This window comes from Camellia sinensis, chromosome 11, assembly GCF_055761805.1.
Source record: "Camellia sinensis isolate YWXY chromosome 11, ASM5576180v1, whole genome shotgun sequence".
Classification (NCBI taxonomy): domain Eukaryota; kingdom Viridiplantae; phylum Streptophyta; class Magnoliopsida; order Ericales; family Theaceae; genus Camellia; species Camellia sinensis.
In genome coordinates this window covers 62,749,814-62,821,902 of record NC_138971.1, presented here as the reverse complement: position 1 = coordinate 62,821,902, position 72,089 = coordinate 62,749,814, and the positions used below count along the sequence as shown (strand labels likewise).

The window sequence follows — 72,089 nt, the reverse complement described above, 5'->3', positions numbered from 1 at the left end:
TCCAAAAGTAAGGGCCAAACTAGAATTTAAAAAAGTCAGGGGTCTTAGAACCTATCCCTCTTAAACAAATTTCATCCTCGAAATTTAAACTAGATTATGTCTTTAAAGTTGTGGATAATTCATCTTCATTACATCTGCGTGCTCCTAGGTTGATTCTTTAATCATGATGAGGCCATAGCATTCTTACTAGTGGAATTTTCTTGCCCCTCAAGTTCTTATCCCTTCTATCTAGAGCCACCACTGGTCTTATTATAATAATAGCACTTTGAATCAAATTTCTTCCCAATTAATGATATAAGGGGTTGCATCAATCTTCTGTGATTCTCGAAAATTATGAACTGCTTGTCATACAGGTAATGACGTTGCTACTTCAGTGTAAAGGCTCGTGTTGCAAATTTCCTGATGTGGTGGTCTATATTCTTGTTAAGAATTAGTCTTATTATCCCTCTATAGATTGCTAATGTCATTTTGTTTGTCGATTTATGGAAACTAGTCTATCCCCCTTAAACAATAAAAGTGTTCCATTGAATGGGTAAGTCGTCTTCTTCTATTGGTAACCATTGATAATAGCTTGTTGTATGAATAACAAATATGTTTCTAAAATGAGGTTGATGTCAGGTATGTTCATGCTTTGGAAATTGAGAATCAACGCACAAAATTTTCCTAAGGGTTTGCATACAAGTTCTAATAACCTCACATACTGTAAATACGAAGGAATACAACGAATAAAACATTTACTCAAGAGTTATGTAATACGAGTGTTTAGAGATTGAGATTTGATTATTAAGAGAGAATTTGCACCATCCATGTTCGAATTACAAAAGTCTTTCCAAACGAGTTCTAATTACCATCCTAGTTACATTTTTCCTAGGTTAGTCTGGGCTTGTATTGCAATTCCTCAGGTATGTATGCAGCGTATTGCTCATTCTCTAGATGCTTGTAGACGCGCTCCGAGGACTCCTGAAGCTCCGCGCTTGCAAAGGCGCGAAATCTCGTTTGTTCTCTAGCTACTACAGTTCGGACTCAATGTCACGGTTCTGAATCTAATCTCACAATGTGCAATGCAAGACTGATAAATCACCAAAGAGTCCAAATCCGGCAAATCATTTGGGAAAACTGATTTTTGTAAAGAAGTGCCAAACATGGACTTCTTTGCCAGATACAGAGTCGCCACCTAAGGGTCTGTTTAGAAACGTTTACGTTTTTCAGTTTATATTTACAAAAATTTTATAAACTGGTTTTTGTTTATTTTTGTTTATTTTTAGAAAAACATAAACTACAAACGTGTTTGGTAATTGACAAAATATTTAAAAATATAAAAAAGAGTGAGAAATGACAAGTGATGGAAAGTGACGGCGGAAGATGGTTGGTGGTGGGTAGCGGTGGTGGTCGATGGTGGCGGGTGGTAGGTGGGTGACGGTGGCTGGTGGTAGGGAGTGGATGGTGGTGATAGCGGGTGGTGGTGGCAGGCAGATGTCGGGTGGTGGTGGCAGGTGGGTGGCGGATGGCGGGTGGTGGCGGGTGGTGGTGGTGGATGGGTGGGTGGGTGACGATGACGGCAGGTGGGTGGCGGATGGCAGGTGGTGGTGGGTGGTGGCGGTGGGTGGGTGGGTGGGTGACAGTGGCGGGTGGTGGGTGGTAGCGAGTGGGTGGTAGTGGTGGTGGCAAGTAGTAGTGGCAGGCGGGTGGCAGATAGCGGGTGGTGTTGGGTGGTGGCGGATGGTGGTGGGTGGTGGGTGGGTAGGTGACGGTGGCGGGTGGTAGCGAGTGGGTGGTGGGGGTTGTAGGTGGTGGGTGGTGGTAGCAGGTGGATGGCGGGTGGCTGGTGGTGGTGGGTAGCTGGTGGTGGCGGGTGGTGGATGGTGGTAGCAAGTAGGTGGTGAGTGGTGGTGGCGGGCGGTGGATGGTAGTGGCGGGTGGATGGCAAGTGGGTGGTGGGCGGTGGTGGCGGTGGCGGTGGCGGTGGGGAGGGGTGGGTGGTGGTGGCGAGTGGGTGGTGGCCGGTGGTGGCTAGTGGGTGGTAGGTGGGCAGTGGTGGCGGGTGATGGGTGGTGGTGGCAGGTGGGTGGTGAGTAGTGGTAGGAGGTGGTGGTGGGGGGTGGGGGGTGGGTGGTGGGTGGTGGTGGTGGCGGAAGACGGTAGTGAAAAATGGGTGGCGGGTGGTGGCTAGTGTTAGGTGGTAAAAAAAAAAACTGAAAACTCAAAATGGAAACACATTTTTTGAGTTTACATTTTTTGGCCAAATTTATAAACTGAGACCACTGATTTATAAATCAAAAATTTACCAAACAAGTTTTTATTTAAGTTTTTAAAATTTTTATAAATATAAACAGAAAATTGAAAACGTAAGTGTTACCAAACGGCACCTAAATATTTATTTTGAGGGAATTTAGGAAACTCTGACTCGTGCCTAAGGCCACGTGTCCGTTATCACCAAAGTTGTCTCGGCTCGGAAACTTGGGTACGAGAGGGGAAGGTCATGCAATGAGCACCCCCGCTCGCCCGATCAAAGATCAGCCTGTACTAAGCATGATATCTTGTTTTTGAAAACACATGCGTTCTTATTCTAGTTATTAGCTAGAATTACTATGTGATGTGCACAACACACAAGTATAGACTAGATTGTCTAATTTGGAACAATGCATTACATATTTGTTGTTTAAAAAAACGGTTTGAAGGTGCTACTCGCAAGCAAGCTAAATTGAGGATTCAATGAATTGTTCCAATTCAAGCAATCCAACCTTCACCCACAGGCATTCAGGCAGTTATATCACATAAGCAAATAGCCTTATGGCAAGCATGCTATCATGGGAACACTCACACACATGGAAGATGCTAAAGCATAAAAGCTTATCTAGTACTCCGAGACAAAACAATAGCTAATTAGTGATCATGCATGATCCTAGCTATGTTTAAAATGGTTAATGCAACACATGCAAAATGTAACTAGAAATAGGCTCGACTATTCTAAGATGGCATATGAGATGCGACAATTCGATGCATGTATTCAAGCAGGAATTGAAATACAATGTAGTTAGTATAATGCGCCGAGCCCGGTGCATGCAATACAGATGAATGATGCAAACATGCATAGCCTAACGATTCTAAATGAAATATGCCCTAAAACTAACCATCGTAAGCGGTTAAGTAAAAGGGAGAAAGACGTGAGGTTGGAAGACATGCATCACACACACGCACGCTTATTACAAAATTATGCCCTCTCGACGAAGGGTCCGAAAGAATAATACAAATCAACTAATTAATCAACTAACAAGCTAATTAATTATTACACAACTCTTAACTAATTAAACAAATTAATTGAGCTACAAAAACAGTAAAGCGGCCTCGATAAGAGGGACAAATGCATGCTCGATCAGCTTCGCTCAGAAATCCGTTGCCATGCCTCATGTTGCCTCTGTTTGTACTATTTTGCACCTCTGAAAACTGTGAAAAGCCCTGTGATGCTCTAGAACCACTTCATGGACATGCTGAGAGGCCATCGGCCAAAATAAAGGTGTCGTCGACCATTTATGAGGTCATCGGCCAAACACTTTTAGCCGATCGGCACACCAGATAGCCGGTCGGCCATCTTTTCTTACAAAATGTTATTTTGTTGCAGCAGAGGACAAACAGAGGTATGACAATACATTTGCAAGAAAATATTTGTAATTACACCCCTTATCATGTTTAACGATGAAAGGTGTGTAGTTCTCGACCCTCAGGCCACCAATCACGCATTCCAATGCATGATGGCCAAAGGAGCCAAGTGTGCAATTCGATGTGGGATGAATGTACAAAATCACATAAGAGACCTCAACCTCTATCATCTTTGATCAAGAGGCAAGGCATGCACACACAATGCTATGCAAACATGCAAGCATGATGCGATGAAATTAGCATGCAACATGTAATGGAATTAGCATGTAACAACATACAATGTATCAAGTATGCAACAAGCATGCAACAATATGCAAATCAAGCATGCAATAATATGCAAATCAAGCATGCAACAACATGCGAAAATGGGCTTAAACTAAAATGAATAGCTCTCAAACATGCCCAAATTAGTGGCCAAAAGTGTTAAAATGATGGTACCAAAATGCAAAACAAACAAGCATGCCAATTGGCCCATAAGCTAGGCAACAAGACACAACTCTCAAATATGAGAATGTGGCAATGTAATAAGCTCTGAAAATATGTGAGGAATGATGCCAAATCAACCAAACAAAGCAAGTATAGCATGCAAGAAAGCCTAAAGCTTAAGGCTAGCCGAGGGACTCAAACCATGGCTATGCAAGGCAAGCCCCAAAGGGCCATGGGCACCCAAAATAGTCCCAAGGCAGGTGAAAATATGGCCAAAAACAAGCTTAAACTTAGCCAACACAAGCTAGAACAAAAGTCCAAAAGCGTGAGGCATGCAAGGCTACAAAAGAGGTGTTATACTACATCTATCAAAACCAAACATTGCATGACTTAACCAATGAAAAACAAAGTTATGGCATGGTAAAACAAGGCCAAAATCCCACTTAGATGGCATTCCAAAGACCTAAGCATGGAGGCATGCACAATGATCCATTCATGAGACATAAAACATCAACCTCCAAATGCATGGAGAAGATAACAAATGCAAGTGTATGGTCACACTTCATGGATTGAAATCTCATATGGAATGATGCCAAATAATAAGAACAGTCCTAGCAATGCATACTAATGACTTGGACACTGACAGCCAACAAGCTAGGTTGAACCATGGCTATACAAAACAATGTAAGCATGACCAAAACAAAACCAAACAGACCTTAAGCATGGTAAAACAAGGCTAAAAGTTTCTTTGGGTCAAGCCAAAATCATGCTAAAAACATGGTCTAAAGCACAAAGCATGTTAAGGCAATTTCATGGAAATGCACTACAAGTGCATGAGGCATGCAATGTCTAACCAAACCAAACCTAAACAGAGGTATGACATGGTAAGACAACACCAAATACATGTTGAAATGGACACAACATAGGCTAGAATGACATGCTACTTCATGAAGCATACAAGACTAGTGTGTGCAATTTGCACTACAAGTGTATAAACCATGCATGGAGCGATCAATCGAAGCAAAAACAGGGGTAAGCCTCAGCAAAATAACCACAAATACATACTAATATACAAGCTAAAACAAGCCTAACAAACATGCTCACACATGAGGCATTCAAGGCAAGTATTGAAGACGGAAGGAGAAGGGATGCCCCTCTTTTTTTTGGTACCTTAAAACACCATCCCCACCACTTCAGTGGTGAGAAGGCCAAAACAAGGTGATCCTGAAGCTCACAAAGAAGGCATGAAAGCGAGGCCAAACAAGGCCTAAGGGGGGGGTAAACAATCCCAAACCAAAAAGTAACCTTAAACAAAGGTCTTAAGCATGCAAAATCAGAACTTTTTGTAGTTTAGAGTTAAGTTTAAAACAATATGCAAATAGGTCTAAAAGCTTAAGCAAGAATGGGGGTTTAAAAGCAAGAGGCTTACCCTTGAAGAACACCTTCAAGAACACTACTCCAGCATCCTCCTCTGGCCAAAACCAACTCAAGAACACTAAAAACAACCCCTAAGGACCTTAGCAACCAAAGGATGGTGTTTTACTAGGTGCTTGTGTGCAATAGTAAGACAAAAAGATACTTTAGAGCACAAAACAAGGATCAACAAGGAGATATAGGTACAAATGTATATCTATCTCTCAAGACTCCATTTTCTGAACCTCTGAGAAGGGAGGAGGGGCTCCCTTCTTATAGAATTCCAATTCTCAAGCTTCTTGAGCAAGCTTGAGTCTTGAAACAAATCCCTCCATACACGTGTATGGAGGATGTGAATTGTGGATACCAGCTGTCACAACTAGGAGAAAATATCTGCAAAAAGCAGATGGAAAGGTCTCGGCTCAAAAATATGGCCGATCGACCGACATAAGTGCCGACCGACCAAAAGGAATGCCGATCGGCCAACATTTTTGGTCGATGACAAGAACACAAGGCCGATGGCATCATGCTTTGGCTGATGGGTTGGGGGGATGGCCAACAAGCCACCCTCTTCCCTCATAAGCAAAAACACAAGTGTTTGGTCCATAACCAAGCACAAAACAGACAAGTTGAGTAATCCTAAGGCAAGGCGCACGGCCGAGACCTCCGGGAACTCAAAACGAACACGAGCATGGATGATCATCGAGTGTTCAAACGATGATGTCCAAATCTTGAGGACGCTCAAAAATGGGGTGTCTACAGTTGCCCCTCTTTGATAGAACTCGAAAGTCATAAAATGACTAGAGTGAATGTCAAAGCCCAGAGAGGATCCATTTTTTACAAGGCCGAAGACTTAGACAAGCATACAAGATAATAAAGATATGCACCCGCAGGCAGGGGCAAGATGCAAAGGACATGCACGATGCAGAGCATAACTTATGATCATACAAAGAGAGTTGTAATGAAGAATAATATGCAATAGTTTAAGCAAGCAAATAAGAATCGAACTACATTACATGCAGAAAGGATGTAACAGAATTATAAAATTCTCGCTCGTCTCACGCGGAGGACATACAATACCGTCTGGTTCGTCTGGTCGCGGCAGCTTCAAATGAACCATACATACAATATCGTGCCTGCAAAAGAACGAAACTTAATAGGTACAATATCGTTAGAAACATGCATAGCAATACTAGTGAAAAGTGTATAACAATGCAAGTAGAACGTGCGAAACAACGGAAGTTAGATGAAGGTGCGAAACAACGCAAGTTAGATGATATGCAAAACAATGCAAATAACGAGCGAGACAACGCAAGTTATAGATGATATGCAAAACAATGCAAATAACGACCGAGACAACGCAAGTTATGTAAGGTGCAAAATAATGCAAATAACGAGCGAGACAACGCAAGTTATAGATGATATGGAAAACAATGCAAATAACGAGCGAGACAACACAAGTTATATAAGGTGCAAAACAATGCAAATAACGAGCGAGACAACGCAAGTTATAGATGATATGCAAAACAATGCAAATAATGAGCCAGACAACGCAAGTTATATAAGGTGCAAAACAATGCAAATAACGAGCAAGACAACGCAAGTGATATATGATATGCAAAACAATGCAAATAACAAGCGAGACAACGCAAGTTATAGATGATATGCAAAACAATGCAAATAACGAGCGAGACAACACAAGTTATAGAAGGTATACAAAACAATGCAAATAACGAGCAAGACAACGCAAGTTATAGATGATATGCAAAATAGTACAAATAACGAGCAAGACAACGCAAGTTATAGATGATATGCAAAATAGTACAAATAACGAGCGAGACAACGCAAGTTATATAAGGTGCAAAACAATGCAAATAACGTGTAAAGCAAAGAAGGCATAAAAAAAACACATGTAAGTAAAGCATGCGCGACAATGCGTACAATGTGTGAAGCAAGAAAGAGATGTGCATGACAATGCAAGCATGGTAGAGGTACGCTATTCGCGATGCTGAGATGCAACTTCAGAGCAAAGATGAGGCATGCTAAATGCAAGAGCGAAAACACGTATGACAAGCATGCTTATTAAAAACATGACAAAACATTGTAATGCAACATATTTAAAGTAATTTTTGAATCTCGCAAGATACAAAAGGATACGGAAAAGGATACACCTTGCGCGTACCGAACATCGCACACGAAAGACACGGTTCGAGGTCAACACAGAGGCCGGTTAAGCTTCAAAAATGTACTTTCTTGCATTTTCTTGAGGAATGAGGGTTCCAAACAACATAACTGACCCAAACAAGGGTATTTGAAGTGCATCGGCCACAAGGGGAGGCTGTCGGCCATCTATCAGCCATCAAATGATATCATCGGCCAAATATTTAGCCAATCGGCTAACAATTTGGCCGATCGGCCAAAAATGACAATTTCGGGGCAGTTTTGTCTTTTTGCCTTGGGTCTTTTAAATATAAGGTTCCAAACCCTATATTCTCACTTCTCCAAGCTCGAAAATCATTCCTTTCTCTCTCTAGGTGATTTCCCAACCTTAGGTCCTTGTTTTTCTCTTGTTTTCGAGCCTCTCCCATCGTTCGATTCGCGAAACCCTTTCCGTTTCACACACTTTGAACCGAACGAAACACATTCCCGGTGTCACATTCTCGATTTCCATTAGTTGGGGTTTTTTTTCCCTGAGTTACCCTCGATCTTTGTGCCTTTTCCCAAACTCTGACTGTTTCTCCAATTTTTCACCCCTCGGGGTTGTCTTTTGGGTTGACTTTTTGCGTTTTCACCCATTCTTCACACTTTCGGCCATTTTCGCACTCTTCTTGAGATGGAGGACGACATTCCACGAGGTGGGACTCTCCCAGAGATGGATATGGACCCCGAGGTCGAGCTCCTACCTCTTCGCATTCGACCATTCGACCCAACGACCTACCGGCCAGCGATACACGTGTTGCCTCCCGATGGCATCCGCCACTTTAGAAGCTACACACGAGGCGCGCCACTGGAGCTCTTGCTACGCGAGCCAGAGTCACACCTATCATTCGGCGCCGCCGAGGTATATTCTTCCCCTCTTTACTTTTTGCAATGTAGACTGTATAACTTCGATAGTCGATACTGTTCTTTAACTGAATAACCCATACACATTGATACATCATATGCTTAGTTCACCATGAGCACACCCGCACCTGACATCTGTTTAAACTTGAACACATGCACACACACTGCATATTCAACTGAATAGCACAAATACACTGATACATCATATGCTTAGTCCACCTAGAGCACACCCGCACCCGACATCTGTTTAAACTTGAACACATGCACACACATTGCATATTCAACTGAATAACCCAAATACACAGATACATCATATGCTTAGTCCACCTAGAGTACACCTGCACCTGACATTTGTGTAAACTCAAACGCATGCACACACACTGCATTTTCATCCACTCTGAACGCATTTGAACACTGTATTTCTAACATTGGTTCACCACTGTTTGTTTTGAACACAGAGAGATTCCCATGCCTTCCGGAGGCATGGGAACACCATCGCCCGAGGTTGGTACATGGAGCTGCCCGATGCAGTTCATCAAACTGTTGATCAAGCCGGCCTCGGCATTTTCTGTAGGGGACTCTCGCGCCTCACTGCGAGTAGGCCCCTTCTGGGCACAATAGTGGAGAGGTGTTGGGACACCACCGACTCCTTCCACCTTTCTGCTACAGGGGAGATGACGATGACCCCCTTCGACTTCTCGATGCTTACCGGCATCGAGGTAGGGGGTGATCCGATCCCTTTCGATACTGATATGGATGAGTGGGACGCTGCCCAGATCTAACTGCTCGGCGCTCAGTTACCTCTCCCGTCCAGGATTCGTGAGGTACTCTTGGTTCGAGGACCACTACAGGATTCAGGCACCTACGACCCGGGATGAGGTGGGGCAGTATGCTCGTGGCTTCATCATGTTCCTACTGGGGACCACCCTCTTCGCCGACCGGGCGAACACCGTTGCCCTCTACCTGCTGAGTGCACTTGTGGATGTGACGTGAATCCGCCGCTACGACTGGGGTGGCGCAGGCTTGGCCACGCTCTACGGATACATGAGCTCATCCTCTCGTTGTAGCGGATGCTTGCTCGGAGGTTACTGGCGAGCTTGGGAGGTATATATTCCCTTTCTGTTTTACAATTCTACTTTACTCTATCTGTACACCACACACACTACACACACGCAATCTGCTTTACACTGGCTGTACACTGCACAATACACTGCACACACTGCACATTTACTGCATAATACACTGGCTATACACTGCACACATTCTCTGATTTCTGCTTTATTGCATTCTGCTTTGTCAGATAAGCGTACTCACTGTTACTTTGCTACATTCTGTAGTTGTGGGTGTATGCCTACTTTCCGAGGCATGCGGCATGCCCCAGTGCCAGATGTGGAGATGCCCCCCCATGGTTCCATGCTCTCATCGATACAATGTGAGGTGTGAGTGGAGGCCTAGGGAGTCTTTCCTATTCTTCCGCCGATACTTCGACACCATTACCGCCGCAGAGGTATTTCAAACCTTTCAGTTCATTTAAGCTTCTCTTTACATTGTACTTTCGATAACAGATAACAAACTGTATGTCCTGTCATTTGCAGATCACCTGGCAGCCCTGGGCGGTGTTGCCTGATATAGTGAGAGACAGATATATGGGTGCTCGGGAGACTGCCCGATTTCAGATTCTGCTGGAGAGCCCAGTCTGCCGGGCATGGTACTTTGGGGAGCGCTTCCTACGGCTGACCCTCGGTTTACTAGAGCAGATAGTCCCCAGGCCGCCTCCTACCCATACGAGGGCTACCGAGAGGTACACCCCAGAGGAGATGACGGATTACACGATCGGCTGGGATTCAGACCTTTTCCAAGCTAAGGGCGACTACGCCGAGTTCATCCAGACCTACCTGATACGGCCTCTGATTGGTGCTCGCCGAGTCGAGAGAGAGACCTGCGATGCCAGCGGCAGGAGCAGGAGCACCGAGGGCAACTCAGGCCCGTGGCAGGAGTGGGTCCCGGAGGGAACGGGGAGCTGAGTGGCCAGCACTGCCTACCACCATGACATGCTGAGGGCAGGGTGGGGAGACTTATCAGATACCCATCGCTCCGAGGGCTGATCATGAGCTCGTTGGAGTTCACGGCTCGACCCCGGTATGTACTGCTAGATTTTGCATTCTGTACAATCATTTCAATTCATTTGATATCCCGCAGAATACTAATTACTTCAATACTTTTGCAGGTTTCCATCGAGTACACTAGCCAGTCTCTGGAGTTGACGGCCTCAGTGATGGGGATGTTGCAGAGGAGCCTGGACCTACTGACCATTTATGGTATCCCGGTAAGTTCTTTCAACCTCAGTCCCAAACTTTGCACACTCTGTTCCATACATGATCTGATGCATTGCATTTATGGATACGGCACTTGATACACTGCACTCACATACCACTCATGACACTAATACACTGTAACTCACAGCATTCATACACTGCACTCGGCATTCATACACTACTCATAGCATTCACACATTGTACTTACACATTGCTCACAACATTCATACACTATACTCATGCACTGCATTTGGTATTCATACCCTGTTTTGCATAGCATAACTAATGCATTTGCCATTTGTTCTTTTCAGACCCCATTCCAGATATCGGCCACATGGGGTGCTCTAGCTGGACCATCTGTACCTGCCCGAGGAGCTAGGGGAGCCAGGCGCGGGATGATTATACATAGTCGGGGCAGACACAGGCGCACCCATGCTGAGAGCAGTTCGTGGGAGCCTACTCCAGACGACAATGAGTCAGATGAGGAGGTAGAGTCGTCTCAGGGTGAGGCCGAAGACAGTTCAGACAGCGGAGATGATGGCGGTGATCCTGGACCTTTGTCTAGGAAGAGGACGAGGATGGACTCCCGTGCTTGAGGCGATTGATGTGGATCTAGACATTTTGCTGTTTTTCTCCTTTTTGCTTTGTTCAGACATTTTGTTGCTTCCCCCCCCCCCCTTTTTTATTTTCTTTTTTGCTTTATTTTCCTTTTTGCTAGCAATTTGGGCACATTGTACTGCCTCAGGCAAGTTTTGCTTTCCTCAAAACTATGTACTTTTCGCAAAAGAAACAAAAAACATGAATGGAATGAAACAGCTGTTTTGTTCAAAAAGTGTTACATTTGTACATTCTATGCATCGTATCGCATCGCATCGCATTACATAACAATGTAAATGAGATTGAACTTTGTTTTAAAAACCAAACAATTGAATTGCATTAATCAGGTAGTGAGCCAACTAACGACAAAACAACTCGATAGACAAAATAAAAAACTCGACAAGTTAACCAAATGTAATTACGACTCAATAAGCAAAACACAGACTTAAAGAATACGAAACAAAACTCGATAAGCAAATTGAAGTAACACAGGCATGACTTCGCAAAATCATCACCGAAAGGCACTTGAAGTGGAACCAGTCACAAGTTCTCAACATATTAAGCATTTAGACAGCTGTAGACACCCAATTTTTGACCGTCCTCAAGACTTGGACGTCACTGTTTGAACACTCGGTGATCATCCTTGTTCGTGTTCGTCTTGAGTTCCCGGAGGTCTCGGCTACGCGCCCTACCCCAGGATCTCTCGACTCGACTGTTTTGTGTCTGGTTTTGCACCAAACACTTGTGTTTTGCCTTGGAGGGGCAGGGAACGCCTTGTGAGGCATCCCCACACACCACCGGCAGTGGCTAGAGGCCACCGGCTGGTTTTTGTTTCCATCGGCAATGTATGTGGCCGGTCGGCACTCTTTGTTGCCGGTCGGCAGTCATTTTTGTCAAAATGACATTTTTGGCCAGCCGACTACTGTTCATCTGCTTTTGCAGATATTTTAGGACAGCTGTATGGCTTTTTGTTCCCCTCCATACACGTGTATGGAGGGATGGCTTCCTTGTTAGCTTACCTTGTAAGCTTTACAAGATTGGCTCCTTTATAAGAGGAGCCCTCCCCTCTTGGCTTTAGGGTTGGACATTTTAGAGATAAAAAATACGGAGAAGAGCTCTAGTTTTAGGGTTAGGGTTTGATACACATTCTCTCTCTCTTTTTCCCTCTTGTGTGTGTCTAGGTGCATTTGTGTCTTACTATTGCACACAAGCACATAGTATTACACCTTCCCTTGGCTACTGAGGTTCCAAGAGGTTGTTCTTGAAGTTCTTGGGTGGTTTTGAGCTTGAAGAACCAGCTGGTCTACCATTTTTGAAGAAAGTCTTCAAGGGTAAGAAACTTGCCTTTATATTCCCCATTTTTGCATTGCTTTTCTACCTATCTTAGAGCTGTTTTTGTGCTTAGTGTATAACATAAAAAAGTTCTGTTTTTTAGCCCTTTTGATTGTTTATTAAGAGTTTTTTGTGGTTTGGAGGAGTTTGACCCCTCTTAGGCCTTGAAAGGCCCCATTTTGTGCTATTTTGAATGAGCTCCGGGACCTTGATGTTTGGGCCTCCTCACCACTGAAATCTTGAGGGATTTCAGAGGTGAGGATGGTGCCTTGAGGTCCTAGGGAGGAGAGGGCCACCCCCTCTCCTTGTTGTCCTTGAAAAGGACCATTTTTGGCCTCTTGAGGGAGCACCTAGCTAAGCTTCATGTTGATCATGCCTTCGCTGTTTTTTGTGCCTATTATGTCATAATATGCCTCTGTTTATTATTGGTTTTGGTACACCATGCATGCTTAGCATACCTACCTTGTAATGCCACTTTATTGCCTTAATATGCCTTAGGTTGTAAACCCTTGTTCTAGCATGTTTTAGGCTTAGCTTTGTGAAGCTTTTGTGCATATTTTGCCATGTTTAAGGTCTGTCCTAGGTTGTTTGGGTCGGATTTGGCATGCTTAGTATAGCCCCTTTGCATTCCGACTTGTTAGCCTTAAGTGTATGAATGTATGGCATGACATTCTTGCATTGATTTAGTTGTTTGGAACTATCCACCCTGTCATTTCAGTCCCCTTTGCATGCCTATGTGTTTGCCTTGGATGTCTCTTTGATGCTTTGAAAGCTTGTGTAGCATGTTCCATGTTTTGGCCATTGTACATGCCTTTGAATTTGAGCCACTTAGATGCCATCTAGGGGGTCCCCTTTGCATGGTCTAGGTCTGCCTTGAACCTATTTTAAGTCCTCTTAGCCTTGTGCGGCTTGGTTGGCTTGGTCATGGTTCAAGCCTCTTTGACTTGCTTCAAGTACTTGGGCCATTTATTGCATGCTTAGTCTATTTTGTTCGCTTGGTTTGGCACCATCTTAACATGATTTTCATTGTTTATCGTATATGTCATATGTCCATGATTGCCTCTTTCAAGTGTGTTTGAGAGTTGTCCCATTTGTGCCTAAGTGTTGGCCCCTTTAACATGTGCATGTGTGTTTGTGTTTAGTCCTTTATTTTAGTCACTTTGGCCACTGCTTTGGGCCTTATTAGAGTTGCCCAAATCATGTTTAAATCCATTATTTGGTTGCTTGCATGCTTACCTTGCATGTTTGTTTGCATGCTTGCATGTGCATCTTGCATTTCCATATTGCATCCTTAGCTCGTATGCCTAGGTTGCATTGCATTTAGCATGCATGTCTTGCTCCTCGATCTAGTGATAGGAATTGGACTTTGGTTTGATTGGTTTGCATTGCATTTGACATCAAAATGTGCACACTTGGTCTTTTGGGCCATCACGCATGGAAATGCGCGATTGATGGTCCGAGAACCAAGGAGCATGTCCCTTTGAGTCACAAACATGATAGGGGGCATGATTGGTGCATACATTGCTTGAATTGTATTGCCATGCAAGTTCTGTCCTCTGCTGCTGTGAGTTGCAGGTTCTGCAGGCATTCTTTGCCGACCGGTAGTATACATTGCCGACCGGCAGTAAATCACCAGCCGATGGATTAATTTTGTGCCGGTGACCACAATTCACTGCCGGTGGTAATTCTACTCAGCCGGTGGTGATTTCTAGTATCCAGAGAAGCATCCTTGAGACTTTGGCAGTCTTCAAAGAGGTAGAGCAGGGAAAACAGAGGCAGACTATGCATGGCCGTGCACTTCCGAGCAGGACCCGAGCATGCGCTGCATCTGGCTCTCCTCCCGAGGTGGTTTATTGCTTTTCCTAGTTTAAATTAGTTTGTTAACTGATTAGGCAATTTGTAATATTTAATTAGCTTGCGTAGTTAATTAATTTGTATTATTTATTTGGTCCCTCCGGGCGAGGGCAAATCTGTAATAAGTGTGTGTGAGTGGTGTGTATGTCTTCCAATCCCCACTTCTTTCTTCCCTTTTATTTACCTGCTTTGATGGTAGATTAGGGCATGTTTAAATTAGCATACCTTATGCTATGCATGCGTGCATCCATACATTTGTCCCGCATGCACCAGGCTCGGTACATCATGCTAACTACATTTGTACTTCAATTCCAAATTGAATACGTGCATCAATTGATTACATTTCACATGTCATCCTTAGATTAGCCGAGCCTACTCTAATTGCATCTTGCATGTGTTGCATTAGTCAACTTGACATGAACTAGGATCACGCATGTTTGCTAACTAGTTTATTGTTTTGGCACAGAGTACGATGTAAGTATTTTATGCTTTAGCTTCTCGCATGCGTGTGAATGTTAACATGATAGCATGCTTACCATGTGGCTAGATGCTTATGTGATGAACTATTTGAATGCTTGTGGGTGAAGGTTGGATTGTTTGAGTTGAAAAAACTCGTTGAAATTCGTATTTTAGCCTAAAACATCAACCTCCCAATGCATGGAGAAGATAACAAATGCAAGTGTATGGTCACACTTCATGGACTAAAATCTCATATGGAATGATGCCAAATCATAAGAATAGTCCTAGCAATGCATACTAATGACTTGGACACTCAAAGCCAACAAGCTAGGTTGAACCATGGCTATACAAAACAATGCAAGCATGACCAAAACAAAACCAAATAGACCTTAAGCATGGTAAAAACAAGGCTAAAAGCTTCTTTGGGTCAAGCCAAAATCATGCTAAAAGCATGGCCTAAAGCACAAAACATGTTAAGGCAATTTTATGAAAATGCACTACAAGTGCATGAGGCATGCAAAGGCTAACCAAACCAAACCTAAACAGAGGTATGACATGGTAAGACAACACCAAATACATGCTGAAATGGACACAACATCGGCTAGAATGACATGCTACTTCATGAAGCATACAAGACTAGTGTGTGTGATTTACACTACAAGTGTATAAACCATGCATGGAGCGATCAATCCAAGCAAAATCAGGGGTAAGCCTCAGTAAAATAACCACAAATACATGCTAATATACAAGCTAAAACAAGCCTAACAAACATGCTCACACATGAGGTATTCAAGGCAAGTATCGAAGACACAAGGAGAGGGGATGACTGTCTCCTTTTTGGGACCTTAAAACACCATCCCCACCACTGAAATCCCTCTGGATTTAAGTGGTGAGGAGGCCAAAACAAGGTGATCCCGAAGCTCACAAAGAGGGCACAAAAGCAAGGCCAAACAAGGCCTAAAGGGAGGTAAACAACCCCAAACCAAAAAGTGACCTTAAACAAAGGTCTCAAGCATGCAAAATCAGAACTTTTTGTGGTTTAGAGTTAATCTTAAAACAATATGGAAATAGGTCTAAAAGCTTAAGCAAGAATGGGGGTTTAAAAACAAGAAGCTCACCCTTGAAGAACACTTTCAAAAACACTACTCCAGCAGTCTCCTCTGGCCAAAACTAGCTCAAGAACACTAAAAACAACCCCTAAGGACCTCAGCAACCAAAGGATGGTGTTCTACTAGGTGGTTGTGTGCAATAGTAAGACAAAAAGACACTTTAGAGCACAAAACAAGGATCAACAAGGAGATATAGATACAAATGTATATCTATCTCTCAAGACTCCATTTTCTGAACCTCTGAGAAGGAAGGAGGGGCTCACGTCTTATAGAATTCCAATTCTCAAGCTTCTTGAGCAAGCTTGAGTCTTGAAACAAATCCCTCCATACACGTGTATGGAGGATGTGAATTGTGGATACCAGCTATCACAACTGGCAAAAAATATTTGCAAAAAGTAGATGGAAAGGTCTCGGCTCAAAATATGGCCGATCAACTAACATAAGTGCCGAACGACCAAAAGGAATGCCGATCGGCCAACACTTTTGGCCTATGACAAGAACACAAGGCCGATGGCATCATGCTTTTGCCGATGGGTTGAGGGGATGGCCAACAAGCCACCCTCTTCCCTCAGAAGCAAAACCACAATTGTTTGGTCCACAACCAAGCACAAAACAGACAAGTTGAGTGATCCTAAGGCAAGGCGCGCGGCCGAGACCTCCGGGAACTCAAAACACACACGAGCATGGATGAACATCGAGTGTTCAAACGATGATGTCCAAATCTTGAGGACGGTCAAAAATGGGGTGTCTACATTGCTGCGCGGTGAGATCTTCATTTCCTTCTTCTTGTAGTGCAAAATCTCCGGCTGTTGGTCGCTAATTATTTTTGAGTCCAGGCCTCCTGGTGTCTCCTTCCCTTTGTTTGTCCGTGGCTTCTGCCTTCTAATCAACTACACATTTGCTTCTATTCCTTCTCCTTGATATCCTGATTAAGCAAGTTGGGGACATTCTTTCTTAAAATGTCCTAGTTGGTCATACTCATAACATTTGCTCATCCAATTATTAATCATATTCTTACATTCACTTCTAAAAATCGGAGCTTTTGTGACGGTCGTGAACGTCGCAAAAGGTGCACTTGCGGTCACAAAAGACTTTTTGTGACAGAGTAGCGACGGGAAATGGGGGTGACGGAAAAGGGCGTGACAAAAGGTATTTGCGACGATTATAAGCCATCGCTATCTTGTAGCGACGACTAATCAATAGTTTTGCGACGATTTAACCTGACACAAAAGAGGAAAAAAAAACTTCATTTTTTGTGACGATGTTGATTGTCGTCGCCAAAAACCTTTTTAACGACGGTATTTGACGTCGCGAAAAGTATTATTACCGACAGTCTACAACGCCGCCAAAAAGGTGAAATTAAATTAATACCGTATTTGCGGCAGTTCAAACCGTCGCAAAAGATTTTATTTGTGACAGTTTGAACTGTCGCAAAAGATTTGAACTAATATATATGTGCAACAAGTTAACCCATCGCTAATAAAATGTAAGCATTAAAATTATTTTAATAAAATCAATACATATTTTATTAATTCATTCCATGTACAAATTATTAATATTTTATAAAATAAAATACATCCACATCCACATCCACATCTAAATTCACATTCACAGAATTATATACCAAGAATAATATATATGTACCCTGTAACAATTGTCAACCAAATATTCTTTTAAAAAATATATAAAACAACCTCCAACAATACTAATAATTTTTTATATTCAAGAACTCAAATTTTTAGTATCGACAATACAAATAAAAAAAAAACATATATTTTATGGCTTGTTTTGATATCAATAGTAAGCTCCAATATCGATATGAGAAGATATCATCCCGTACTCAAAAGGGTTACATCTGCAAAAAGAAACAAAATAAAATAAAATAAAATAAAATAAAAAATCATCATTTATAACATAATTAATTTCAAGCTTACAAAAAATATAAAACATTTGATATTTATTTCAATAAATAAATAAGATTGTAAACTCCAATATTGATATGCGAAGATATCATTACATAGTCAAAAGGGTTGCATCTGTAAAAAGAACCCCCCCCCCCAAAAAAAAAAAATTCATTCACAATATAATTAATTTTAAGTTTACAAAAAATGTAAAACATTTGATATTTATTCCAACAAAAACGGCCACATATCTTGTGTTTTCATGGTCAGTGAGTGGTGAGCTACTAGCACCATTTATTTCATACACATATAGCTTAAATTTGTTCACTTCACTATTTGGCGGTTCTTTCCTTCGTCAAAAGTAAAATAAATTTTAAAAAAAAATTGTTCTCTTTTAGAAGAGTTCTTCCATTTAATTTCTATAAAACTTATGTTGGTGTAGAAAATTTCTAATTAGTAAACACTCAATTCAAGTTTTGTAATATTTATTAATCAGCCCTGTCATATACCAAAGCAAATTTGCATGCCTCAAATTATGTAGAAATATCAGTTGCACAAATGCAAGGAAGAAAATTTCAAAGCCTTTGACATTAATCGAAAACGAAGCCAAATTTTACCCCAAAAATCAAAGATCGAAAATTAACTTGCTATGTATTTGTTTCGATCAATTGCTATCAAATACAACTTTAGTTATTGGTAGGGGAGAATTACCTAAATGAAAATTATAAGCAAATCAAACCAAATTAAACTTTGTCACAATTAGATCAGGCTATATGTATCTTTTTTCATAATTTCACTACCTAAAGAATTATGCAGTTAATTAAATTAAAAAAATTATAGAAAAAAATTGTATTTATCAATAATACTAATCTGATGCCACTAACAAGAAGTCTAGTGCTTACCCCAAAAAAAATAGGAAGTCTAGTGAGTGCTCCTTTAATTTGAAGGGACACTGCAAGTGTTCATTGCTTGCATGCTGATTTGGCTTTTTCATTGGGAATGGCCCATTTCATTACCTTCATGTCATAATCATTGTCTTTATTAAAGTTAAAGAAGATAGGGGAAAAAGATAAAATAAGAGCAATGCAAATCCCAAATCTTCCCAAAAGAGTTTAGTTCACTGTTGAGAGAATTCAATTGAATCGTATAGTTGAAATGATTATTACACTAAATGCTAAGGGAGGGAGATTATATGGAATTCGTAATTCATCACAAAGAGCATGAGATTAATTTATAATGTATAATTTTATTAATAAATTATAACAACAAAATATTTAAATCTTTCCACATATATATGTATCCACGCATAAGAAGTTAAATTTGTCCTTACAAACCCCTTTAAATGTGCCATTGGAATGAAATCTAAATTTGTTGTTAGATAATGACCGCAGGTCATGCAATGCATCATGCATGTAATTAAATAATGTACCCTCCAATTATGTGTCAAGATACAGCAAATCTATCATACTTATATCAATTTCATGTCTTATCATCAATCTTGTAAGCTCACAAGAAAAGACTTTCACACACTGTTCCATACATGTTCATATGCTCACATACTAGTTAATTATGTTCATGTACTTTTGACATATATTTAGTGTAAACACTGACCTGAATTTCTTGCAACCCAAGTGCTTTACCAATGATTGTGGCTGTCAAATCACTGCCAGCCCTACCCAATGTAGTCACTGCACAAGATCTCCAGCCCTCTAATCATAATGGTTAAAGAATATCATTACCGCAATCCCTCAAATGGACAAGTTTCAAGCAAATAATGACTCCTTCAAAGTAGAAAACTACAATGGAATTGGAGGCAGGAGGACCTTTCCAAGGCAGCAAGTAACAATAGGAATTGCAGGATCACTAATCCAATCACTGTGTAACCTCTTTGCAACAGCTGGATAAGTTGCTTCCAGAATATCCACATTTGTGAAGTCATATGTTGTTATGAAACCAATATCAAATGCATCATACTGCAAAATGATAGTGTCATAATTAGTCATGATCATAGAAATCATTAACAAGGCACTTAAAAGTGCAACAGGCATTTTAACCGGCGGGAAAAGCAATAGAAAAATGTCAATATTATATGTGTTAAATAATACTGAAATTATTTAACCAATTATCTGAAAGTTTAGCAGAAGGAAGTTGATAAGTTTCTAACTGTAACTGACTCTGTAACTGACTGAACTGCATCTCAACAGTACTCCACTGCATCTCACCAGTCCGAGCAGTTCAAGCAGTCCAAGCTTTATCAGTCACAATAGCACTCTCTTTCATATGAGCTGCAGCAAAGGTCTCACAACTCATCTCCATTATCACAGCCAAAGGGAGAGTCAGCAGAGTCAGTATTGATATGTCCTCTATCACAGTCATGTGTTGCTAGTAGTTCTCAATATAATATATGTAACAGTTGTGAAGTTTGTTAAGTAGTTAGACGTGTTTGTTAGTGAGTTAGTTAGCTAGTTGTGTATATAATATCTTACTCTGTTGTACTCAAAAGAGTGTGAAACAAAAAGATATCTTCATCTTCTACATGGTATCAGAGCGAAGATTGGAAGATATAGAAGGAACATGTAAAAGATTGGAAAGAAGGAATGAAAAATGTGGTGTAGGAAGAATACCATTGCCAACATGCTGAATAGGCAAACCTGAGCAGTTTCCAACTTGAACTTGATCTGAACCCTGATAAGCTTGATATTGCTGAAAATTAGTCAAATCAGGTGTGAGGTGATTTGTGGCTACTGAGTCAATGTACCAAGGAGGCACAGTAGACATAGGAGAGTCTGTTGGTGATGAAGACACTGCTGCTGTATATGCTTTTGGGGTAGTAGGGGAAGTAGATTGATAAGTGGTATCATGTCTATACCAACAATCTAAAGCAATATGTCCTGATTTTCCACAAATCTGACACATAGATGCAGTAGTACCAGGATAATCTGATCTGAATCGATTGATAGAATTCGATTAGTTCTGTTTCCACCACGAAAATTATTTGGATATCTGCCACCTCTACTTCCTCGGTGCTGAGCTCTTCCTCTAAAATTATTGAAAGTAGTAGTGCGAGAATTTGAACCAAAGTTGAAGGATGGTGTATCAAAAACAGAACCAGAAGAAGAACCTTTGGTTGTGGAATAGGCAACATGCAACTCTTGATTAGATAAATGCTTGATTTTACTTTCAATATGAATTTCTTCTGATCCAAGTAGAGAACACAGTTCTTCCATAGACACGGAAGTAGATCGAGTTCGAATGGATGTTTTGAATGCATCATATTCATCTGGTAAGCATTTTAATGTGAGAAGAATTAGGTCTTCATCATCAACCTGTGCACCAGACAAAGCTAACTGATCTGAGACTGCTTTGATCTGGGACATATAACTGTCAATGGAGGAAGATTGTTTACGTATGGTGTGAAGTTTGTTCTTCAACTGATGAATATAAGATCTAGAGACAGATGTAAATCTCTGTTCAAGTGCTTTCCAGACTTGTGAGCAAGTTTGTAGATGAAGTAGAGGAATATATGGAAGGAGAAAGTGTTGCAATTAGACATGTGAGAAGATTTGCATCAATGGCTTCCCATTGAACATATGCAGGATTGAGAACTATTTTTCCAGATGCATCAGTAATTTCGGATGAAGGACAAGGTATTGCTCCAGTTACATAGCCCAAAAAACTAGTTGCTCGAAGAACGTTGTGAAGTTGATTTCGCTAGAGAAGAAAATTACTAACATCAGGTTTAACAGTGACAAGAGGACCAAAATTTGATAACAAAGAAGTAAGACTAGACGGTAGAGAAACAGGATCAGCCATGGATGAATCAGCATGAGCTGCCATGGATGAATCTGCTCGTAAGAGCTCTAAAGCTCTGATACCAGCTTGTACTGACTACTATATGTCTAAAAGTCATAGACTTCCCTTCAAATTGTCTTGTTCCTCTGTTGATAGTCCATTTTCTCTTATTCATGTTGATGTATGGGGACCTTTCACTGTTGATAATGCCCCATTTCGATTTTATGTTTTGTTTGTTGATGATTGTACAAGATTCACTTGGATCTATCCCTTGCATTTTAAGAGTGAAGTCTATGAAAAATTGCTAGGGTTTAAAGTCTATGCAGAAAATCAATTTCATACTTCTCTTAAAATTTTAAGAACTGATGGAGGTACTGAATTTGTTAACAAGAGAATTGCTGCTCTCTTCTCTTCCCATGGTATTATTCACCAGACAAGTTGTCCTTATACTCAAGCTCAGAATGGTGTGGCTGAAAGGAAGCATAGGCATATAACTGAAACTACCATTACTCTTCTTCACCAATCTTCTCTTCCTTTGAAATTTTGGTTTGATGCTGTAGCTACAGCTGTCTTTTTAATAAATAGAATGCCTAGTTCTATTCTTTCAAACAAATCTCCATTTCAGGTTCTTTTTAACACACTGCCAGATTTTTCCTTCTTCAAGGTCTTTGGTTGTCAATGCTTCCCTTGGTTGAAACCTTATACTACTCACAAGCTTCAACCTAAGTCTGTCTCATGTGTTTTCTTAGGCTATCATCCTACTGTTAAAGGATATAGATGCTTAGATCCTCTCAATGGAAAAATCTATCTCTCTAGACATGTTATCTTCAATGAAACATGTTTTCCCTATGCAACTACTGTGTCTTTATCTTCTTCTCCTTCTCTATCTTTGCCTCATCTTTATCAATTTTTTCTGGCCTTCTTCTACTTCATCTATATCTCAGATTCCCTCTTCTTCTCAGCCTTGTCCTTCACATTCTTCTTCTCAATCTCAGTCACCTCTTCTTTTACCTGTGTCTCAATCGTCATCATCTTCATCACAACAGTCCTCTTCATCTTATTACTATTGATCTTCCTCCTCCTTCTGCTCCAACTTCTTTCAATGTTCAGCCTATGCTTACCAGGTCTAAGACAAAACCTCCTATTTGTCTTACTGCTGTATCAGATTCCTCTTATCTTCATTCTGAACCTCCAACTGTTGCAGCTGCTTTAGCCTCTCCTATGTGGCTTTCTGCTATGCAAGAAGAGTTCCAAGCTCTGCAACAACAATGTACTTGGGATCTTGTGTCTCTTCCTTCTCATAAAACTGCAATTGGATGTAAATGGGTGTACAGAATCAAACGTAATTATGATGGCTCTGTGGCTAGATACAAAGCCCGGTTGGTGGCTAAAGGCTACCTACAGCAAGAAGGAGTTGATTTTCATGAGACCTTCAGTCCCGTGGCAAAGCAACCCCCATTCGCATATTTCTATGTTTAGCTTTGCATTTTCAATGGCCTATTCATCAGTTAGACATTTCTAATGCCTTCCTTCATGGCACCTTTGATGAAGAAGTTTATATGCTTCAACCCCCCGGTTTTGTTCATGATTCTAACCAAGTTTGCAAGCTTAAGAAAGCTTTATATGGACTTAAACAAGCTTCTCGAGCTTGGTATTCGACCTTCTCTAAATTTCTTATCTCTCAGGGATTTATTAACAGTCACTCAGATTCTTCTCTATTTGTTCAGCATACCAATACCAGTCTTATCATTCTTGTTGTTTATGTTGATGACATCTTGGTTACTGGCAGTGATTCTTCTCTTCTTACTCAGTTTATTCATCACATGCATACTGTGTTTTCCATGAAGGAGTTAGGCCCTGTGTCCTATTTCTTGGGTATATCTGTTCAATCTTTACCTCATGGTTATTTCTTGTCTCAAGCAAAATATGCCACTGAACTTCTTTATAAATCTAGTTTGACTAATTGCAAACCTTGTTCTACTCCTTTAGCTGTTAAACCTTCTTTTCCTGCTGTTGATGCACTTCCCTTTTCCAATCCTTCTCTTTACCGTAGCCTTGTTGGGGGTTTACAGTATCTTACCATTACTCGTCCTGACTTGGCTCTAGATGTTAATTAGGCCTGCCAGCACATGCATCTTCCTACCAATGCTGATTTTCAAGCTGTTAAACGCCTATTGAGATATGTGAAGGGTACTCTTCATCATGGGCTTCATTTTACTTCTGGCCCCTTTTCTCTTCATGCCTTTTCAGATTCAAACTGGGCTAGTGATAATGTTGATCGTCGATCCACTTCAGGATACTGTGTCTATTTGGGTCCTAATTTGATTTCTTGGAGTGCTAAGAAACAATCTATTGTTTCTAGATCTTCAACTGAGGCCGAGTATAGGGCTTTGGCTATTGCTACTGCAGAACTTACATGGTTGCAACAACTTCTCAAAGACATGCACATCTCTGTTTCTTCTATTCCTGAGCTCTGGTGTGACAATCTATCTGCTATGGCCTTGGCTACTAATCCTGTTTTCCACTCTCGTTCTAAGCATATCGAAATTGATTGTCACTTTATTCGTGATAAGGTTGTTGCCAAGCTTATTAATTTGCAGTATGTGCCTACCACCGATTAGGTGGCTGACATTTTTCACCAAACCTCTTCCTACCTCTCACTTTCATTATTTGAAAGACAAGCTTCTTGTACTCCCTTGCCCTATCTGATAAGTTTCTAACTGTAACTGACTCAACTGCATCTCAATAGTACTCCACTGTATCTCACCAGTCTGAGCAGTTCAAGCAGTCCAAGCTTTATCAGTCACAGCAACTCTCTTTTTCATCTGAGCTGCAGCAAAGGGCTCACAACTCATCTCCATTATCACAGCCAAAGAGAGAGTCAGCAGAGTCAGCATTGATATGTCCTCTATCACAGTCATGTGTTGCTAGTAGTTCTCAATATAATATCTGTAACAGTTGTGAAGTTTGTTAAGTAGTTAGACGTGTTTGTTAGTGAGTCAGTTAGCTAGTTGTGTATATAATATCTTACTCTGTTGTACTCAAAAGAGTGTGAAATAAAAAGATATCTTCATCTTGTACAGAAGTAACTAGAAATGACAGGCTTCCAATAGAGCTCCTTATACTAAAAAGAACAGCTTTGCAAGATGGTTCATTATAGACATTTCATTGAGGTAAGACTATTGCCTTTGCCGCTAATATGGCTTTCATTAAACAAACAAGAAGTAATCATTAGTATCTTGCCTTTGTTGCTTACCAAAAAACATAGCAAACAGATAATTAATCACAGAAGATTTAGGTATTCTTCATGTTGAAAGATTGAATGCAGCAGCTTTAGATGTAACATGTTATGCATAATAGATTGATAATATGGTATCAAGAAGATCGAGCCTGCTTAGACAATGACATACATGCACAAACAAAATCCCAATAGACAACTCTACAATATAATTCTTCATTGGAACTCAAGAAATCAATAAACACGCATGGAGTAGAAACAAATTCAAATGCAACACAATTTACAGTTGTAAAAACCAATCACAATATTAAAAACCTACATAGCCCTTTCCATTTTTGTATCGCGCATAATCTTTTTCCTTTTGGTTTAACTAAACCTCTCTCGTATAAGGGCAAGCAAAAATTGTCAATTAACACTAGGCTTATATATAAGTCTACCTCAAATTTAATATAAGGGGATTAAGCAAGTACTGAAACGTCGCTCAAAAATAATAATAATAATAATAATAAAGTAAGAGATATTGAAGGGACTTTGACATCCTAAATTAGAAAATCATTGAGTTTGACCACAAATTAACATAATATGAAAATCATAGGCCTAGCAGCATTATTCAGTATGGAATTGCTTCATTATTTCATTGGCCATTGAAGAAAATAGATTTTCAAAAACCAAAGAGTCCTAGATAATGATCTAAAGACAAATACCTGGTGAGCTTTAACACCAATTTTATTTAAATATGCAGCAAAAATTCTTGTTGACATACACTCCCCAAACAAGACTAGGTAGTCTTTTGTGAGTAAAGTCAACTCTTTGACTTGAGCAATTGCCTTCAGAAGTTGATCCAAGTCTTCTAGGTGTGCTGTAAAATATTTTCACAGGCAAAACATAACAACCCAAACATACATAAGCATAGAAGGATGGGGAGTGAGATGCAGAGAAAAAGTAGATGAACTTACCAAGCGAAAAAACAAGCTTAGGTGACCACGTAATCGTAAATTATTCTTAACTAATACAACTATAAATTATAATAAGGTTGGTTTGCAAAACTTCGAGGCAAGTCATTATGGTCAGATATCGTGGTTGAAGTGATGTGCTGGGGTCTTTTTAGATCTATATGTGCATGTATCTCTAACAAAATGAGAGGAAAAAAAAGATATTTCTAACAAAGTCATATACCATAGTTTTTTTCCTCAATCCTTTTCCACCTTGAACTTGATTTTTTAATTTGTTCTTGAGGCTAATTTTTAATTGGGCTTGCCTAAGTATGTATTAGCATTTAGCACTATATATTATTTTTTCTAGCTCAAGACTTTCAGTTGTTTGTGCACCCATATCTAATATTCAGCTTGAGCTATTATTGGGCAGTTTCATTAGATGCCACATTATAGCTTAAACCAGTCGTGAATATTGTGAACCTGGAGTTGTCAGTTGGCCTCATGGGATTGATAGATACATGTTGACTAAATCTTGTTATGAATGCACTATGAGGAAACAAGGCATGCAGGTGCATCCCAATTCATCACAATGGACATCAAAATCAATTTTTGGCCATGGGACAAAAGATAGATATTTGACAGCTGTAGGCTCCCCAAAAACATTGAGATTACAATAAAAGAGTGAAACATTGTTGGATATTTCAAGAGCGTTGACATAAAATGGTTATGCACATTTTGTTTAAGTTTTTGTTTATTCTTTTGAAATAGCAATAATCAGGTAGCAGAGTTCCTGGCATTGGGATTAATCTGAAGCATTTCATGACCTTATAATGAATAAAAAAAAAAAACATCAGCAGCTCAACTGTCCGATAAAATAGTAAAATAAGTTCTCAGTCACATGAAGATTCAGAATCATAAGATTTAATCATGTAGTAAGAAGTAAAACTTGCATAAGGAACTGGTAGTTTCTAATATTCCCATTAAAAATTATGTCCTAAAACATCAAACCAAACTCAAACAAATTGAAAGAATAAGAGATAGAACCAAATTCACCCAATTCTGGATTAACTAGGCTACAAAGTCAATTAGGATCATTAATTTGTGTGGCCGTGCAAGTGAGAGAGAACTTTGAAATTAACAACACAAGTTTATTATTCTATGGGATTTCAATCTTTAATACAAATTTTGAATGCAAAGAGACAACCTTTACCTTCAAGCTCTAGGCTTTTACAAATTTCAAATTCATAACACAAATATCAAATGCAAAATTCTTAAATTAAAATCGAGAGAAAGAGAACGAGTCATTACCTTCAAACTCAAGGGTTTTCGAAGGAAGTAAAAGAGAGATGAAAACAGATGAGTGCAAATTGCAAACTCTAGGGTTTGCGAAGGAAGTAAAAGAGAGGTACCAATTGAACGTTGAAGACTCCTAAAGGTCTGAGAGAGGTGATATCCATGTATTGACCGAGATCGATGGCGAGATCGAGAGAGAGTGGGCGGCGATGTCAGCTTGGTGAAGGAGGATCAACAAACTTATGCCAGCGTGAGTGAACTCGTCGATGGAAGATGGAGAGAGAGAGAGAGAGAGAGAGAGGGAAAATGAAAATATCAAAGGCGCCAAGTGTTTTATAAATTTGGGAATTTTAGGCCTTTTATGGCTATTAGCGACGACACAATGATGCCCGTCACAAACAAAAAATTTAAAAATATATATTTACGCCGGGAAAGAATAACAATCACAAAAAATGAGCCTTTCGCGACGGCCATAGTTTTGCTGTCGCAAAAACCATTGAACATATGCTCCCTTTTTTTTTTGAAACAGAAATTACCGTTGCAATAAGTGACCATTGATGACGGAATATTTGTCGTCACAAAACTCAGCTTTTTGTGATGGCAACATATGTCGTCGTAAAAATTTTCGTGTCATATACCCCTTTTTGTAGTAGCGATTCTTGCCTACATCTCTGTTGTCGCTACATTCCTTTCATATAAAGTGCGAACGTGGCCTGGTTTGTAGTGTTTTTGGTCATTCTCCTCTTAGATAGTCATCCATGAGTTGTTGGACTTGACTGCTTTATATATTATTCTTTTCCCTTTCCACAAACAAGGCCTTGGAGTATGGTATTTGTGTGGTATTCCTTCGGTTGTTCCTTTCCAATCCCACATGAAGTTGACTCTCTTTCTTTAAGCTCCAAATCCTCTTGGAATCTTCCTCTTGTCATTCTGAATCCAATGTTGTGTTAACTACATCCACAAAAGTAGGAAGTCATAGTGGCAAAACTTTTCCTCTAATTGTAGGGTCTAAACCCCACTCAAACTTTCATGCCTTCTCCTTGTCATCTGCCACATATCGGGTTGCATACCGAGCCAACTATTCGAACTTTGCCACATATTGGATCACTATCATCATGTCCTGTTCTAACTTCTGGATTTCTCGAATGCTTTCCTGTCTGACCATGTTCAGGAAGTACTTCCTTAAAAATATATTTCTAAACTGTGCCCACGTCATGACTATGATGTTCCTAGATTCCCTAATTAGGGTCCACCAATGATTTGATTCCCGTTCCAATTGGTAAACTACTAAAGAGATCTTATCAACATGCTTAGCTATTCCCATTGTATCAAGCATTTTTTTCAATCTGTCAAATCCAATTCTTTGCCAACTTTAGGTCCGACACTCTTGAAAATTTGGGAGGCCCCTGCCTCCTAAACTCTGAGAAGAGATGACTTCTATCATTTTGTCGATTTCCACTCAAATGTCCCAACTCCTCCAGAATTTGATTCCCGATGTGGTGCGGGAATTTGACCGCGGGTAGTTATCCATTCTCAGGGTTTCGATTTCCTAGTATCGCATTCCTATTGCGTTGTTTTTCATGGGCTCATGTGTTGTTGCTTGTTTTGGTGTAGTCATTGGCTCGAGTGTGGTCCACCATTCTACTCATAGTACGCGGTGAGGCATAAGTTGGAGTCTAATTATGGAGGCAATTTTTCAAGAGTAATCAACTAATCTTAAAGTTAGGGTTTATTATCCTAGGAGAATAAGATCAAGTAGTAAATCACAGATATAGTAAAACACATGTGATGTCCTGGGTCTTGGACTTGACTAGTATTGAGAAGTGTGATAGTGTGCATTACTTCCGGCATTTTGTTTACTGTATTGGGTCTTTGAGGTTTCTTTTCTACTCTTACTTAACCTCTCGTAACTTCTCCAAGTTGAAAATCTTGAGTTTTGGGCATTGGAACTTGCCACGGGTTGCAAAATCAAATTTCGATTTCAAGGCAAAACTGCTTGAGCAGATCATCACATAGTTTTCTAAGATTTCTGGGCAGAAACCGCTTAAGCGGATTTTGCGTCCTACTTGAGCGGATTTTGGTGAAAAATTTATGGGCTTCTCTGGAGCAATCCATCCATGGAGGCAAAAAAATCTGCTCATGCGGATTTGAATTCTGATCGTTAAGAATTCAAACCGCTCGCGTGGATTTCAATGCATCTATCTCGAATTTTGTACACTTTTCCTCAAAACTGATGCCCAAAAACGTGTTTTAGGCACTTTTCACTTCTCTCTCTCTCTCTCTCTCTCTCTCTCTCTCTCTCTCCCTCTCTCTCTCCCTTTCTCTACTCATCTTCTCTCTCCCTTCTCTTTACAAACACACCCAAATCCAAACTTCTCTCTAAGATTTAGCTTAGCTCAAACCTTCAAAAAATTGAGAGGGCTTTTTATACCAAATTGAAGAGGGCTGCATTTAGAACCGATTGGATTGAGTTCTCACCAACCTTGAGTTCTATGGTTTTCTTCCTCTTCATCTCCAAAGCTTGAGGTAGGGATAATCTTTGAGTTATATATATGTTTTTGCAAGTTTATGCTTGTTTGGAGTATTTCTTCATGTTTGGATCATGATTTTGGGTTGTTGAACCCTAGATGATTGTATAAGTGGAGTTTCTCTAATATTTCTAAAGCCTTTGAGAATATGAGTTATGTTCTAAGGTGTGAGTTTTGTTTTGGAAAAATCTTTTTAAAAAGGGAACAAAAACCTTGTTTTGTTGGAAACCGTAAAATTTGGGGATTTTGGAGAAAAGGTGAGATATTGTGAAATTTCTATAGTTGAGTAAATGATGGAGGAATTTTCTATAGTTGTATCAAATGAAGAAAATTCATGAGAAAATGAGAAATTATTGTTGTTTTGGGAAAACCAAATGCTAAAAATGATTACTAATACATGGAAAATGCATGAAGGTTGATATTGTATTATTCTATCTCTTGTGAGTATATTATGATGCTACAATGACCAGAGATGTGGGAATTTGATCACAATGGAGAATTGTGTGGTAAAATTCAAAACGGACTATATTAATGCATTGCACATGTAATGTCCCCAAAATAAATACAATAACACATCCACAATGTTAATAAATAATAACAATGGTAAAGTAATTATCTTTTATTAGTTCCAAATTAAGTTTACAAAAAGGAAACATATGTAGATATACATTCACAAGCCTATCCTTGAATCTGTAGCATATGTTATATAATAGAATGAACATCAAGCAAAAAAAAAATGGCCTAAAGGCTTAAATGTTTCCAAGACAGTACTTGGTTACAACAAAATGGATGAAAAATCCAATATAGTTAAAGACCTAGGCTTGTACAAATAAATACAACAAAAATACACAAAATGAAGCTCTTGCTTCCAAGTCCTTCCAAGTTATTGCCTTGGTGGAGGCATATCATCATCACTTGAAAATGGTTTTCCAACACAAGATATGACTCTCAACAAAGAAATAAAGGTGAAATGCATATGCAATGCTAGTGACAAAACATCTTGTATCTCTTTCAAACCATGCAATGACAGGTTTATATCGCAGTTCATAAAAACATTATCTCTTCAACGGAAAATAGGGCAGTGAAGCATATCTCTGGGAATCTCAAAAACAAGTATCACATTTCAAGGAAATTTCATCCGCGGGAAACCGTGAATCGGCACCCATATAAACGTAGGCCATACAAGCACTACTATTGCCATTTTACAGATATTTCGTCCGCAAGATCGACACGCATGTATACGTGCTATTTTCGGGACTTTCACCTTGGACACACAAGCCAACTTATTTGATGTAACAACAACTTTCTTCCAGATTCATCCTTTTTTCTCTAGACATCACATATTCATCTGTGTATTAAAGGTGCAACAATGCCAATGCAAAAAAGATGAGAAAAATAGTTCCAATTTACTTAATCCTCATGCAATTTCTACAACAATCATAACTGTCCTCCACTAATAGCTCAAAACAGATATCTCTAGACAAAAAAATAATTTTTATAAAGATAAACCTTTGAAGTTCCAAGATGTGAGTGGTAATACATATCCAACTCCACCATCCTCATCAACATCATCCTAATATCACAATTTTAATATCTTTTCCATTTATCAACACAAAATCAACATTCGAGATTTTTAGGGCAAAAACCCTTTTTCCATTATAAAACCATTTCCCAAGGTAAAAACCCTTCATTTTATCATGTCTTAACAATATACATCTTTCCAAAATCATTACCGATAAACCATTTGAGAACCCCTCTTTTGTTTTCAAACCAGAACCTGAGATTATTCAAAAATTCATTTCTTTCACAAAGTGGTTTTATAAAAACAAATGGCTTAGTTAAAACTCATAAGGAAATGTGAAGAATCCCTACCTCAAGCTTAGAAGATGGAAGAGAAGAACTCGAAAAACTCAACATCAACGAAATCACGAGCCATTCAGATTAAAAGGAAGCCCTTGAGATGATCTACAATCTATTTCAAAGGACCAAGATCAAAGGATACCTCCCGGTGAGTAGACCTAGAGATCTAAGTGGGAAAAATCTAAGTTTAGAAAGAGAAGAGAGAAATCACGGTCTGAGAGGAAAAGAGAAGGAAAATAATAAGAGAAAAGTTTTTTGGATCCTATTTATAGTGGCTAGGTATTAATAGAATAATAGCTCCAAAGTCAAATGAAAAGAACAAGTCAAAAATTCCCAAAAAGTAGTGCCCAAACCGAACAAAATGTTGAAACTGTCAACCTTGCGACAGTGGTGTCGGCCCTCAAGAAGAAAAGCTGAGACGCTTGTGTTTGGCAACATGCAAGGGCTGACCCTCGGAAGCAGTGGTGTTTATCCTATATTTCAGTAGACAACCCAGAACAACACAAGAAGAGAATGGTCAACCATAGGAACCTATGGTGTCGAACCTATATTTCAGTAGCAAATTCCAAGAACACAACAAGACAGGTGTCGACACCACCCAGATTGGTGTCGAAACCAAAAGCCAAAAATTAGGACAAGTGTCAACACCACCAAGACTGGTGTCGACCTTATTTTTCAGTAGCTCCACCAGGAACACATCAACAAGGAGGTGTCAACACCACCAAGATGGGTGCCAACCTTAGGAGCAGAACAGAACAAAGAAAGAGAGGCAGCGATGGTGTCGACCCCAGAAGCCAAAACCAAGCAAGAAAAGAGAATGAATAATAGCTACGGACATGGTTTCCCGGATTCAAAAGCAATAAATGGGTCGGGTCTAAGCCCTGATCTCTATAGTACATTTTGCATCGTTATTCCAGTTTATCATTGTTGGAATTGATTTTGAATTTTGCATTCAAAAAGTATTATTTTGCGAAAGGAAATTGTTTGTGAAACAAGTTCATTTTGGATTTGCTTTGTGGTAAATATGTTGGTAAGTCCGAATAGAGGGTGTTGTTGGTATTGGTTAAGTTGACCTGAGTATCCATGGTGAAAGACCAAAAACACGCACGGATGAGGTACCACATGCATTCCAGTTTGCAACTAGTAAAGTGGGGATTGGTAGTACTTGTTATGCCTACTTGCAAACATTAACCTAGGGATTAGCTGAGTCATATTTACCGCCTCTTTGAACTATACTAAAATTATTGAATTGTTAAATTCTCAAATTGTATTGTGCACAAAAGTTTCAAAAGATAGATATGTATGTTTTTGAACATGGCATGACATATGCATTCATCTCAGGAGATTGTATAAAATTATATACTTTGTTAAGATTTTTTTACTGGGATTTGGGTCCACCCTATGGGATTTTGTACAGGAAATGATGTGGTGCTCCCGCCGGGTTAGAGGCGTGGAATATTTTTTAGAGCACAAGGCTATTTTCTTTTGTTGTAATTATTTTTGACAAACCAATGTCTTTACATGTATGGATTCAAAAAACCATTTTCATGTAACCGTGTTTAAGCCTTGGAATTTGTAGCCCTTGAGGGCATTATTTTGTACTTGACTTATTGTGCCACATGCTATAAATTCATATTCTTGGAATGTTGAATATATACTCACATGTGGAATATTTTTTGTATATCTCTTGATGTTTAATGTATACAAATGTTGGAGATTTGATAATGATGTTAATGTTGAGACCGTATTTCCGTATACATTAAGCATTGGAAGTTATTGATTTGGAAACAAGATGATGTAATGGGAAGTCTTTGAGTCTATATTGCGTTAATTATTTCGGGGCATGACAACACACAACACAATACAACTTCATATATATATATATATATAGGCGAAAGAGTTTCAAGACTGGATTAAAGAAAGGATTACGAAGTGGGGGTGAAAGAATACGAAGCGATTATAGTAGTAGCATCAATTAACACAAGGGTCAATTGAAATATGAATGAACAATATAATGGAATGGATGACATTACGATTTAAGACTTTAATGTGGTCAATGTTATGGAAGTAGTGACTAAATTAGATATCCGACCTAAAACTGCATTAGCCACACGCATTTCAAACTAAATATCTAAGATTTATCATCGAGTTAAGAAAATACAACTGTTTACATGAATCCTTGTACTAGATAGAATAATCAAGACTCCAAGGTTGTTGATTTAACAATTGGATATAATATAAAATAGAACCAGATGGTAATGACTTAATCTTTAAAAAATAAAATAAAATGACATTGAACAAAGGTTACCAATATGCAATGGGGGTACGACTATCAATAGAAGACTTATAAAAATAACAATACATGTACTTCTATATTGTATTTAATACATAACATGTTGCCTCGTTTAGAGTTAAAACCATTTCCTTTTGTAGGCAATCGTCAAATCGTTTGGAATCGAAACACACGACGATTCATAATGTGAAACATGTTCTCAACAGTCAATGTTGTTGTGTCCGGAATTTAAAGAAACGTCCTATGGTAGGTCAAGAAAATTTTGATTTTTCGATGTCTTCGAATTAATAGAATAGATAGCGTTATAATAATATAATATAGTCGGGGCAATGTAGTCTCTAACCGTAGGCCAAAATGTGTAGGAAGAGTTGAACCTAAGCTCTGATATATACCAAGTTGTAATGGCCCAAAAATCAAGAACATCAAAGAACATATTAGCAAATAAATACAAGGTCTTCTAAGGTTCTAAATATAAGAAATATCACTAATGAGCGCTTTGGTCAATAACCAGGTAAGATCCTAAGAAAGATTGGAAGAAGTCAAAACAGTCTCATTTCTAAGTCTAATCTCCTTAGATAGCAAATCTACATTTTTAACAGATGTTAACAAGGTATTAACATAAGGTCTACATGAGTTGATGAAATGTAAGGATAGGTTACAAAAGATATATATATATATATATATATAAGCTAAATATTGATTACAAGAGTTGCGTCTTAATTACATCAAGAGTTTTAACACTTACAATCATGAACATGGTTACAAAAGGGACTTAACAAATTAGTATCTAATTCTTCTGGGATACGGCTGGCTAATAGTCTTCAATACCTGACATGAAATGCCATGAGTTTAAATGCTTAGTAAATGCACACACACCCTGTCCTTTTTTCACAATCCAATACACAATTATAATGTTAACAGGTAATGAAGGTAATGAAGCATGATATTCAAGTAAACAAATAAAAGGTTATAAAATCAAATGTTAGTAATCGAGGGTTAAAATTGTGACTAAACAAGGAACTGAGAGCTTTTATTATAATAATTCAAAAGTAAAGGTTTAATAAAATTTACAAAAGGCAGGAGTCTCACAAATCGTCGTTTATCAATGCAAACATGACTATCATAATCTCGATTTGAATCATAAGATCTTATAATTCTACAAACTTAGATGGGCCAAACGATCTGCATCACATTAGGATATTAAATTTCTAAAATCTTACTGCTATCTTTTTAGTTTTCTTTTTCCTTATTATATATTTCTATATGTGTATGTATACATGTATCTATCTATATATATATATATATAAAAGGTAGCAAGTTATGATATTTATGAAATTGATTACTACAAATATCATAACTGAATCCTTTTTTAGTCATAACTTTTTTTTTTTTAAATGTCATAACTAAACACTATAAGTTATAATCAAAATAATGTTATAAGCAATATCATAATAAATCAGAATTAATACCACAATGTGTATAACTAATTAATAATCAAGTCATAACTAATACTATAAACTGACATAACCAAATACCAAAAATGTCATAACTATGGCAATATAATAATACACACGCAACATAGAATTTGGGGTAGATTTAAATATTTTTCGGATTAAAAAAAATAAGTAGAATTTCCCATAAAGAAAATTCGCTATAATCTCTCTTCAAGTGTTTTTCTAATTTATGCCGGCATAAAATATATTATATCAATTTTATTAATTTTTAATAGTTTAAATTTATTTAACAGACACTAATAATTTTAAATTGGAGAAGAGAAAAAAATAAAAATAAAAACAAAAAAAACAACCCAAGGTTTGACCCTTCTAATAAAATAAATCTTGATTTTAAATTTTGTTAATTTAAATCCGAATTTTTTTATTTGTTTTCAATTTAAACCACTTATTTTTATTAAGTAAAATTAACAGAAAAGAATGTTATTTTTGTTATTAAACTCAATAAAAAAATAATTTTTTAGACATTTCATATATACTTACATTGAATTTAATTATTAAAATACATTTTTCAGCTGGTTTTACTTAACGAAAATAACGTGATAGTTTTGATTGAAAACAAATCAAAATACTAATGTTTAAACTGACTAAATTAAAAATTTATTTTATTAGAATGGTCAAACTTTTGAATTTCTCTTATAATTTCCCCTTAATTTTATTTTATAATGAAAAATTCTCAACCTGATCACAAGTTTATTTCCAACAATCTCATAAGGAATCTAAAAAATGACACTTTCATTCCAATAGTTTCAAACCAAACATGGAGGGATACCAATGACACAGCAGGTGTTGCGGTGCCTTTTTTGGGAGATTCTTGAGACTATTTTTTTAATTTCAGCAGTTCATTTTATAAGATTTACTAAGTAGATCATCCATGTAATAACTTAAGTACCAAATTGTATTAGTCTTTAGAAAATGGAAGGTAAATGTAATTTTGAAAATAGACTATATTTTCTTCTAAAAAAACTGTGATCTGATTAAGTAATTACAAATATCTAATTAATCTAATTTTTTGCATCAATGATTCATTCAAAAAAATTTACAAAGCAAACCATTTAGATCATGAAAATATGATCAAAAAGAGCCCAGCAAAAGGCATTTGGGCACAGCAGGTATCGTTTGTCCACCAAACACTACCTATCACGGCACTGATTTATTTAACCGGCATTGTAAAGTCGTATAAAAATATGATGATCAACTTAGTAACTAACTAAACAAGAGACGCTAATAGAGGCATTAAGGTTTTTCTCTTCCTAACACTTGAAGAACCAATCTTATAGTGTGCCATTACCATCAACTACCTTTCTATCTTTATATACATTTTCTTGATTGTTTCTTGAATGCTTGTTTCATGAACACGGCACATTAATTCAAGAAGCAATCAAGAAAATATCTACACCGAATGAAGTTGACGATCAGAACCCTGCTGATGCTATGATAGAAGGTCATGATTGGAATCTCATTGATCTTATGAGGTATTACTCGATACTTGTTCTCCACTTCCTCTCTCTCTCTCTCTCTCTCTCTCTCTCTCTCTCTCTTCAACCAAAAAAAAAAAACTAGTTCTTCTTCACCAAGAAACGAGTTTTAAAAGAGTATTGTTTCATGAACTTGTTAACATATAATGGCATGCAAAGAAAAGGAACAAAACTTGGTAGCATAAATACAAACATTAGTGAGTATAGATTTTCATTGCAGAAGTAGTTATTTCTTTTTTCTTGACAACCAAACACAGCATCTGGGCCTGTCATCTTTGCCAATTTTATCTTGCTGTTGTCACTAGGGGTGAGCGTGCAAATTAATGATCAAACCATTAGGCAGTTCTAATAATTTTAGAACCAAATCAAATTAGATCAAACGCTGTTCACTTTGATTCGAATTTAGAAACTTGTCATCATTCATAATATAATCGCAAAATATTATTCACAAACTGGTTTACGAGGATTATACTGCTTAAAAAAATATAATAAAATAAATAATATAAAATAAAAAAACCGGCGCTGCCTAGCTTTTACATGCAAGAACTAGTGTTACAATATATGAACTGAAATTTGAGTGTGAGATGCTTCGAGATTGATTGATTTATTGATTCCAATACCGCTTATAACGTGATAACGGACTAGTTTATTTTGTTGGTTTTGTTAATTTAGTTTATTTTGGGTGTTGGTTTGGTTCTTTTAGTTTGTTTTGGGTGTTTTGGGGGGTTGATTATGTGGGGATTCTAATATTTTAATTTTCTAGTTAAGTTCTTCTTAACTCTTTTGTTAAAAAATGGAGAGGCTTAGGGGTTGATTGTATGAATGCGAGTAGCAGTAGTAGGGGTATTTTTACACTTTCGAATCTCTCTCGATGCATGTCATCTTCCTGTACTTTTAATTTCATGCTGTTAAATGGAATTTTTCTTTGCTCATCAAAAAAAAAAAAAAAAAAAATACCGCTTATAACGAAGCTTTGTTACAACAGTGGATTTTTTTATGCTTTTCTTTCAGCTACTTGTCGATTCTTTCATGGAGATACATTTGTGGATTTAAAGATAGGTTTGTGTAGGATGTTTAGATCTTTCAGTTTCAGTTTCAGTTTCTTTCCTGTTCCTTTTTTTTTTTTTTTTTGGTCTTATTTTTATTATTATTGTTTTATTTTTTTATTTTTAAATAAGCAACTAGATGATAGTAATTAGAGTTATATGCATTCCTTGAAATGTCTTTGTTCTTTTATTTATTTTATTTTTTTGGTCAACAAGGAGAGACAGCAACTAGGCTTTGCCATCTTAATATATATTACCATGCACACACATTAGGATAATAAATTGTCAATAATTGATTAGTCAGTTGAACTTGGAGTTCACATAAATACATTAGACTACTAAACCCACAATTTCATTAGTTTGTGATTATTTGTTGAACAACTTAGAGTTGACCTAGGGTTGATCTGTTTCACATAAAATGTGCAGTCGGCCAATTTTCATTATCATATATATGTATATATATATTGAGGAGTCCCAGAGGTTTCAAGATCATTCATTCATTTGGGAATTTGATGTTGCATGCCACAAAGCTACCACAGATATGCTGATAATTTTGTACTATAACTTTGTTTGCTGCCCTGAGTTCTGATAATTTTTGTGATTATTTGTTGAACAACTTCACTTTAGAAAGGCTCAAACCTTAGTTGACTATTTTGTCAGTAGTTTTTTCTTCTTTTTTTTCCTTTGTGTGTGTGTGTTTTGATTTGGCTCAAAAGCACAGTTTGTATGCCATCATTTTTCATAAAATGCATTTCCGTGGCTTCCATTAATCCGCAACCCATTTTCCACGAGATCAGCCAGACCCACACTTGCATTGGTAAAACCCTGGCTGGACTTTCTCTTTGAGAAGCGAATTGCACGCGACAACCTCGCCATCCCTTTGTAAACTGCAGACAGGTCCTAATTTCCAACACTCAAAGCAACAATTGGCCTATGACGTCGTTAAATGCTGCACAGGCTAGTACCCAGTACCTACCTACTCGATTGTTGAAGGGTGGCCAGAGTTGAGTATCTAGAATATGTCTTTAAGCACAAATTGGTAGCAGGCAAGGTTCTAAATATCGACCGGTACGTGCCGTACCGGCCGATTCGTACCGGAAAATTGGACTGCTGAGTTGGATATTGGCCGGTATACCGGTGAGAATGAAATTCGCCTCCGTAGCGGCCGATTCCCGATACGTATCGAACTGAATCCGATACGTGAACCATACAGTTCCGATGCATGTATTCTATCGCCAGTACGGCTGCAAAAATGGAGCAAAGCACCTACAAAATAATTGAGCAAAGGTGTGTTCTCAAACAGGCTTTCAAGCTTCGAATCGAACCCAAACCCATCGAGCAAGGATCCTCTAGAGTTTTTTTTTCCTAAAGTTTCTTAGAGTGGTGTATTGTGTGGTTGAGATTTAATGACAAGTCACATCAATTTTTCAACATTAAATCTCAACCACACAATACACTACTTTAGAAAACTTTAGGAAAAAAACACTCTAGAGGATCCTTGGTGAAACCCATCACCACTTTCAAGCTTCTTCGTTGAAGGTGTGCTCTCTTAGGCTCTGTTTATATATTTGTCATGCTCTGTTTTTTCTTTTGGCTGAAAAACCCACACACAGGCTCTGTTTTATATATTTGAAGGTTTAAGTCATGCTTTTGCTAGTTGTTGTGTTCGATTATATATATATATATATTTTTTCTATGGCAATTTATTATTTATATTATGGTATGGGATGAGAATGAGATATATTTTAATATATATTTATGATTGTTTAAATATTTATATATATATATATATAATTTTATTTTTATTTTTTTTCTTTTGTTTTGTAGTTGATTTAAGCCATTGTTGTATGGTTATGTTATGGTATGGGATGGGAGATATTTTAATATATATATATATTTATGATTTTTCAAATATTTATATATATATATAGTTTTGTTTTGTTTTGTTTGTTTGTTTTTTTTTTTTCTTTTTCCTATTTTGTAGTTGATTTAAGCCACTGTTCTGTGGTTATATTATGGTATGGGATGGGAGATATTTCAATATATATATTTATGATTGTTCAAATATTTTTATATATATATATATATATATTTTTTTTTTTTTCTTCTTATCAATGTAGTACCTGTAGAGTATGTTTTATACTTAGTTCACTTCTTCATTCCTTTAAGTTGATTTATTAGACTCATTGTTTATGGACCTATTAAAATCAATAAATTAAATAGTAGCAGTGTATGTTTGAAATTTCAAAATTAAGTGCCTCTACATATCAAAATTTTGATTAAAATGTGATAAATTAAGACTAAAAGAATCAAAAAATGCATAAAATTGAGTTTTAGAGGATTGCTAATAATTTTTGAAATTTTACAACTGCGACGCCAGATATCTGATACGTATTGGTCGATACTACCGATACTGATACTCCACGATCGATACCGCTACGTTACCCGATACCACAATTTAGAACTATGGTAGCAAGTGATGTGATTCATTTTTACAAGCCTGTCTCGCCTTTGAAAGACAAATCACTATGCTTTTTTTATTTGGAGAGGCACAGATGGCCCTAAACTAGATCATCACCTAGGGTTTTTTTAGATTGTTTGGAAAAGACATACATCCAGCGAATTGAAGTCATACTGATATTGACGACAACACTGAACATAGTAGCTCCGGTGATATGATTCCCTGAGAATTCAAATTGCTACCTAGATACTAAGCTCCTTTTTTTGTGAAATCAATATGTAGAAAAGCTTCATTGAAAAGTTATGAGCATATCTATACTGCTACACATTACTACTGCACGGAGATTGTGATTTTCCATGCAAACATTCATCAATAAACAACCCTTTTTTACATATTGGGAAATCCTATTTTTTTAATTTTTTTCCCCCCAAAATGAAATCCTGGTTAGGAAAAAACCATTGTCTGCCAAAGCCATGGTGAGCAAATTGTAGATGTGTGTTTCAGAAAACCTTAATTGTCATTTCTAACAGCTTAAGAACTAACAATAGATGAGTTTGTCATTGACGACTCAACACGCAAATATATAACTAACATGAAAAGATTAACCTAATATGACAGAACAGAAAAACATTAAACCAATGGTAATCATTCATAGTACTAGAATCATATCAAACTTTTTTAAAACCAGAACAATTTTCACATCACCAAAAAAAAAAAAAAAAACATCAAGTAGGTACTGATATTTTGAGGTTATAGACAAGTCTTCTGCAAATACAAAAGGATATCTTCATACTTACCATGACATAGTTGCTAATTTTAGATACCCAAATTAGCAAATATGAATTAGAAAGAGGTGGAAATAAATGGAAGACAACAGATTAATTTATCAGTGACAATCTCAATGTTCAAAAAATGTAAAGAGCGAAGTTTTATTCCAACAAAAGAAAATCAATTTTTACCTTATTAGTCAAGAATGCTAGCTGCAATCAAACTAAAGCGCATGCTAGAAAGGGCCTCAAAAGGAAGCAACTCCCTTCTTACTGATAGCACAACTACGTGTTATACTATGCATACCTCTTATGACCTGGAAGATCGATCCATTGGATTTGGATTTCTACTTCCCCACGGTCTACGTTCCTCAGTCTAAGAGACATGTCTTGGAACATTTTTCCACTGTCCCATATAATGCAGCTCTCATCAGATAGGCAATTTGTCCTGTTTGGCTGAACTCTATCAACTTTAGTACCAGTTGGGAGGTTCTCCAATCCCATCTTCATGCACTCTATATATGGTTTGATGTCTATCTCCGCGTCGCCCATTTTGTCATCATCGCTGAATGTGTCTTTATCATACACTGTCTGGAAAGAAGAACAAACAACTATGTGCTAAAAACAATCTGCCAAACAGGGGTTTTGCATTTTGTCTTCACTAAAGAAATTCAAGAAGAAATGTAAATGGAGTCCAACAGTAAGACATGCCCTATCATGGGTATCAACTTATGACGGAAAAAAAAAATGGGAAAAGTAAAAAGCTGCTTTTATAGCTCAAAGTCATGATCACTAACATGTATAAGAGAACCACCCATCATAAATGTTTGAATTGTTGTGGAATAAATCACACACGATATAATAACAAGAAACAATTTCGAACACGAATACAAAGCATATAGATTTACACCATTCGCCAAGTTTGCCTATTTTCATGGCTGACATCAATTTCACTACACTGAAAGAAGAGAAAAGTGCAATGCGGCTGCTGTGAAGGCAGCAATATATATGTTATGGTATACATCAGCAAATTACTTTAATACCGTTGGTATAAATTTTTGACAGCATGATGAAGTACACAATACTAATAAGGCTCCACAATCCTAACAGAAATTCCCTAAACAACACTGAGATATTGGCAGAGCTAGGATTTTGGTTTGGGACATGCAAATTGAAGTCAATAAATCTAAACATAAACATATGCAGACTTAATACAATCAATTAACAGAAGATTTACTTACAAGGATGATTGGAACATTTGGATCCTTAATAGAAAGAGTCAACTCCTCATTCCACACAGGATTGCAATTTTTCTTTACAACACGAGTTTTCATTTTCTGCATCAATAAATATAAAGATCAGCGGAAGAGATAATAGTTACAACTAGATGGCAAGAATGACAATATTTTTTAGTTTGCAAAGTAAAAGTTCATTAACCCACTAGAGAATTAAGTGGTAATTCCATGAACAAATCAATGCATCCACTAGCTAATCTATCGAATGGTGTATTTTGACCAAACGGTGAGGCTTGACAAAAGCGTTTCTGATGGCGCGGATTTTAGTCACGAAAACAGTCCCTTCAGGAATGCGGGTTCATCTGTGTCCATTTTACCCACCCTAGACCTTGATATAATGAGAATCTCATGCACCGACTCGCCTATTAAATTATTAGAGTTTCTTTTTCAGGTATGAAAATAAGTTGTTATAGAGCATGTTAGTGAGTCAGATTCTGTCTCCAAATTTTTTTTTTTTTTTTTTTTTTTCCCTTCAACTTTCAATGCACTCCCAACCGCACATGATATGGTGGGTTAAGAGTGCATTGGGACTAAAAGACAAGATGCTTGAAACAGAGGACGCAGATGAAGACATGCTCCAAAGCAAAGGCAAGCGTATATTGATTGGCAGACTTCCATTCTTCTTACAATGGAACATAAGAAAAGAAACTAGCAATCTAGCAACTTCAATCAAACTAATGAAATGAACTTATTTTAGTACTAAAAAAAAAAAACAATTATATTCTATTAAGTTAAACATTTCCTAATGTTGAAACATTTAACTGAAGCACACAAAAATAAATAAATAAATACATAATTATGGGAAAATTACAATTTAGTGAGGGACCAAAAAATAATTGCAAATCAGTGGTAAAACTTATCAACTTTAATAATTGAATTGATAAACTTTTCTATGATTTTGTAATTATTTTTTGGTCTTTCAATTGATTTGCAATTTCCCCTACAATTATTGCATTTCAGTGGAAGCTTTAGATTGATTAGAAATCAAAATCTTATTTGTCTACTTGCTTCCCCGTTTGTTTCCCTATATATAAAATAGAGGATATAATATGATGTAGGATTTAGTCAAGATATATAATAAACAGGATATAGAGATTGGATAATATATCCCCCAATTCATGTTTGTTGACTTGATATATAAGATTGGATATATATTATCCATGTTTGTTTTACAAAACATATTATGGGATATAAACAAGTAATTTCCAAGATTGCCCTCATAATATTATATTATATTAAATTCAAAATTTATATTAAATTATATTATATTAAATTAAATTCAATAATATTATATTATATTATATTAAATTCAATAATATTTATATTATATTAAATTCAATAATATTAAATTAAATTCAATAATTATATTATATTAAATTCAAAAAATATATTATATTATATTATATTAGATAGACAAAAAGGTAAATTGGACTTTTCAAATCATATCCCAACCAAGGGGTATGATATAATGGGGGGGTATTGTATATCCTCCACTTTTGGGGGATATACAATCCCATGGGATATTATATCCTCTTTGAAAAAAAACAGCAATGCTACAGACCTCCAGTGCCACGTGTTGGCCTGGGGTTGGCTGAAAAAAAAAAAAAAAAAAAAAAAAGCAGTTTTTGGGACCAATGGGAAGGGACCCCAGCACCCCTACTGGGGGTCTGAAGCTTTATTCGAAAAAAAATTACAAACATGGGATATGTGGATCCCACAGGATATAATATTTAATTGCACTCTTTATATCCTAAAATCAAACAGGGCCTTTGTTTATAATGGTAAAGAGGACTTTCTTTTAAAAATGTGTTTAACTACAAATTTATTTTAATTTTACTAGTATGTTCATCATATTAAATTTTGTTTTTTATTACACTGTATGTCAATTACAATGAAGTAGAATGAATCATCAATTACAACAAAAATCACAAATTACAAATAGACTCCCAAAATGGGAGAGAGAGACCACAAATAAAATTAAGAAAATAAACCCACGCATAGTTTAGAAGAATTAAATTTGGACCTCCTAATGAAATATGAGAGTTCTGGGCAACAGACTAACTCCATTGGTTCACCTCACAAATTCCTATGACTTTTTTTAATTGGGAAACTACTTTAAGAAGGTTCAGAAAAAGTATCAAACAAATAATATCTGCAAAACATGTCGATTATCATTGTAATCATCCGCTAGTAAAAATTGAAGATAAATTACATCGGTAGTTCTTGTAATTCTAATTGTATCAAATTCTTTTTATTGTGCCCGTATAATCCAATTGATAACGTCTCTTTAAAAATTGAACTAAAATAAAAGACAAAATAGTCCACTCACTCTCTTCAAAAGCAGTTTAGGAATTGAGTTTAGGAGCTTCTATTTCTACATACAATTTTCTCTGAATTCACACACCCATTTTTATTTGGAACTTGATTTCCTAACAAAACATGTTTCAAAAATCTTCTTTATGAAAATCAATGGTTCGGTAATCAACTTTTGGACCAAATATAGAGTTGAATAATATGGTTTTGTTCGGAAATTAATTTCTAAATCATGTAATTTTGTTATCCGAAACAAAATAACTTGTGAGTTACGATACCGAGGTGCATGAAAATAGAAGCTCCTCTTGGCATCCTGCCTATTTAATTTGAATATGTTCAATTTCTTAATAGATATTATTAATTAACTAAATTGATACATTGTCAAAATATTTATTTAAAAATATATATATACAATTGAAACTAAGTAGAAATATATATATAGATGGAGGTGTTTAACAAGCCTGTTCTCCCATGGTGATGACAACGTAAGGATCACTGCTGACTGTATCACGAACAACAAGATTGATGCCTCTGCGGACTCTAATCTTCAGAAGACCGATCAAATAATCCATTGCCTAAACAAATTAATGGGTTGTGTTGTTTCACACAAACCAATTAGCGTTAAATACGATCCAGATTTTCAAGGAAAAACTTTCTCACAAAGCTCAGGTGAGTCTTCTCATTATTAAACTCACCACAAACAAGAGTTGTATATTTTTAGCAGTAGAATATAGGGATGATATTAATTAGGGTAAAATTAAACTAAGATCTATTTTGGTAATTAAGAAAAAATATTTATTTTGGATCACATTATATTTTTAATTTTTGTTTTTTGTACATTTAAAAAAAATGTCAATAAAAAATTAAAAAATTAGTTTTTTTTCTTACTTACTAAAATATGAACAAAAATAAATAAATAAACACAAGTTACAAAAGTTTAATGTAATTACATTATGTAACAAGCTCAGAGGTGGCCAAGAGCAAGGCTTGATTATTTCTTTACTCATTATTGCACGATATATATTTTTTAATTATTTGCTTCTTTTCCATAGGTTGTCTGTTTTTTTTTTTTTTTTTAGATAGGTCCATAGGTTGTCTTTGATATTTGTATAAATGCAATATTCTCCTGTTAATTGATTATAATATATGTATATATATAATTACATTATTCTCTCTCTTAATATTTAAATGAAAAAATTAGTCTAAGATCTCTTTCCTATGTTTAGTAATAGAAAAGATCTACAATATTATTTTGTGATGTCCAAGGTTCCTCAACCCTACATCCATATATCACAGAGAAATTTGATTCTCTCAAATCAAACCTCATTTCTCTCTCTCCCCCTCTCTCTCTCTCTCTCTCTCTCTCTCTCTAAACTTCTCAACTCAACAAAAACAAAGTCTCATCTCTACTTCTAACCCTCAAGCATTCAACGATTTCATCTCCATCCTTGCACAAAACCCCAAATGCGTCCAAAATAAACATCCACCGCGAGTTCCTCACACTACAAGAATTAACACTTTTGTCGACCAAAAAATTGGTCGCTAAAAGTCCATTTTTGGTCGGCAAAAGTTATCCGCGACCAATTTTTTTGGTCGCTACTTTGGTCGCCAATTGAGGGTCGGCAAAAGTAATTCGCGACCAAAATTTTGGTTGGTCGGGAAAAGTCGGATTTGCCGACTAAATTTTTGGTCGCGAAATATATCATTACCGCGACTAATTTATTTAGTCGCGAAAACACTTTGGTCGCGAAAAGTGATATTTTCCCGACCAAATATCTTAGTCACCAATTGACACATTTCGCGACCAAAAAGTTTGGTCGCCAATTTTCACATTCAACGACCAAAAATTTTGGTCGCCAATCGTGACATTCCACGACCAAAAATTTCGGTTGCCATTTGTTACTTTTCGCGACCAAAACTTTTGGTCGGCAAAAGTGAGATTCCACGACCAAGAACTGTTTTGGTCGGCAATACATGTATTTTTTGCGACCAAAACTCTTGGTCGGCAATTGTCATTTTTTGCAAAAAAAAATTACTGATTCAATACAGTGGTAAACCCAACAACTACTGTTTCAATTCCTCAAGAGAGTCAAATGAGATTAAAACAATTAGCCACAGTTCTTGCTTGCTATGCAGCCACCAATGTTTGTTTCCCTAAAACACAAACAAAACTAAAAGCTACAAATAAACTAAGCAAGAAAAAAATTCAGAGATCTCGAGAGAGTGAATTGTCAGCAGAAAACCACAACGGTGCTTTCCCTCCCTACAACTCATCCTGCAAATACAAAGCAACAAACAAGATATATCAAAGTGGATCCTTTGTGGAATTGATATTTTTAAACAATTAAAAATAGGAAGAAATCCTACATGTGCACTCTCTTCTGTAATATCAGCATCTTTGTCAGTTTCATCATCATCACCTTCAGCCTGTAAAAACCAGTTTATCAAGATTAGGACACGGTTAAAATGAACAAATTATATTGTTTGGATGAATTCGTGGCACTTACATCAGAATCTACAAGATCATCCTTTGATTCCTGACAGAAAATCAAATTGAGAAGTTGGCAACAAGACATGGAATAGCACAATCAATATTGTATTCAACCAAATAAATGCACTGATGACTCAGAGAAGCTAGTTAAACATGTTCAAATTTGACAAATGTTAATACATGTTCTGATATCCATTCTGACTGCATTGATGCATTTCTGGCAAAATAAATACTAATGTAGTGCTTGGTTCATGGATTAGGGTACAACAATTTGAAAAGGAAAATGAAAATAGAGAAAAAAAATTAGCTTATATTTCATTCTCATTTGCCTCATCTTTCCCTTTTCTGTTGCCCTTTTCAAATCCTTACCTAAATCCATAATCCAAACACATCCTAAGAGGATACTATTTCTCTATTATTTATAGTTGCCAATCTAGATTTCACAGCGGAGATATTAATAATAGAAAAACTGTAAAAGATTTATTAAATGAGATATTAATAATAGATTTCAAATGCTGCCTTCTTAGCCTGCAACAAACAAATATAATCCCAAACTTCAACAATTGGAAGATATTTTCAAATATATCAAAACTTGCTTTTGAGGGGCAAAAGACAACATACATCCTTTTGTTTGCCCCATGTTGCCTCTGCCAGCTTCATCGCATAATCCGGATCATCACAAATCAAGACATTGTCAAACAGGGTTCTAGATTTCACCTGACAAAATTCATGCAACTTTCTTAGTCATAGTCACAATTCCATAAGAATGATAAACCATTTATAAGGGAAAAAACAAAAATACCTGCCACAAATCAATGCCCACATACTTCAACTTCGGGAAAACATAGATTTCAGGGTCATCTTTGAACTCTGCATATAGTAGCAATTTTTCGGTGTTAATGAAACATGTAACTTAAAGATGTAGACTAGAGATAATACATGAAGCCTTCAAAAAAAGAAAGAAAAGCAACCTGGGTTATCAATCATAGGTGTCTTCCACTTGCGTTGGTAGTTGGGATTCTTAATTTTCTGAAAGCAGGAACGAACTTGTTATAAATCACTGGTCTCCAATCACAACACTTATTCTTTATATATTCAAATTATTATTATGATATCTTACTCATTTACAGCATGACAACAAGGTTAGACTTAACAACCATGCATACAGACATGATCATGCACGTGCACTGTGCAGGTTAGTGTTACATTAACGAAACATTATTTCAGAGAATGATAAGCAGCACGACCAGTGTTGGTAAAAGTGGGCTTCGAGTGCAATAGCAGAAAAGCTTATAGTAGTTAAAGTAAAGCGCATTTACAAAATATGCTTAAAGCGCGATTTTTGAATTAAGCATGGCTTTTTGCCCTTTTTTATTTTATGTTAAAAAAATAAAATGTTCTCAACTCTTACGACAAGTAATTATGACATTATTAATTAATGCACATCAAACATAGCATGAGGTGGATTCAGTTTATCAAATGATCACATGTAGAATAGGGAACCCTTTAAAGGTATCTATCTGCCTTTGAAATATGATCCTTCTTGACAATAAAAATACATAGCTTAGTTTCATAGCAAGAAACTTCCTTAGAACATGAAAGTTACCAGCTGATGCATTGTCCACCTCTTCACAAAGAAAAATCTTTCAAAGCCTTCAACAAATTGTAGTCCAGTTAAGAGAGAATCATTGATGCATCCTGGTGCACCTGTTTAAGCATATAACAGACTTGCTATTGAAACATGCTTGCAAAACACATTAAGAAAAATCAAAAGAAACACAAAAACAGCTTAAACTGTGTAAAAACAATGCTCTAAGTTGTATTTCAAAGAGCATGGAACCGCTTTTTCTATTCAAAGAGAAGATAATTGTATAAACTTATTCCCGCTTTATTTGTGTTCCCCTTCTTGTTCATTATCATCAACATCAACTAAATTTTGCTCTATTTATGTATCTGCTTTTGTTCTTTACTAGTTATATATTTCTGAGACAAAAACAATAAATATATTTATGTGTTACAAATACCATATATAGAGACAAAGGAGATTGTCCTATTCTTTACTAGTTTACAAATACCTAAAATGAGTGAAACCAATTTTTTATTCATTCTTTCTACTTAACTAGAACCATATCCAGTTTACCTTTCAGTTTTAAAGATAATAAAAACAGAAGAAATTAAATTGTTTCGGACACTAGCCATTGAACCTCATTCATGTGATTGATATCACTGACAGAAGACAATTGGCAACCAATGGCAATGATCCAAAAGACCTGTTTTGTTATGTTGAGTTATAACATAATGCATGATTCTCCAGGGTTCCTGAGCTTAGCCAAATATAGATTTCAGGCAAAGTTGAAACTCCTAATAAGCATAATGTTTGCCAAACAAGCAAACATGTGGTGCTGAGAAATCACCTTGAAAAGGGCACGCGATGCAGATCCACTTACTTACGTACTTGGAAAATACCTGTCGATGAAGCATTGCACCATTGGTCATTCCTCTTGGGGCAGATAAGTTGTTAATATTTTCCATGTAATTCATACAAGTCAACGGGAGAAAATATGCGCACATCATTATGGAGAGAGATGAAACACGTTTTTTTTTGCGCTATTGTTAGTATGAATAACTAGAAAATATATGTTAAGATTATATATAGAGAAAAAGGCAAACATAGTTTTAGTTTTAACAAGAAACACTGTCCCTTCTCTTTTGAATCAGATAGATTCATATCTGAAAGAGGCTATAAGAATTGGGTTCAAACTTTCCCCAGCCACTTCTCATTAATAGTCTCCTAATGTATATAAAAAGGGGTGTCGTGATTTGTTTAACTCTCTCACTACCAGTTGATTCAAGACCTATCCCTTTGTGCCATCAAGTAATCATAATCTTATTCTTGGATCTTGTTAGTCATATTGAGGGAATTAATATATTTTTATAGATTCTTCTAATTTATATGTATACTAAACTACTATAGTATTAGAATTTTTTTTTAATTAATTTGTTTGTTTGATTTTGCCCCTCTTTTTTTTTTTTTTCATTTTCTTATAGTGTCTTCTTTATTATGTTTCTTTTTCCATCAAATGAATCCAAAATGCATTAAAATGCATTAAAATCTTATTAATCATAATCATAATGCATTAAAATCTTTTTCCATCAAATTAATCATAATCTTATTATGTTTCTTTTTTCATTTTCTTATAGTGTCTTCTTTTTTTTTTTCTTTTTCTTATAGTGTCTTCTATAAAAATGCATTAAAATTCTTATTCATTGACCGAACTAAACAAGCCTTAATTACTTACTTGGGGTCACCTACATTAATTTGTTTTCTCTAGTTTGCTTTATTTAAAACTATTTCCTTGATTGAAATTATAAAACAAGCTCCTCTATAACAATTGCCCATTTATTTGACATTAGAATATTGAAATTAAATCATTAGAGGTACATATCAAAGGGAAAATCAAGATTAGAATTGTAGAGAGATTTTAAAAAACGAGAGATTGATGATTACCTCCTCTATAACAATTGTCCCATTCATTTGACCCTCTTTTGCCTACAAAGTAACAAATCACAAGTAACAAGCATATCCTCAAGAAGAAGAAAATGGAAGAGAAAATATAAAGAGAATATAAAAGTGAGAGCAATTGATGGTTACCTCCTCCATAACAATTTCTCCATTCATTTGATCCTCTTTCGCCTACAAAGTAACAATCACAAGTAATAACCATATCCCCAACAAGAAGAAAATAGAAGAGAGTTATAAAAATACATGAGAAAAGAAGTCATCATTATTTACACAATGGTATGGATGATAGAAAAGAGCTTCTTTATATATCACCAAAAATAAAGTGGTAGAAGTCAAATCATAAATTAATATGTTGTCATCATATAAAATAAAAAACAATCAATTTGTAGACATCTAACAAACACTAAAAGACAATCATCAATGGGATACCACCTAGCCTATTAAGTTAATCACTAAAGGCAGGTTCCTCAATCCCCTAAAAGAAAGCAAGATAACATAACATAACATTCAAACAATTGATTTTGATCTTACAATCAACTCAATTCATTTGTACAAGCAAATATCAAAGAGAAGAAATAATGCACTGCACCAAAAATCTTTGTTAATAAATTGAAATTCAATTTGATTTTTTACATGAAAGAAATTCCTAAGCAAGGTCACATGATGCAAAAAGAAGACACATATGCAAGGTGACCAACTCTAATCGTCATCTGGCCTTTTCTGGTTTAGGAAAAACAAGGATCTAAAAATGCATAAGTAAAATATGCTATAAAATCTGATGCACAGAAGGCATTGAAACTATGACTATGGTGGATGGTAGGGATTCCCCAACTAGAGGACACATGGCAAGCAGATGTCTGAAGCCCCCCTAATGGCATGAATTAAAATGGTGCTACTCTTATCCATCAAAATGGTGTTAAAATTGTGATATCACATGAGATTAATTCTGACAGGAAGCTCCGTTAAGTATATTAATTTAATTTCAATGTCAAATTATTTTAGATTTTAATAATGTTTATTTCTAGAATTGTGCAGCTTAGAGTTTTGGTATTATATGGCATTGATTCTCTTTGCTGGATATTTAAAGAATGCAGAAGCTTCTGTGGATGCCTTGTCCATATGGTGAGTACACAGTTCTACCTTTTTTGAGGTGTTTTCCATCATTTTTAAAACAATAAAAATGTTGATTTGCAGCATTTTAAAACAATTAATATGGTGAGTTTCGCTAATTGTTAATTGTTTCATGTTGGTTTTGCAGCATGAACATATTGGGCTAGACTGTCATGGTAGCTTTTGGATTCAATGCAGCCATAAGGTTATTTTGGCATACACAAAAACTACCATAATATGTAAATAAAAAAAATATTTAGATAATGATTAATTTGTTGGAATGATTTTTGTCAAGAATGACCACTGATTTAAATTATTGAGTTGTAATTTGATTTCCAATATAAATTTCTTTTTTTTTTTTTTATCAAACCGATATAAGAATGAATATTTTGACAAATTGATAATTTCATTCTATCTTATTCCAACGAATCAAACACTGTATAGCATCACAAGATCAAACAAAGCCCTTTCAGAACTCTTAACACAAAGGAGCTACAAACCTAAGAATTGATTTTTAAGAAACGCCTAAACCAAAAAACTTCATCCATACTAGTCCACTTTTTAACTAATACATTTGTCAGTCTATTAAATTGCAGAACAACAATTCTGATATGTTTTAATCAATACCACCATAGTTTGAGGCATTTTGTCAAATACCTGGTAGGCATGAATATCAGATATGCTTTATTCCTTCTTTTCTATACATAGATAGGGATAAACACCAAAGAAAAGAACAACAAAACATAATTACATACCAAACTGATGAGAATAAAAACACATATAAAGATCTAGCACCACTTTTTGAAGAATTGAACTAAACCTGAACAAGTAGTTGTGGCACTCCACAGAGAAGAACGTGTGGATTCTCCATCGAGCTTCTTGGGTCGTTTCTTGGCAATACCCACCATTGATCAGACCCAAAATCACCACCACCAGAACCACGAGATTTGCCATTGAAACTCAGTTCAATGGAAGATTTGAAATGGGTAGTGTCGTGTAGATCTGAATTTCATGATTGGCTATGGAGTTTAGAGAGAGAAAATAGGAGAAATCTAGGTGAATCGGTGCTTCGGTTGCCCGCGACGTCTAGGAGGAGCGGTGGAGGCGCGGCTGGTGGAGCGGCTGTGAGAGAGGGGGAGAGGAGCAGCAGAGAGGGAGAGGGAAAGGCAAAGGCAGAGGCAGAGGGAGAGAGAGAAACGTGAAGAGAGAGACAGAGGCGTTGTTTGTGGTATAGAACCATATATATATATATATATATATTACACCATTAGCAGTTTTATAAAATCCCTCCAAAATTTAAAATAAATCCCTCCAAATATTTTAATTTTTGGCGACCAAATTTTTAGTCGCCAAAGACAAAAAATAATTTTTAATTTTACATTCGGCGACTAAATAATTTTAGTAGTCAAAATGCAACATACGGTGACTAAACTAATTTTTTTTCGCTGAAAATTTGTTCTTGGCGACCAAAAAGATAAAAAATAATTTTTTATTTTCCATTCGGCGACTAATTTTTTTTTTTTTTTTTTTGTAGCCAATTCTAGTGTGTTTAGCGACTAAATTTTTTTTTAGTTGTCTATAATCAATATATCCCGACTAAAAAAATTTAGTAGCTAAATACTGTACTTTTGGCGACTAAAAAAAATTTTAGTCACAAATTCCACTTCTTTTGGTGACTAAAATTTTTTTAGTCGCCAATTTTGGGCGCCAAAGGTGCATTTTGTTGTAGTGAGAAGAAAGATGAACAAGAGAGATAAAGAGCGGAGAGATATAAGAGAGCTAGAGAGAAGAGTGATGAGTGAGAGAGAGGGAAAAAAATTGGGAAAAGATAGAGGGAAAAAGATTGAGAGAGAGATAGAGAGAAAAGAGATTTTTTATTTGGTGACCAAAACTTTTTGGTTGCCAGAGGTAAAAACAAATTTTATTTTCCATTCGGCGACTAAATAGTTTTGGTAGCCAAAACTCAATATACGGCGACTAAAATACTTTTAGTCACTAAAAATAAGTTTTTTGGCTACCAAAATTTTGGTCGCCAAAGATAAAAAAATAATTTTTTATTTTCCATTCGGCGACTAAATTGTTTTAGTAGTCAAAACTCAATATACGGCGACTAAAATATTTTGTCGCTAAAAATAAGTTTTTGGCGACCAAAATTTTGGTCGCCAATTCCATAACCAACTTATTTTTGGTCTTCCGCGACCAACTGATTTTTTGGTCGCCAAAATGTGACCTTCCGCGACCAAATTTATAGTTGGTCGCCAAAACCATACCACTTTCTGCGACCAACTCATTTTTTGGTCGCCAAAATATGACCTTCTGCGACCAACTCATATTTGGTCGCCAAAAATAATGATCATTCGCGACTAATTAATATTTGGTCGTCAAAAGATAACTTTTAGCTACCAACTTTTATATTGGTCGCGAAATGTGGTCGCTAAAAGCACAGATTCTTGTAGTGTCACTTCGTCGGACTCCGCCGACCGTGGCTTTTTTCGGCACTTCCTCTAGTGGCGGACCATAAACCAAGTGGCAAAGTTCCTAAACTTCCTCTCCATTCCTTTCAAAGACGAGCTGAAGGAGAAGCTCAGATCTATAAATCTCACCCGCGATTGTCTCCGACTCAAAGGACTAAGTTCTCCGGTGTAACGCACCGAAAATAATAGGCAATAGGCCATCCATTATAAACATTAAATGAGTACACTAACATAAGTAATTATCTTTCATTGATACTAATTGAGTTTACAAAAGAGTAACATACTATGCATTCATAAGTCTATCCTTGAATCTGTAGCATATGTCACAGCAGGAGATAAAATATGAAAATAAAACGTTAATAAATGTCCTAAAAGCTTACAACTTTTCAAGACGGTGCTTGGTTACAACAAAAGTGAAATTTAAGTCCAATACATGTAAAGCCCTTGGCTTATACAAAAATAAATATAACAAAATGAAACTCTTACTCCAAGTCCTCCCAAGCTATTGCCTTAACGGAGGCATATCATCAGCACCTGAAATGTTTTCCCCAGATAGGATAAGCTAAGGCTTAGCAGAAATAATCCAACACAGTAAATGAATCTTAACAAAGCTATAAGGTGAATCCATAGACAATGCTTGTATCAAAACATTTTATCTCTATCCAAAAACCATGTAATGCCAAATAAATATCATAGTTCATAAAAGATTCTCTTTTCAAGGTAAAAAATAGGGCAATGGTTCATATTTTTGGAAATCTCAAAAACGGTGTCACATTTCACAGAAATTTTGCCTGTGGGAAATCATAAACCGGCACCTATATAAACGTAGACTATATAAGCACTACTATTGCTATTTTACAAATATTTCGTCCCCAGGATCGGCACCCATGTATGCGTGCGATTTTTGAGACTTTCACCCTTGATACACAAGCCAACTTAGTTGATGTAACAAGAACTCCTTTCCAGATCCACACATTTTCTCAAAACAATATACATTTGCAATGTATAAATATGAAATAATAAACGATGCAAATGAATAAGAAAAACAGTTTCAATTTCCGTAATTCTCATGCAACTTCTACAACAATCATAGTTATCCTCCACCAATAGCTCAAAATATATATTTCTAAACAGATAATTTATATTCCATAAAGATAAACTTTTTAAATTTCAAGAGGTGAGTGATAATACATATTCAACTCTACCATCCTCATCAATATCAATCCAATTTCACTATTCCAACATCAATTTCATTATTTATACAAAATCAATATTTGAGGCATTTAGGGTAAAATTCCTTTTCTTTCCAAAATCAACTCTGTTAGGTTTTTATTATTGGCAACCCCGTTTGACAAAACTCCTTTCAGTTGTATTTATTTTCGCACTTTTATTTCAGTGAGGCTATGAGTTTATTACATGCGAATCCAACCCGAATTGTGCCATTCAGAGAAGTTTGTGATGTTAATGCTTTCGAGATTGTCACTTCGTTGATTATGACGGGGGTTGAGCTGCCCGGTCAGCTCGCGGCCGAAGCAAATTGCAAAATTGCATTCAAAATTACATGTCCGCCCATGTTCGCTCGAGCCAAGGAATGCTCCCTTGAGTAAAGTTCGCTCGAGCTAAGGATTGCGTCCATACAAAAACTTGAAATAGTGGTGTGCTCGCTCGAGCCAAGGCACTAGTAGAAATCACGAAAGTTCTGAAAGGTTTTGTTTAAAGAAAGTACATCAAAGGTTTTGTTTGTCATACACAAGAGAGAGAGAGAGAGAGTTGTTCTTTGGTTGATTCTGAAGAATTCGAGCCTGAAGCTTCGGTGGATTCTAGAGTGACTCATCGTAAAGACAATTCCGAGGTGAAGACGGGGTTGGAAGAGGCACATAGAGGTTGGTTCAATTAGGCGTGGATTCACTAGGTAATTGAGAGTATACCTATGTAATTCTTTTAAATCTTCTTAGTGGATTGTTTTGTGGCGGTTGCCCGTGGTTTTTTAATCACAGTTGGAGGTGTCCAATTGTGGTTTTTCTACGTTAAAATCATTGTGTCGATTTGTCTTGATTGTTTGATTGGGATTGTTATATACTGCTTAAAATTGATACATAATCACAAATCAACATCTAGGGGATTTCTAGATTTTTTAAACTCTAAGTATCAAAATCAATCATTCCTTCCCAACTCAAAATTATCTTCAACATCAAAATCATTTCCAAGATTCATGTGAAAAACCCTAAGTGTCGCTTGAGCGTCCAAACACAAAAGATATGACCACTCGAGCGCATAATACGAACTCGCAAAAGTTTTATAGATAGAAGACCATTGCTCAAGCTTAACAATGGTCGCCTGAACCGACACCACTCGAGCGTAAGAAGCATCGCTCGAGCGTAGAATACCACTTCCTAGTACTTTTGCAGACTTACAAAAGTACTGAGAGTTCAAAAAGACTGCACGAGTGCAAGAAGTGATGCTAGAGCGAAGGAACAAAATTCTGGGCAACAAAAGTTTGAAAAAAACAAGCTATCAACCTATTCCAAACGCAATCAACACATCTCAAAAGCCAAACTCAAAGAGAGATAAGGGGAAACAAGACATGAATAACTATATATGACAACGAAACCCAGATCCAAAACATCAAATGGGTTGAGTACAAACTAGAATCGCTACAATCTTCCCCCTTTTAGAAATTTCGTCCCCAAAATTTTAAACTAAACATTAAAAACGTGTTTTAACCAATTACAACAATGATAATAATTCCAATTCATCACCATGACCCATCCACCGGTCATCCATTCCAATCAACATGATAAACGAGTTTTCAACACTAAATATACAATTCACATTTCCAAAGCATATACAATGTTTATATTACGTTAACATAACAAAGCTTTCAATAGGTGCTCAAACATCAACAAATAGGTCTGGATGCCTTTCACGGACTTCTGCTTCACACTCCTAAGTGGCCTCCTCAACTCCGTGGTATCGCCACAACACTTTTACCAAAGGAATCGTCTTGCCACACAAGATTTGAACTTGAGTATCTAAGACTCCAACCGGTCTCGCCTCATACGAGACGTCCTCATCAACTTCTAGCTTAGTCCAATTCAACACGTGTGAAGGATCCGGCTCATACTTTCGAAGCGTACAGATGTGAAACGCATTGTGAACCCTGGAAAGCTGTGACGGCAAGACCAAACGATAAGCTACCTCCCCAATCTACTCTAGGATCTCAAAAAGTCCAATAAACCTAGGACACAACTTTTCGCTCTTCCTAAACCTCATCAAACCTCATCTAGGTGATATCTTCAAGAAAACGTGGTCGCCCACCTCAAAGGATAACGATCTACTCCTACGGTCTGCATAGCTCTTCTGACGACTCTGAGCCGTAACCAACCTCTTAGGGATAAGTGTAACTTTCTCGGTCATTTCTCGAACCAACTCTGGACCTAACATAGGTGCATCACCCACCTCAACCAACATACAGGAGATCTCCATGGTCGGTGTAGACGTCCCCGAATGCCCCCCGGGAGGAACGAGTTCCCCCGTTCCGTTCGATATTGGGCTCACTACAGTTCGGACTCTCAAATTGTCACGGTTCTAAATCTGAACCAAAGAGTCCAAATCCGGCAAATCGTTTTGAGAAAACAGATTTTTGAAAGAAGTGCCAAACATGGACTGCTTTGCCAGATACAGAGTCGCCACCTAAATATTTTATTTTGGAGAAATTTAGGAAACCCTGACTCGTTTGCCTAAGGCCACATGTCCGTCATCACCAAAGTTGCCTCGGCTCGGGAACTTGGGTACGATTGGGAAAGGTCACTTCGTGAGCACCCCCGCTCGCCTGATCAAAGATCGGCCTCTACTAACCATGATACCTATTTTTGAAAACATTATGCGTTCTTATTCCGGTTATTAGCCTAGATTACTATGTGATGCGCACAGCATACAAGTATAGACTGGATCGCCTGAATTGGAACAAAACATTTCATATTTGTTTATTTGAAAGATGGTTTGCTACTCGCAAGTAGGCTTAAAATACAGATTTTGCCACCCTCAGGTGGTCTTAAGAAAAAGATGGTTTCACCACTATCTAGTGGGCTAAAAACTCACAGTTGATGATTTGTTCCAATCCAAATAACCCAACCTTCACCCACAGGCATTCAAGCAGTTATATCACATAAGCAAATAGCCTCATGGTAAGCATGCTATTCATGGCAGTCACTCACACACATGCAAGGATGCTAAAGCATAAAACTTACCGAGTACTCCAAGCCAAAACAGAAACTAATTAGAAATCCATGCATGATCCTAATTATACAGAAATGCCTAATGCAACACATGCAAAAGTGCAACTATAGCAGGCTCGACTATTCTAGACATGGCATATGAAATGCTACAGCTAACATGTATTCAACTTGGAATTGAAAATACAATGCATTTAGTATGATGCGCCGAGCCCGGTGCATGCAAAACAGATGAATGAATGCAACATGCTGTCATACTGTATGCTAATTAAAACGTGCCCTAATCTAACCATCATAAGCAGGTAAATAAAAGGGAGAAAGACGTGGCGTTGGAAGACATGCATCACACACACGCACACTTATTACAATATTGCCCTCGCGCAGAGGATCCGAAAGAATAATACAGTCCCGAATAAATATTACAGTCCAAATAATTACAAAATCCTAATTAAATTACAAATTTAACTAAGAAAACTGTAAACTAGCATGCAAGCTAGGGACTGCCTCGACTCCACTCCGGATGATGAATGATGCATGCTCGGGTTGCCTTGCGCGGAAATCCACGGCGATGCCCCCATTAGCCTCTGTTTGCAATATTTTTTTGGAATGCGCGCCAAGCCCCGGAAGACTGCTGATTCTTGATTTGCTACAACAGAGAGCAGGAAAAAGGCATGGCAATGTATTTTCACAAATGTATGCATGCCTCGATTCTCGTGCCACCAATCACGCATCTCGATGCATGATGGCCGAGGAGTTGAATTGCACGACTCAATATGGAATGAATGCACACATAGACACAACAAAACCTAGACACCATCATGGATAATCCGGAGTGTCGGCGACGGGGAATTGAGACACGTTCCGTCACTCGGAGTACGAAACGTACCACGTTTCCCGTGCCTGGGCTAATTCCTATCCCAAGCACAATGCAATATGCATGATATGCATGAAATGCAACTAAGATACAACCTAACATACACAATGCTATGAAATGGCATACACGATGCACGAGATAACATGGCATACACAATGCGCTAACATACAACTTAGCATACACAATGCTATGAAATGAAATGGCATACACAATGCACAAATGGACTTACACTAACACAAGTGGACCTCAGCCACACTCACATAGGAGGCCAATCGATGAAATTGAGACAACTCGGAATGCGTGCACACATGCACGCAAACCGAGGATTGAACCTAAGGCACGAAATGCCACTCTAACAAGACATGGCAAGGCATGAAATATGATATGCAAAAATGAAAATTTCAGAGGCAATAAGTGATGCAAAACAGCCCCGAAAGATGGCAAAATAGCACCCGATGCATGAAATGGTCCCGAAATGCAAGATTAAGCGCATGAAATGACTTGTAGCTACAGCAAGCATGCATTATTTGACTATGACATGTGAAGACAAATTCAAGGAACTCCCAAAATAAGCATGTTCATAGTTTTAATCAAGACCAAAAAGCAAACACAAATAGGGCAAAACTAGCATGCAAAAATGGCCCTAAATGTGAGATAAAGAAGCAAGTCACAGCTGCTGGCCCCAAACAGATTAGGGCCCTTCAACAATGTTGAAAAGGGGCCCAAAATATGACCTTTTACAGTTTATGAAAAACCACAAAAACCAAAACAGGTATGGCTAAGCTCTCATGCAAGAAATGGGCCAAAAGATGGACAAGGAAGCAAGTGGTGGTTGCTGGCCTCAAAAATAAAGGGGCCCTTCAACAATGTTGAAGAGGGGCCAAAAATAATGTACTTTACAGTTGATTTCCAGACCCAAAACAACATGCAAATATGTTCAAAATGCTATGCAAAATGAGGCCAAAAAAAGAGATATAACACAAAGTATATAAAATATGCCTCAAACCATGAAAGACCCTTTATGAAACATGAATAATGGGTCAAAATAAGGCTGTTTTAAGTTCGGACCAGAGCCAAAAAATAGAAGCTCAAGAGGCTAACAAATCATGCAAAAATATGGCCAAAAGAGAGATATAATGGCAAGTAGTAAATGGAAGCCTCAAACAGTAATGAGTCCTTAAACAATGTTGAAGAAGGGCTCAAAATAAGAACTTTTCAGTTCATGACAGAGCTCAAAACAGTTTATACACAGGCCAAAAATATTACACAAGAAAATGGCATACAAGAGGGATAATGAAGTAAGTGCACCAAGGAGGCCTCAAACAGTGAGAGGCCCTTAATGAAACATGAAAAATGGCTCAAAATAAGCTTAACTCCAGTTAGGGTCGGAGCCCAAAACAGCAAGCAAGAATGGCTTAGATAGGATGCAAAAATAAGCTTAAAAAGAGAGGAAGTGTTGCTTACCCTTGTAGACCAAACTTCAACACTTCTTGGCTTGAGAAAAGATGCCTCCTTAGCTCTGGAAATCAGTTTCAAGCTGCTGCAATGGAGGTTGGAGGTATGGTGCTAGGTGGTGGTGTAGAGAAGGGTGTAGGGTGTAGGAACTTGAAGGTTTTGGGGCTTGGAGATATAGAGAGAGAGAGAGAGAGAGAGAGAGAGAGAGAGATAAGGCAAGAGCTCAAAGGGAAATTTTTGTAACCCCAAAACACAGCTGGGAGCTGCTGGTTTTATAAGCAAAAGAGGTGGAAAAGAGGGGGGGGGGAAATGGGGGGGAAATTGAAATTCAAATTTCCCCCCAAAAAGGCCAAAAAGTGGGACATAAAGGAAAGTGGTAGCTGCTGGACCCAAATGGCCGAGAGCCCTTCAACAAAGTTGAAGAAAGGCTCAAAACAAGACACTTTGTAGTTTATGACCAAGTCCGAAACAGCTCACAAGTAAGCCTAAAATACCGTGCAAAAATAGGCCTAAAAGAGCATTAAAGAAGCAAGTGATAGAAGGAGATCTCAAACAGTAAAAGGTCCTTAATCAAACATGAAAAAGACCTCAAAATATGACTATATCAAGTTCAGGTCGGAGCCCAAAAATGCAGAATGAAGGTTCGGAAGCCAAAACACGCAGTTCGGGGCCCCAAAAGTGGGCTGTTAGGCACCGGAAGTGGTGTCCGACCACGAAGTTGGTCTCTTGGACCGCAATGTCCCTCAAAAGGGAGTAAATAAGATGTATGCCAAGAACTGGAGCAAACGGAGATGGTTAAGCGGTCCCGAACCGAGGCACACGACCAATGGCTCCGGAAACCGGAAACCGGACTCCAAACGGGCAAAATGGCCTACGACCACGAAACGTAGCCTACGGCCACTGGGAGATGATCTACGAGACCTCTCCCTCCCTTCGGGAAGAGAAAACAGAGCCTGGTTTGCAAACTGAGGCAAAGCATGAAAGAGTCCAGAAGTCCGGATGCAAGGCTCGCAGCCGAAACTCTGAAACCTCAGAACGAGCACAATATACAACATCACCAAGCGCTCAATCGGTGACGTCTGAGTCTTAAGGTCGGTCAAAAATGGGGTGTCTACAGTTGCCTCTCTTTGACAGAACTCGAAAGTCATAAGTCACGGGAGTGAATGTCAAAGCCTAGAGACGACCCATTTTTGACAAGGCCAAAGACTTAGACAAACATACAAAATAGCGAAGAAATGTGCCCGCAGGCAGGGGCAAAATGCAACCGACAATGCAAGAAGCCAAAGGTACCTCATGACCAGGCAAATGCAGCAAGCTGTAATGAAGCAAGTATTCGCAAATAGATGCAACAGTTTTAAGTGGGAAGGCAAATCAAACTACATTTCATGCAGTTATGGTGCAATCTTAGCAAGCATGTGTGATAGATACACAAAAGTGAAGAGAGTGTGCTGGATACACTATGTGAATAAAGTGTGATTGATATGCTAAGTGAAGCAAAGTATGATGGATATACAAAAAGTGAACGCAAAGTGTGATGGATGCACTAAGTGAACAGAGTGTGATCGATACACTGAAGGTGAACACAAAGTGTGATAGATGCACTATGTGAGCAGAGTATGATTGATATACTAAATGCGAACACGAAGTGTGATAGATGCACTTAGTGAGCAGAGTATGATTGATATACTAAATGTGAACACGAAGTGCGATAGATGCACTTAGTGAACAGAGTATGATTGATATACTGAAAATGAACACCAAGTGTGATAGATGCACAATGTGAGCAGAGTATGATTGATATACTAAAAATGAACACAAAGTGTGATAGATGCACAATGTGAACAGAGTATGATTGATATACTAAAAGTGAACACAAAGTGTGATAGATGCACTATGTGAACAGAGTACGATTGATATACTAAATGCGAACACGAAGTGTGATAGATGCACTTAGTGAGCAGAGTATGATTGATATACTAAATGTAAACACGAAGTGTGATAGATGCACTTAGTGAACAGAGTATGATTGATATACTAAAAGTGAACACAAAGTGTGATAGATGCACTATGTGAATAGAGTATGATTGATATACTAAATGTGAACACGAAGTGTGATAGATGCACTTAGTGAATAGTGTATGATTGATATACTGAAAATGAACACAAAGTGTGATAGATGCACAATGTGAGCAGAGTATGATTGATATACTAAATGCACACACGAAGTGTGATAGATGCACTTAGTGAACAGAGTATGATTGATATACTAAAAGTGAACACAAAGTGTGATAGATGCACTATGTGAACAGAGTATGATTGATATACTAAATGTGAACACGAAGTGTGATAGATGCACTTAGTGAACAGAGTATGATTGATATACTGAAAATGAACACAAAGTGTGATAGATGCACAATGTGAGCAAAGTATGATTGATACACTAAATGCGAACACGAAGTGTGATAGATGCACTTAGTGAACAGAGTATGATTGATATACTAAATGTGAACACGAAGTGTGATAGATGCACTTAGTGAACAGAGTATGATTGATATACTGAAAATGAACACAAAGTGTGATAGATGCACAATGTGAGCAGAGTATGATTGATATACTGAAAATGAACACAAAGTGTGATAGATGCACAATGTGAACAGAGTATGATTGATATACTAAATGTGAACACAAAGTGTGATAGATGCACTATGTGAACAGAGTATGATTGATATACTAAATGTGAACACAAAGTGTGATAGATGCACTGTGTGAACAGAGTATGATAGATATACTGAAAATGAACACAAAGTGTGATAGATGCACAATGTGAGCAGAGTATGATAGATATACTGAAAATGAACACAAAGTGTGATAGATGCACAATGTGAGCAGAGTATGATTGATATACTAAATGAATGAAGTGTGATTGATACACTAAACGAGAATGTATGTGATAGATACACAAAATGAAAGAAGTGTGATTGATACACAAAACGAGAATGTATGTGATAGATACACAAAAGTGAATATGCGCATGGTAGATATACAAAATGAGAATGTGTGTGATAGATACACAAAATAAGAATGTGTGTGATAGATACACAAAAGAAATGATCTTAAACCGAACTTCTTTGACTGAACCGTACATACAATATCGTGCATGAATGGGAAAGAAACCTGATAGGTACAATGCAATACAATGCATGATGTTTAAGGAACGCAATAAACAAGCGTAGCGGTGCTTTTAGAAAGCACCTCATGGGGTGAGTGGCGATGAACCGCTCTACTCTGACGGGGATCTCCCCTCGTGCTCTTCAAACACTTACCTTCAACTCACAGTACAAAGGCTCTGAAATACTGACAAGGATTCTTCATGTTGAACACTTTGGACGCTGCCTTTCTTCCTGATCATATTCACAACTTTCCCTATTCTCCAACGGGGTGACAGACTAGGTTGGTTCGGTATCCAGAATTGAGGTGCATACACGCTATCTCAACCTATGGGGCTTCCATACAGATTTCAAGCCGAGGACGCGCCTCTGGGTATTTAAACTAGACTTTAGTCCCAGAAATCCTGAACCTTTACGTTCTAGGCATCAGCCATTCGAACTCTAGTTTCCACCGTCGCAGTTGATCTCCGAGGAACTCATTGCGAACACAGCCAAGATGCCCTGGCGGGGAATGGTACTCAGGGAGAGCACTTTTGATCGCCATTTTGGCTTGAAGCAAACTTGATCTTGAGCTTGAGGTAGAGGCACACTCATACTTCGGAGCTTTGGCAAGACTTGAAGAGGTACACACGGAATGTAGTCTCGGAACTTACTGAAGTTGGAACAAACTCAGATACCCGACATTTCCTCTTTTCTTTTGCTTTGTATTCTGGAACGCATATAGCTTCAAATAGGTCCTAGTTTTGCTGTTCTGACATGACCTGGGTTGAACCCTGCGGTTTTTATGAAAGAACGAATCTTGTTTTGCACAGATGTGGAGAACGGCACGGCACTCGGAGCGCAAAACGATTTTATTTTGGAATTGATAAATGAGCTCTCGACCAGGTATCAGGCCTACGACTGAACACAGCAAAACGACTCAACAAGGAAATAAAAGGCACACAACCTAGACACATCAAGTAACACTCGAAACGACTCAAAACAAGAATCGAGATAAAACAAAAAGACACGACACTCAGACGTGCACAGGGAGCCTGTTTCACCGGGTAGTGTTTCCCAGCCTTTCTCATTGGTGGTTCTCACATCACTCGGCCCTCAAGCTCTGTTTTCCTAAAAAAGCCATCTTCTCACTTTTCCTCTCATCGCACGTCTCTCTACTCTTCAATCTCTCATTTTTCATCCCTCCCCTGGGTGGTTGATGGATAAATAGCAAATTGTGGGCTCGTGCCCCTTGCATTCTGCTAGATTCTCTTTCTTCCACTCACAGCTAGTGAATTCCTCCCACGGAAAGGTTGCGCTACAACTGGGTGTGTAGCAAGTCTGCAGCTAACATCAGTTGATGATGCTTTGCTGGGGAGTTTGGACGTGATAAGATCTGCCCAGATGATGGAGTGGAATATCTTACCCCATTCTAGTTCGTGCTTCGCACTTTGCTTGATACCTCGTTGCTTGGGGGATGTGAGAGCTTTCCGCCCTTTGTTGTGCCCTTTCTGGCGAATACGGTGCCCTTTCCGACAAGTAGAGTGCCCTTTCTGGCAAGTATTTTGACAAAGGGGAAAAGACAGAACACCTGACTCAGCTGTGCCCCTAGTTCATCATTTTGACCATTTTTTGTTTTTGCTTTCTACTAAAACAGTTTTGACCAACATGAGAGTTAGATTAACGCGCTTGTTCGATTTTCTGATTTAAAATCATGCAAGTCAGGCCATGAGCACTGAAAATTTTCCTCTTTTGGGTCCAAGAAATGGTCCAGTTTTGAAAATGGAATACTTTTCGAAAAGATTAGTCAACCTCAGTAAAAATTCTCAAAAACTATTTTTGCAAACGACCACTGCTCAATGAGCACGGAACCTACTCTTGAGATGCGCAACCTCGGACCCATGGCAATGAAAAATTGCCCCTTGTCTGAAGGACACTGCATAGCAACGGAAAGTTGCCCCTTGTTTGAAATGACACTGCGGCATTTTGAATGGCAACGGAAAGTTGCCCCTTGTTTGGATGGCACCGCAGCGCATTGTAGTCAGTCCTCAGAGCGACGAACACAACCAGACTCTCAGATATAGAGAAGACAAAGATGACCAGAACCATCGCATGGACACAGTCGATTTGGAGGTGTTTATGGCTGGACTTCAGAATGAAGTTGCCTACGTATCCCAAACATGGGAATCAAGCCTTACGTAGTTCGGGGTTAAGGTACACTCAGGTATTAACCTCTCCTTTTTAGGCTCTAACTTTTGCCAAGGCGCCTGTTGCGGGTTTTCGACCTTGCGAGCTTTGTTCTTCTTTTTTCAATTTTTGCATCTTTTCATTCTTTTTCGATTTTCTCTTTTTTTTTGGTTCTTTTCTTTGCATCTTTCTTTTTTGTTCTTTTGTTCTTTTCTCTTTTTTGTTCTTTTTCTTCTTTTCTTGCTCTAACTTTTGCCTGGGTCGCCCTTCCGGGTTTTCGGCCCAGCGAGCCTCTCAAGGGTAAAAGTGTAGCTTTGTCCATGTCCAATGGTTTTGAGATCCTGAAGTCATCTGAATCCAGGAGAATGGTTGCTGTATTGATTCGCTGAAGAACCCATCTTCGGTTCTTCGAGCACATCAGACATTTTTGCCCCCAGTTAGAGGGGTGCTTCTGTTCTAGCTTTACAAGCTTCTTCTGATGAGATCTGATCTTCTTGATCTGACTTTGGTGCCTCTTGATCGAGGGCTGCTTCCAATCTGGCCACACAGGCCTCCCTTGATGGTCGATCGTTGAACACTTCGAATTGTGGTTCAAGGTTTTAAAGCAAGGACTTAAGTCTTGAGGCTGAGAGCGATCCTAAGTTGTACAATCTCAAGAGCGATTCCACACAGGTCTTCGCAAGATCGCGCAAAACATTTTGTTTTTGGAAGATTTTAAAGAAGCGACAAATCGCTCGCACTGAAGATAGTGTGGAACTAGTCTGGATCAAGCCAGGGTCCTTCTCAGTACTCACGCCGATAAGCATGATTTCAATCATTAAAGGCTTAGCACGCCTCTCTTTCTCTCAATTTGATCAAAGTTTTGCAAAAATCCGAGGAATTCCTTCCTTTTTGTTTTCACCGCAGTGTTCAAAAAGTTTTGAAAAACTTAGGTCAATGCAACGATTTTGGGGTGCAGAAGAGTAGGCGAAAAGTACTGCTGTTTCATTCAAACTTTCTGGCACAACTGGCACAAGGCAGAAGCAAGCACAAAAACATGAAAAACCACTGCTGTTTCATTCAAATCTGTTGGCACAACTGGCTCCCCGGCAGGAACAGACTCAAAAGAAAGCCAAAAAAAGACAAGCTCAAAACAAGCGAGTGATGTCCGAGGTAACACCCCCGAAATCACCAGACTCTAATAAAACAGGACAGACTCGATACAACAAGACAGACCCGACTGACTCAGTATGAAAAGACTGACTCAATACAAAACGACAAGACTGACTGAATACCCAAGTCAAAAACTGGCATTCGCAAATGCTCAAAACAGTGCATGTCCTTTCCACATCTGGAGTAAATCGAATGCCACCCGCAGCTGGTTCAACCTCTGATCAGATCACATTATCCCCCCACAAATTCACTGATCAAGTGCCGATAGACTTTGTAGGGCTTGGTGCGGCAATGACCCCGTTGTCAAACAGATCTTGTACATCATAGCGCAGACGAAAGCAACTGTCGGTGTCATGACCGGTTTGATGATGGTAGGCGCAGTACTTAGTCTGATCATGTTTTGCAGGGATAGGATCAGGTAGGGGCCATTGTTCCAACGGTTTCAGATGCCCTTTCCGGATTAAGGCCTCTAGAGCCTTTGACAAAGGCATATGATGTGGGGTAAAAACCCTCTTGACTCGAGGCGGGTATTTGGTTCCTTGTGAGCTACTTCCGGACGCACCGGTGAATGGGGTAGCTGTTTTTGATACGGTGGTGGTAACCATGCCCACATCAGAAGATCTTGCAGCTGCATTACCACTAGTGGTCGCATTTGAACTGCGGGAAAATGCCCTCCTGGGCTGCTCTTTCTCCTGGTCAAGAAGGCCCTGCTTCATAGCGTCCTCAATCTGTACCTCCATCTCATGCAGATCAGAAAAAGTAGGGAAGGGGAGTACAATCATCTTTTGCATCAGTTTTGGCTGGAGATTGCACACAATCATCCTGATCTGGTCCTTGTCAGTAGGCCTAAGGGTCATCATCGAGGCCTTGGCCCTCCAGCGGGCTACGAAATCAGAAAAACCCTCCTTAGGCTCTTGCCTTGTTGTCTCAAGATCATGGGTTGTGACCTCGATTTGCATGTTATAGGAGTACTGCGCAACGAAGGCCTCGGCCATTTCATCCTAGCTTCTTTTTACTTCATCCTCTAACTTCGCGTACCAGATGGCGGCTACACCCGATAGGGTTCGGACGAACAACGAAAGCTTTTGTGGTCGGGTTAGGCCCATTAGCCGCAGGATGTTTGAGAATAGCCGAAGATGGACCATGGGGTCCCCGGACCCGTCGAAGCGGTCAATTTGCGGCATCTTGAACCTATCTGGCAATGTTACGGCCACATCGGTATATCCGTCCTCGATATCCGGAATAGCCTTTACTCCTTGTGATTTCTTGAAGAGCTTCTCAAGCTTGCTCAATTTCAGAGCTGTATTGTCTATTTCGAACTCGAAGGGAGAGTCCGGGTGGTTGGGTGTATGGGTCTTGGACAATTGAGGCGGAAGTGGGGGCGGAGCTGGCCCCGTTGGAAGGTTCGTGTCCTCTTGTATGTTCTGGACATTTGGCACGGTGTTCTAGGTGTTTGGAAGAGTATTTTGGACAGTAGGTGCCTGCTCGGGTAATGGAGCCCCTGGCGGAGGAGGAACTTGATGTGAAGCAGATGCCGCATTCTGCAGTTGCAGTCTAGTGATTAGCTCGGCCTGCTAGGCCATGATTGCGGCCTGCTGTTTGGAGAACTCCACTTGACGGGCGGCATCCTCCTGCATTTGTCTCATGCTCTCCTGCATTTGGCGCATCAGGGCTTCCATCCCTGATGTATTTTGCTGATCCATCCGACTAACTGGTATGTATCCCTGCAGTAGAAACTGAGACCTCAGCCTGACTGTTCACTGGTGGGGTGGATAAGGGCCACTAATCTGGTAACTGCTGAACTGGTGATTTGTGCCTGACTAGCCCTTTTTTACCCTACCTCTGGTAAAGGAACACTGATTGCCTTTGAACTGAATCTCTGACCCGACAAAGTCTATCAGCACAAGTTCGATGTACCCGGGGGATATCGGAGCCTTCTGAAGCTATGGTTCCAAGACTACCCTAGCAAAAGAGAAAACATGCAGCATCTCAGCCTGATTTCACCAGAACAGATATGAGCATAGTTGAATGAGTGTGCTCTCTACTGAATTCTGCCCAAAATTCTGTCAGTGAACTGATACCCTCAGGTAAAACTGATTCCCAAATACTGATGCCCGCAGGCCTGATGCCCAAACTTGTAGACTGATACATGCATTCCTATAGAGACACACTCTAAAAGCACATAGCAGACAAGTGAGAGCCAAAACATCCCTATGTTGGGGTAGGGTTTCCCTGCCCTATTTTGTCAGGAGCTAGGGTTTCACTACGCACACAGCGGTTTCAAACAACGTATATCGGGTAAGCAACCTGTCTTAGTTTGGAATGGTCACTATGGATTCCGAATATGCACTAGGTCGAATGGTCAAAAGGGGTGCCCCAGTAAAACCGGGGTTTGTGTTCCCATACTGGCAGAGCCCACAACCGGTCAGCCTTATGGTCATGCCTTGACAAGACAAGCCCTCGGCAAACCGTTCAGGAATAGCAGATGGCAAACATGGTGTCCTAGGCGCACCAATGCACAAGCAATGCAAAGAAACACATAAGTGTAGTCAAAAACAGATATCATGAGTTCGAGTCAAGTTCTCTAAATCCCCAGCAGAGTCGCCAGAAACTGTAGACGTCCCTGAATGCCCCCCGGGAGGAACGAGTCCCCCCGTTCCGTTCGATATTGGGCTCACTACAGTTCGGACTCTCAAATTGTCACGGTTCTAAATCTGAACCAAAGAGTCCAAATCCGGTAAATGGTTTTAAGAAAACAGATTTTTGAAAGAAATGCCAAACATGGACTGCTTTGCCAGATACAGAGTCGCCACCTAAATATTTTATTTTGGGAAAATTTAGGAAACCCTGACTCGTTTGCCTAAGGCCACATGCCCGTCATCACCAAAGTTGCCTCGACTCGGGAACTTGGGTACGATTGGGGAAGGTCACTTCGTGAGCACCCCCGCTCGCCCGATCAAAGATCGACCTCTACTAACCATGATACCTATTTTTGAAAACATTATGCGTTCTTATTCCGGTTATTAGCCTAGATTACTATGTGATGCGCACAGCATACAAGTATAGACTGGATCGCCTAAATTGGAACAAAACATTTCATATTTGTTTATTTGAAAGATGGTTTGCTACTCGCAAGTAGGCTTAAAATGCAGATTTTGCCACCCTCAGGTGGGCTTAAGAAAAAGATGGTTTCGCCAATATCTAGTGGGCTTAAAACTCACAGTTGATGATTTGTTCCAATCCAAATAACCCAACCTTCACCCACAGGCATTCAAGCAGTTATATCACATAAGCAAATAGCCTCATGGTAAGCATGCTATTCATGGCAGTCACTTACACACATGCAAGGATGCTAAAGCATAAAACTTACCGAGTACTCCAAGCCAAAACAGAAACTAATTAGAAATCCATGCATGATCCTAATTATACAGAAATGCCTAATGCAACACATGCAAAAGTGCAACTATAGCAGGCTCGACTATTCTAGACATGGCATATGAAATGCTACAGCTAACATGTATTCAACTTGGAATTGAAAATACAATGCATTTAGTATGATGCGCCGAGCCCGGTGCATGCAAAACAGATGAATGAATGCAACATGCTGTCATACTGTATGCTAATTGAAATGTGCCCTAATCTAAACATCATAAGCTGGTAAATAAAAGGGAGAAAGACGTAGGGTTGGAAGACATGCATCACACACACGCACACTTATTACAATATTGCCCTCGCGCAGAGGATCCGAAAGAATAATATAGTCCCGAATAAATATTACAGTCCAAATAATTACAAAATCCTAATTAAATTACAAATTTAACTAAGAAAACTGTAAACTAGCATGCAAGCTAGGGACTGCCTCGACTCCACTCCGGATGATGAATGATGCATGCTCGGGTTGCCTTGCGCGGAAATCCACGGCGATGCCCCGATTAGCCTCTGTTTGCAATATTTTTTTGGAATGCGCGCCAAGCCCCGGAAGACTGCTGATTCTTGATTTGCTGCAACAGAGAGCAGGAAAAGGGCATGGCAATGTATTTTCACAAATGTATGCATGCCTCGATCCACGTGCCACCAATCACGCATCTCGATGCATGATGGCCGAGGAGTTGAATTGCACAACTCAATATGGAATGAATGCACACATAGACACAACAAAACCTAGACTCCATCATGGATAATCCGGAGTGTCGGCGACGGGGAATTGAGACACGTTCCGTCACTCGGAGTACGAAACGTACCTCGTTTCTCGTGCCTGGGCTAATTCCTATCCCAAGCACAATGCAATATGCATGATATGCATGAAATGCAACTAAGATACAACCTAACATACACAATGCTATGAAATGGCATACACGATGCACGAGATAACATGGCATACACAATGCGTTAACATACAACCTAGCATACACAATGCTATGAAATGAAATGGCATACACAATGCACAAATGGACTTACACTAACACAAGTGGACCTCAGCCACACTCACATAGTAGGCCAATCGAT

At 38.1% G+C, this 72,089-nt stretch overlaps 4 protein-coding genes across 11 annotated transcripts; 1 reads left to right on the top strand and 3 right to left on the bottom strand.

The window, feature by feature from the left end:
• The first annotated feature begins 2,137 nt into the window (after positions 1–2,137).
• LOC114273186 (uncharacterized) lies at positions 2,138–11,706 on the top strand. Of its 3 annotated transcripts, XM_082894022.1 has the most exons (6): positions 2,139–8,557; positions 9,018–9,663; positions 9,897–10,066; positions 10,155–10,698; positions 10,787–10,885; positions 11,186–11,706. In XM_082894022.1, the coding sequence occupies exons 2-4, from the start codon at positions 9,630–9,632 to the stop codon at positions 10,581–10,583; spliced, it is 633 nt and encodes a 210-aa protein (XP_082750148.1). In that variant the 5' UTR covers positions 2,139–8,557; positions 9,018–9,629; the 3' UTR covers positions 10,584–10,698; positions 10,787–10,885; positions 11,186–11,706. The 3 variants fall into 3 exon arrangements, 2 of the variants coding, with proteins under 2 accessions (XP_082750148.1, XP_082750149.1); XR_014343955.1 differs by lacking the exon at positions 9,018–9,663 and having other exon boundaries at positions 2,138–8,557; XM_082894023.1 differs by having other exon boundaries at positions 2,139–9,663.
• Positions 11,707–18,074: 6,368 nt separating this feature from the next.
• LOC114273194 (aspartokinase 1, chloroplastic-like) lies at positions 18,075–20,502 on the bottom strand. The gene is made up of 4 exons (XM_028214971.1): positions 20,389–20,502; positions 19,950–20,099; positions 19,738–19,833; positions 18,075–18,080 (listed from the first exon to the last, which is right to left on the bottom strand). Exons 1-4 carry the CDS (start codon positions 20,500–20,502, stop codon positions 18,075–18,077), a joined length of 366 nt encoding a protein of 121 aa, XP_028070772.1.
• Positions 20,503–41,344: 20,842 nt separating this feature from the next.
• LOC114273184 (protein C2-DOMAIN ABA-RELATED 7) lies at positions 41,345–45,508 on the bottom strand. 2 transcript variants are annotated; one of them, XM_028214960.2, is made up of 3 exons: positions 45,398–45,508; positions 42,570–42,665; positions 41,345–41,919 (listed from the first exon to the last, which is right to left on the bottom strand). In XM_028214960.2, the coding sequence occupies exons 1-3, from the start codon at positions 45,506–45,508 to the stop codon at positions 41,626–41,628; spliced, it is 501 nt and encodes a 166-aa protein (XP_028070761.2). In that variant the 3' UTR covers positions 41,345–41,625. The 2 variants fall into 2 exon arrangements, with proteins under 2 accessions (XP_028070761.2, XP_028070760.1); XM_028214959.2 differs by lacking the exon at positions 45,398–45,508 and adding an exon at positions 42,770–42,934 and having other exon boundaries at positions 41,347–41,919.
• A 1,480-nt stretch (positions 45,509–46,988) lies between these two features.
• LOC114273183 (phospholipase A(1) LCAT3) lies at positions 46,989–53,302 on the bottom strand. Of its 5 annotated transcripts, none has more exons than XM_028214955.2 (11): positions 52,881–53,302; positions 51,080–51,121; positions 50,936–50,977; positions 49,842–49,893; positions 49,034–49,134; positions 48,399–48,456; positions 48,230–48,297; positions 48,049–48,144; positions 47,444–47,473; positions 47,304–47,363; positions 46,989–47,211 (listed from the first exon to the last, which is right to left on the bottom strand). In XM_028214955.2, the coding sequence occupies exons 1-11, from the start codon at positions 52,929–52,931 to the stop codon at positions 47,200–47,202; spliced, it is 612 nt and encodes a 203-aa protein (XP_028070756.2). In that variant the 5' UTR covers positions 52,932–53,302; the 3' UTR covers positions 46,989–47,199. The 5 variants fall into 5 exon arrangements, with proteins under 5 accessions (XP_028070756.2, XP_082750147.1, XP_028070757.2 ...); XM_082894021.1 differs by having other exon boundaries at positions 51,080–52,758; positions 52,881–53,276; XM_028214956.2 differs by lacking the exon at positions 49,842–49,893.
• Between the last annotated feature and the right edge of the window lie 18,787 nt (positions 53,303–72,089).

What these genes read in the sequence shown, in the direction of transcription:
- LOC114273186 (XM_082894022.1), top strand. Translation starts at nt 9,630, where the DNA reads ATGCTTGCTCGGAGGTTACTGGCGAGCTTGGGAG. An exon ending in GTTACTGGCGAGCTTGGGAG is followed by an intron (nt 9,664 to 9,896) that starts GTATATATTCCC and finishes TACATTCTGTAG; the next exon opens with TTGTGGGTGTATGCCTACTT. An exon ending in ACACCATTACCGCCGCAGAG is followed by an intron (nt 10,067 to 10,154) that starts GTATTTCAAACC and finishes TGTCATTTGCAG; the next exon opens with ATCACCTGGCAGCCCTGGGC.
- LOC114273194 (XM_028214971.1), bottom strand. Translation starts at nt 20,502, where the DNA reads ATGACTGTGATAGAGGACATATCAATACTGACTCTGCTGACTCTCCCT. An exon ending in ATATGAAAGAGAGTGCTATT is followed by an intron (nt 20,100 to 20,388) that starts GTGACTGATAAA and finishes ATCATTTTGCAG; the next exon opens with TATGATGCATTTGATATTGG. An exon ending in TTACTTGCTGCCTTGGAAAG is followed by an intron (nt 19,834 to 19,949) that starts GTCCTCCTGCCT and finishes TTATGATTAGAG; the next exon opens with GGCTGGAGATCTTGTGCAGT.
- LOC114273184 (XM_028214960.2), bottom strand. Translation starts at nt 45,508, where the DNA reads ATGGATTATTTGATCGGTCTTCTGAAGATTAGAGTCCGCAGAGGCATC. An exon ending in TCATCACCATGGGAGAACAG is followed by an intron (nt 42,666 to 45,397) that starts GCTTGTTAAACA and finishes TTATTGATGCAG; the next exon opens with AAAATGAAAACTCGTGTTGT. An exon ending in CAAATGTTCCAATCATCCTT is followed by an intron (nt 41,920 to 42,569) that starts GTAAGTAAATCT and finishes TCTTCTTTCCAG; the next exon opens with ACAGTGTATGATAAAGACAC.
- LOC114273183 (XM_028214955.2), bottom strand. Translation starts at nt 52,931, where the DNA reads ATGGAGAATCCACACGTTCTTCTCTGTGGAGTGCCACAACTACTTGTT. An exon ending in CATCGCGTGCCCTTTTCAAG is followed by an intron (nt 49,135 to 49,841) that starts GTGATTTCTCAG and finishes ATGCTTAAACAG; the next exon opens with GTGCACCAGGATGCATCAAT. An exon ending in GGTGGACAATGCATCAGCTG is followed by an intron (nt 48,457 to 49,033) that starts GTAACTTTCATG and finishes TCCTGCTTTCAG; the next exon opens with AAAATTAAGAATCCCAACTA.